The sequence below is a fragment of the Enoplosus armatus genome, chromosome 8 (assembly GCF_043641665.1).
Source record: "Enoplosus armatus isolate fEnoArm2 chromosome 8, fEnoArm2.hap1, whole genome shotgun sequence".
NCBI lineage: Eukaryota > Metazoa > Chordata > Actinopteri > Centrarchiformes > Enoplosidae > Enoplosus > Enoplosus armatus.
In genome coordinates, this window is record NC_092187.1 from 26,471,333 (window position 1) to 26,542,406 (window position 71,074).

The following is a 71,074-nucleotide window of genomic DNA, read 5'->3' on the forward strand; positions in this document are numbered from 1 at the left end:
CAGTGACTTCCTGTTGACTATGTTGGAGCTGCAGCCCGACCGCAGGGCGACAGCAGCGCAGTGTCTGCAGCATGCATGGCTGCACACATAGACACACACACTGATACATACACACACAAAGAAACACACACTGATACACACACATACAGAAACACAAACTGATACACACACACACAAACACTGATACACACACACTGATACACACAAAAAGAAACACACACTGATACACACACAAAGAAACACACTGATACACACACAAACACACACACAAACACTGATACACACAAACATACACACAAAGAAAAACACACACACTCTGATACACACACAAACTCAAACACACATACAGACACACACTGTGGTTGAGGAGTGTTAGAAGTGTCACGCTGTCAGTGTTGATTTCATTTCATGTGTTGTAGGAAATGCAGCTCTCTGTGCTGATTCCTAAACTGATTGATTGATTGATTGATTGATTGATTGATTGATTGATTGGCTCAGCGGGTGGACTGTCTCGTTCAGGCTGAATCCAAACGTCCACCCTCTGAATATGAAGACTGAGGCTACATGGACTCAACCTATGAGAACCGTGATGTGTTCACTGTCATCACATTCAGTCTGCGAGGAGACAAAATGCTCTGTGAGACATCGTGTTCAGGCCCAGACCAACAGTTTCCAACAGTAGAACCTGGAGTCCCTCAGGGGTAAACAGTGTGTAGAACCCGGAGTCCCTCAGGGGTCAGTGTTCATCCCCCCGTTGTTCCTGATTCACATCAATGATCCGCAGAATGTTGATAATCACATTTAATTTGCAGACGTCTCTTTAAATGTCACAGAAATCTGAATATTCAGTCATTTTCAATAATGAACTAAATATATCTAAACAACTCTGGTGTCGTTCCAGTTCACTGTTCAACTCCGTCTGTCAGTCTGTCTCAGCTCACAGCCTGTAGGATCCTCACAAATATATTGTTTCATTTTTAAACTAGACCTGTGAGCAGGTCTATCAGGGTCCAAACACCTGGACCCAGATACTGGGAGCATTTGTTGTTGTGGGACATTTTATATAAATGAACTCTTTTCCTGCCAGTTTAAATAGTTTCTGTATATAAAGTTTAGTTGAGTGGGGTTTAAAGGATAAATCTGGAGACTCAAACCAACAAAATGTTCGTCTCTACACTTCCTGTCCACATCAAACATCCTGTTTACCCCGAGTACTAAAAGTACAGTGAGAGCTTATTTTCCATTTTCACTTTTTATGTGATTTCCTGCGTAGACTCACAGGAACACACACCAGGTGTGTAAATGTAGGTAACATCCTGACGTTTGGATTCAGCCTACATCTCTTCCCTGCTGACCTTTGACCTCCAACATGTCACACATTGTTTTATTAAATAAAACATTGGTTGAGGTTTAATTTCTCTCCTGCAGAAATCCACTTCTTTGAACTCTTTCTGAAACTTTCTGCTGATTTCTCTTTAAACTTTGACTTTGTTTATTCTTGTTTTTGTGATTTTAGGGATTTTCTTGTTTTCTCAGTTTCTGTGGTCTTTTGCTGAGTTTATGTTTAACTTCACTTCCTGCTGTCCCTTTTATGAAACCTTATTGATTACTGATTATTATTGATCAGAGACTTCTAAGACTCCTGAACCTCCCTGATGACGATGATGACTTTTGGTTTAGATGAGCACATTGTAGCCTCCTGATAGCACTGACTCTGATCACAGTACTGATCACTGTATTGATCTGTGTAGCTCAAAGTGAAAGTGAGTTGTCCTCAGATGACCTCTGACCTCACCTGGTCACCTGTTCCTATGTTCATATAATGAATAGTGCCTTCAAATGACCCCTGCCCCCCCACCCGTCACAGTGACATCACCAGTTTTTTTTCTACATGTCCGTCTGTGTGGAACGTTTCTTCTGTGAAAATAAAGATGAGAGAAACTGAGATGTTTCCTTTGACCTCTGACTGCTGCTAAGCTAATGTAACAGACAAGTTAGTGTGTAAACAACTGTGAGATTAGCAAAAAAGTCGCTAAAACAAGGAGAGAGCTATGAGTGTTAAGCAGAACTAGTGTACGTTTAAGTGGTTAGCGGGTGATTAGCCGCTGTAATGAAATGTATAACAAATATAACTTGTTTGAGCTTAGAGCAGCCAAACACACGCTACCAGTGACACAGAAACCGGAAGTGAAGCAATACGCTTATCGCAGTGCGTCAGCAGCGAGATGCAACTTCACTCGAGTATACAGTATAGTAAATGTCATATTATTATATGACCTATATGGCATATACTATACTATGATACTGTATCACCCAATAATGACATATTATACTATGACATCACACTAATATATATCATAGTATAGTGTCACAGGATAGGGATGTCATAGTGTGCAATGTCATAGTACAGGACATATGTAATATGCCATAGTATACAGTTGTGCTCATAAGTTTACATACCCTGGCAGAATTTGTAAAATGTGTACCATTCTTTAATGAAAACATGAATGATCGGGCAAAATAAATTTCTTTTATTTTAAATGGGATTCAAACTAAACTATGAGGCATCTAAAAAAAAAAAAAGCACAATCATTAAATAAAGCATAACAATAGAGAAAATACTGAGCTGGTCCCTGTTCAAAAGTTTGCATACCCTTAGTTCTTAATACTGTGTATTGCCCCCTTTAGCATCAATGACAGCTTATAGTCTTTTGTGATAGTTGTGGATGAGGCCCTTAGGCTATCTTCTGGCAACTCGACCGTGCAGCCCACTTTTCTTCAAGTGTCTCCTTATTGTGCATCTTGAAACAGCCACACCACTTTTCTGTAGAGAAGTCTGTATGTCAGCTGAAGTTATTCATGGGTTTTTCTTTGCGTCCCAAACAATTTTCCTGGCAGTTGTGGCTGAAATTTTTGTTGGTCTACCTGACCGTGGCTTGGTATCAACAGAACCCCTTCTTTTCCACTTTTTTATCAGAGTTTGAACACTACTGATTGGCATTCTCAAATGTTTGTAAATCTTTTTATATCCTTTTCCTGTTTTATAAAGTTCAACTACCTTCTCTCGCAGGTCCTTTGACAGTTCTTTTGCTTTCCCCATGGCTCAAAATCCAGCAAAGTCAGTGCAGCACTAGAGGAAATGTGCAGGGGTTTGTCAAGAGCCCAGAGACTCACTGACTTTTTATACACAGACACTAATTGCATGCAAACAGGTGACAGGTGTGGACAGTTACCCTTACTAGCCATTTAAACCTGCTTGTGTCAACTCGTGTGCATATTATAAGGCCAAAACCTCAAGGGTATGTATACTTTTCATCAGGGCTGTTTGGGTGATTCAACTTGTCATTATGATTTAAAAAGAGCAAATACAATTGCGTGATAATAAATAACTTCGTCTGACCACTAACCCTGAATGAAAGAAAAGTTTTTCCATGATCAAACATATTTTCTAAAAAAATGGGCAATATTTCTGCCAGGGTATGTAAGATTATGAGCACAACTGTATGATATTGTGATGTCATTGGATAGTATATGTCATAGAATGTGATTTTGTAGTATAGTATAACATGAAATAGTATAGTGTGGCAGTCAATGGCAGCTTCAACAGGTTTAATAGGAAAACATCCACAGAAACCAGAGTGACACTGGTTTCATGATGCTGTCCACTTGCTCCTTTCAGGTTCATATTTTCTTGAATGGACACAGCAGCACACCTATAGATGGAAACAGACACCACAGCTGCTGCAGTCTGACAGTCTGCTTAGATCAGCTTCCATTAAAAACACACCGAGTCAGTTTCAGTGTCACAAACACAGTCCCATCCTGAGGGTCAAAGGTCAGCTGCTTCGGCATCTGAGTTCAACAATTCATACTGCTCTTCATCCTCCTCTTCACTTCTTCTTACGGACCACTGTCCACCCGTCATCTTCATCCTGAGGAGGAGGAGGAGGAGGAGGATTTGTCCTGCTGACTGATGGACTGGATGATTCACACTCCATCACCTGAACAGAGACATGAATTATTATTTGTGCTACAAATAACCAACAAGAGTCCTGAATCATGTGACTGATGATCTGAGCTATGGTTTACAACAGGTTACGTTCAATCACAACAACAGTGACACATCACAGTATAGTAGTCGTAGCGAAGTATAGTCATTGTATGAATATCGGTGAGTTGAAGAATTGAATGAATGATAAAACAACAATTCCATGAGCTTTGCTCTGGTTCAATGCTGAACGACATTTTGCTGTTCTGGTTCTCACTGTATGAGAGCCAATTCAGTATGAAATGTATTGTCACGCCCACTAGATGCCGAAAGGATATGGAACCCCTATTAAAAAGGAAGTGAGGCCTACAGAAATGGGGCGTTTTTAGTACTGGGAGCGAGAGTGAGGATGGCAGGAAACAGTTTTTTGACCACGTTTTTGATTTATGGGCCAAGTGAACTTCAGTTAAAAAGAACATGTTGATAATATAGGAATAAAGAAATAAATAAAAAGGAGAAGCCTTATTTTGTAGGATGCTTGGAACTCATCTATACTGATTTTCACACACCGGCATCTACAGGAAAGCTTATTATATTTTCAGTTATATTTAGTAGTAGTAAGTAGTAGTAGTTCCTGATTTCTTTCATTGTGGATTATAAATGCAATATAGAATTAGTTTGTTTTCTTTGAATGTGAGTCTGAACTCCCCCTCTGTCTCTGCACTGGCTGACAACTTGAAAAGAGGTAGGAGAAGCCGCTACACACTGTATTGAAACCATTTTAGGTTCAGATGAACAGGATGTATGAAGAGGTTTCCTTTAAGCTCCATCCACACAGGTAAGTCAGAGGATAACGCTGAACGTTCATTATTATCTGATGATGGTCAATAATGAATCTGATTGTTTTTCTTGACAACATCTGTAACTGCTGAAACAAAACAGTGTTTTATCATCTATAGCCTGGTTATAATTTTCACAGAAATAAATGATCAGTCTAATACAAATGTAAACAATTGTCCCTTTATTTATATGTGCAGGTGACACACCTGAAGAAATCAGTCATCATGGATGTGATTGCAGATAGTTTATTATACTCATAACAATGTATCTGCTGAGTGTGTGTGAGTGGAAGAAGTACTTACAACCTTTACTTCAGTTGTAGTCGTAATCCCACTGTGTACAAATACTCTTAACAAGTAAAGGTCCTACATTCAGAACCTTGCTTATGTGAAAGTACAGAAGTATTAACCGCAAAATGCAGCTCTAGGTGTATAAATACTGTGACAAAATGCTCAGTCCACGGAGGAACGCTCGTATTCAGACACTGTGCCTTTAAATGAGACGCCAGGACTTCTGTAAGGTTGTGATGTCACAACTATACAGTTGCCGCCCACAGCCACGCCCCTAGCAGGTCATCTCCTCCAATCACAGCACACCCATCAAGTACAGGGGTGCTCATATACCACTCAGTCTGTCCGAGTTAACTGAGTGCTTTGCTCAGGACAACTCTTCAGGTGCAAAATGAGCATAATATGGGACCTTTAAGTACCGTCATCAGATAACAATGAAGCTTCATCATTTTCCTCTGACTCACCTATGTGTAACCTGACCAATCAGAGCTCAGTGTGTGTGACAGGTGAAACGTACCTGTATTTCATCATCACTGTCTTCACCAGATTGTGTGGGTGGGGCTGTGACCTTTGCCCTCTGACTCTTCTGTGTCAGATGGTTGATGGTGTCTTTGAGCTGCTGCAGCGCTCCCTGCTGCCACTGACTGAACACCTGCAGCAGACTGATGGACACCTGCAGATACACAGAGGGTTAACGGTGTGACATCATAGATCCACACCTGTGGATACACAGAGGGTTAACGTGTGACATCATACATCCACACCTGCGGATACACAGAGGGTTAACGTGTGACATCATATATCCAAACCTGCGGATACACAGAGGGTTAACGTGTGACATCATACATCCACACCTGCGAATACACAGAGGGTTAACGTGCGACATCATACATCCACACCTGCGGATACACAGAGGGTTAATGTGTGACATCATACATCCACACCTGCAGATATATAAAATTGACTTGACTTAAATAAATTCAGTTAAACTGATTCTGTGTCAGCAGACTGACGTTTTATTAAACTGGTGCCAACATCTTTTACTGACTTGAAAATAAAACAAACTGTAAACACACATCTGTGTGTTTCTCTGTGTGTGTGTGTGTGTGTGTGTGTGTGTGTGTGTGTGTGTACCTGAGGTAAACTCCCATCATCCACCACTGTGTCAAACTCCTGATCCATCAGTTGGGCGATGAAGTCCTCGACCTCATACTGCTGCAGGTCAGCTGATCACACACACACACACACACACACACACACACACACACACACACACACACACACACACACACACACACACACACATTCAGGTATTTATACATTACAATATATCATAAAATACTCACACCGACATGTAGAGAATATTTCCAGAATAAATCTGTTACTGTTTCCGTTTTATTTTGCCACTTTAAGAGTGAGATCATCTCTGTTTACACCTTACAGGTAAACTAAGACGCATATTAATGACAATTAACAGCTTGAAACATAATTAAAGATAATGATTAAGCTAGTCAGTTAGCTTTAGTTTGACTTTATTTTTCATTCATTTTTTAAAATCTTGTAAATATGTAAATAATTATGTTAAGACATCACAAATATGCAAATTAATGTGTCGCATTCAGCTTGTTGCGATCAATCTGTCCAGAATTGATTTTCTGTGAGAGAAATACACACAGACATATATACTAATACTGTAATACTAATAACAGCTGATCGATATCTTGTGATGGAACAATCAATCAATGATAAACTACCCCAGTATAAACACACAGAATAAACAGCTACTGTCAGCTGACAGGTCACCATGGTTACCTACTGTTATCAAGGAAATACTGCTGGACCACATCCACCATCCAATCAGCTTTCTGCTGCCCGTACACGCCTCCAAAACCGTTATCCACCGCAATCTGACACACACACACACACACACACGTGAGTCTGTGACCTTTGACCTCGAGCAGAGTGAGACATCTCCATATAACATGTCCATGTTAAGTCTGATCATTATAAAATACTTTAAACCATCTCAGTTAGTGACTCTGGCATGCTGGTTACCATAGAAACCACTGACTTGCTTCATATCTGCTCCCGTCTTCAGCTAAACTAAATACAGCTGACAGTCGAGTCCATTTGTTTTGTAAATTGATTTGTTTTATTGCAGTTGGTTGCCGTGGTGACTAATTAATGCAAGCTGAAATAAATGCTGTTTTGCTACATAATCATGTTCACTGAGCAGCTGCTGCATTAATAAATGATTAACACTTTAGTTTGACTTTCACAGTTTCTCACTTTCTCACTCCACCTGTTTCTGTTGTTGTGTCACAACCGAACAACACACCTGAGACCTGAACCGCGAAGCAGGTCCAACACACCTGAGGCCTGAACCGCGAAGCAGGTCTGCACAGCAAGACAGCTTCTCCTCTTCAAGAGGCTTCACAAACAGCCGCATCACGCTGAGCGCTCACACGACACTGGTTATCAACTCAGTAAGTCAACCCAGGGTTTCACAATCCAGCCACGAGTGTGTCCACATAAAAGGGGCGGGGTTTTCAGCATTGGACCAACCACAAACATGGACACGTCTACTGGCAGCAGAGCGGCATATTTTACAACTGAAGAGCAAACTATAATATTAGACAAAGAAGGAGCACACAGGAGTAAACAGGAGTCATGCCCTCCGACCAGAATCTATAGCTCTCATATAAAACACCGTCAGGGAAAGACAAAGGGCTGCTGGTCTCTGAACACTCTCATGATCCGCCCCGAGCTCCACGGGATCTTCTATGATTGGTGATGTCGCTTTCAAAGAGAGCTGATTGGTCAGTAGGTGATGCTTTTATACGAGTTGATCTGTTATCTGGAACAAACTGCTCCGGAGCAGGTTAGGTGTGCAGCATAAGTTACCATGGCGATGTATCCAGGTAAGAAGTGAACCCCGGTCGTGACCCTGGAAACACAGGGTTAACCCTGAAGGTACCTCGCTGACCTCAAATCCTGCTTCACAGTACAGGCCTCTGATAAATGATTGGCTGTTTGCTCCGTTAGCAAGGGATCTGATTGGCTGTTTATGAGATCAGAGAACAGATTAAACATCACCAAACATACATTTCCACACTTCCATGAACATGTCAAGTGGAACCGTATTATTATTTGCTGCAGAAAGAAAAATGATGTATTTCCAACCAAACAATTCCCACAGTGAATACGAAACTGCTCTCCAATAAGTTCCATGAATAACTTCAACTTCATTCAAGTATGAAAAGAGGCTTCTCCACATGTCACAGTTTGAACTCTTTCATCTTCTCTGGTTTGTTGCTGCAGAGAAACTCCAACATGTCTGGTTCATGAGGCTTGGGGGGGGGGGGGGCATCATCGATCTTATTTATATTCACTGCTGTTAGTCTTCATCTTCATCAATGAAGTCGCCTGGATACGTCAAATTAAATCCAAACTGGGACAGACTTAAGACAGGCGGACTCTCGGATCCGACTCCTATTTACCTTATATTTTTACATGCCTGTTGTCTGTCAAATTATATGTTATATGTTAAAAAAATGTAGCACCATCAGACCACGGCACTACTTGGCAATAAACAGTTTCTGATTCTGAACTGATTCTGATTCCTGAATGGGGATTCGTGTAAACTCTGCAGTCTGTAGCCTGTTAGCTTTAGCCTGTTAGCTTTAGCCCGTTTAGCTTTAGACAGTCCGTCAGTGTGTCTTCTCTCTGCGGTTACCTGTCTGTCAGCTCTGCCGTCGGTCATCATATTTACCTGTAGAACCGGCCAGGTGTCAAGAACCGCTCGGACTCCCTCCGTGAAGACCTCACGTGGAGCTGCGGAGGCCGCCATGTTGGATCTGACAGACAGAAACAGTCAAGTGAAGAACCAGAGTCCAGATCAGCCAGAAACGGCTGATCCAGATTTGATGATCTGACCCTGATCCTGAAGGATCACCAAACAGCCTGAAGTGTATTTAATTGGTTTATTAATGACGGACCGTTAAATGACGTAACTGCGTTTAAAATCTGCAGACGCACTGTTTCTACTGTGTTTGCGCGTGCGTTTGATATTCACATTTGAAATGAGGTTTTCATATTTTCTGCCGCTTTCTTTTTTAATTATTATAAAAAAGACAAAAGGACAAACATGCACGTGGCAACATAAATCAAACGGAAGGACAGTAAATTATAATAATCGTTTTTATTAAGTGATAATTAAATCTAAAAAACGTAATTTTTTTAATTCAATTTTATTTGTATAGCGCCAAATCACACTTTACAAGTAGAGCAGGTCTAGACCGATTCTTTATAATATTATTACAGAGACCAACAGGTCCCACCATGAGAAGCACTATGGAGAGAGGAGAGGAACAACTTCCTTTAAGGGGCAGAAACCTCGAGCAGAACCAGACTGTAGGCGGGTGAGAGAGAGAGAGACATAGAGACACAGACAGACAGACAGACAGGCAGAGATGTATAGTAGCACTAGCAGTTGCCATAGCAACTATAATTATAATAACAATGGAAATATGACTGATACTAGTAGTTACAGCTGTAATAATAACTGAAATATGATTAACAATAGCAATAAAAACTTTCATAGTAACAGAACTACGACTAAAAATAATAAGTGATGAGAATAAGTGATGAGAGTCAAGCAGGCCCATGGCAGCAGCAGCGAGGCATACCAGGACCACGATCCACAGGAACCTGCAAGATGACAAAGCACAAAGAAACTCCGGTGAAGATATAAAGTTAGTAACATGCATTGGAGGGACATGAATGTGTAAATATGGAGAGGGAGAGAAGGAAAGCTCAGTGCATCATGGGAAGTCCCCCAGCAGTCTAGGCCTATAGCAGCATAACTAGGGGCTGGTCCAGGCAGGCCTGAGCCAGCCCTAACTATAAGCGTTATCAAAAAGCAAAGTTTTAAGCCTACTCTTAAAAGTAGAGAGTGTGTCTGCCTCCCGGACCCAAACTGGGAGCCGATTCCACAGGAAAGGAGCTTGATAGCTGAAGGCTCTGGCTCCTGTTCTGCTTTTGGAGACTCTGGGAACCACAAGTAACCCTGCATTCTGGGAGCGCAGTGCTCTAGTGGGGTAATAGGGTATTATGAGCTCTTTAAGATATGATGGTGCCTGACCAGTAAGAGCTTTGTAGGTCAGGAGAAGGATTTTAAACTCTATTCTGGATTTTACAGGGAGCCAGTGCAGAGAAGCTAATACAGGAGAAATATGATCTCTTTTCCTGGTTCCTGTCAGTACACGTGCCGCAGCATTCTGGATCAGCTGGAGAGTCTTCAGGGACCTATTGGGACAGCCTGATAATAAGGAATTGCAATAATCCAGCCTAAACGTGACAAATGCATGGACTGATTTTTCTGCATCTGTTTGAGACAGGATCTTCCTGATGTTTCAATGTTACGGAGGCGAAAGAAGGCAGTCCTTGAAGTTTGTTTTACGTGGGAGTTAAAGGACATGTCCTGATCAAAGACAACTCCGAGATTCCTCACGGTGGCGCTGGAGGCCAGGGCAATGCCATCTAGGGTAACAATATCCTTAGATACTGTGTTTCTGAGGTGTTCAGGGCCAAGAACAATAACATCTGTCTTGTCCGATTTCAACATCAGATTCAATTCAATTCAATTCAATTTTATTTATATAGCGCCAAATCACAACAAAAGTCATCTCATGACACTTTACAAAAAAGAGCAGGTCTAGACCGACTCTTTATAATGTTATTACAGAGACCCAACAGTTCCCACCATGAGCAAGCACTTTGGTGACAGTGGCAAGGAAAAACTTCCTTTTAAGAGGCAGAAACCTCGAGCAGAACCAGACTCTAGATGGGCGGTCATCTGCTTTGACCGGTTGGGTTTGGGAGGGAGAGAGAGAGAGAGAGAGAGAGAGAGACGGAGGGAGAGAGAGAGAGGGGGAGAGACAGACAGACAGACAGAAAGAGACAGAGAGAGAGAGATAGACATAGAGACACAGATAGACAGACAGACAGACAGATAGGCAGAGATGTATAGCAGCACTAGCAGTAGAAATAGCAGCTATAATTATAATAATACTGGAAATATGACTGATAATAGTAGTCACAGCTGTAATACTAGCTGAGATTAATAATAGCAGCTTTAATAGTAACAGAACTACGACTAAACATAATAACTGTAGTGATGAGAGTCAGGCAGGCCCATGGCAGCAGCACCCAGGCGTACCAGGACCACGATCCACAGCAACCTGTGAGACGAGAAAGCTCAAAGAAACTCCGGGGAAGAAATAAAGTTAGTAACATGCATTGGAGGTTGATGAATGTGCAAAGATGAAGAGGGAGAGGAGGAAAGCTCAGTGCATCATGGGAAGTCCCCCAGCAGTCTAGGCCTATAGCAGCATAACTAGGGGGCTGGTCCAGGCATGCCTGAGCCAGCCCTTAACTATAAGCGTTATCAAAAAGCAAAGTTTTAAGCCTACTCTTAAAAGTAGAGAGTGTGTCTGCCTCCCGGACCCAAACTGGGAGCCTATTCCACAGGAGAGGAGCTTGATAGCTGAAGGCTCTGGCTCCTGTTCTGCTTTTGAAGACTCTAGGAACCACAAGCAGCAGACGATTGCAGGTCATCCAGGTCTTTAGGTCCGTAAGGCATGCCAGGAGCTTAGCTAACTGATGAGGTTCTTCTGGCTTGATCGATAGATAGAACTGGGTATCGTCCACATAGCAATGAAAATGTATGGAGTGTTTTCTAGTAATATCTCCTGAAGGAAGCATATATAAGGTGAATAATATTGGTCCAAGTACAGAACCTTGTGGAACTCCATGACTAAATAAATACGACTTAAACCAGCTTAGTGCGGTTCCTGTAATGCCAATTAAATGTTCCAGTCTCTGTAATAGGATATGATGGTCAATGGTGGCGAATGCAGCACTAAGATCTAACAAAACAAGTACAGAGACAAGTCCTTTGTCGGACGCAGTTAGAAGGTCATTTGTAACTTTCATCAGTGTTGTCTCTGTGCTATGATGACCTCTGAAACCTGACTGAAAGTCCTCAAGCAACTTATTGTCATGAAGAAAGTCACACAGCTGGTTGGCGACTGCTTTCTCAAGAATCTTAGAGAGAAAGGAAGGGTTAGATATAGGTCTATAGTTGGCTAAAACCTCTGGATCAAGAGTGGGCTTTTTAAGAAGTGGTTTAATTACAGCTACTTTAAAGGACTGTGGTACGTAGCCTGTTAATAAAGACAGACTGATTATGTCTAGTAAAGAAGTGCTGACTAAAGCTAAAACCTCTTTAAATAGCCAAGTTGGGATAGGGTCTAAGAGACAAGTGGATGGCTTAGATGAAGAAATAGTTTTAGTAATTTGGTGAAGGTCGATGGGAGAAAAGCAATCAGGTTTTACAGCTGTTTCTGAGATTCCTATGTTTGGAGGTAAGGTACCACCTGAAGACAGGAGGTGATCAATTTTGTCTCTAATAGTTAGAATTTTATCATTAAAGAAGCTCATGAAGTCATTACTGCTGAGGGTTATAGGAATACATGGCTCAATAGAGATATCTGGTGTAGGCTTTTTTGCCTAATGGCATGTAGTCCAGTAATAGGAATTCAAAAGTTATTGAATAATGGTCCAATAACAAAGGATTCTGTGGAAAGACTATTCGATGTTCAATTTCAACTCCATATGTCAGAACCAGGTCAAGGGTGTGATTAAAACAGTGAGGGGGTTTCTGTACCCTCTGACAGAAGCCGATCGAATCCAATAATGAGATAAACGCAGTACCAAGGCTATCCTTATCAACGTCCACGTGAATATTAAAATCACCTACGATAATTACTTTGTCTGTTTTATGGATTAAACCTGATAAAAACTCTGAGAATTCAGATAAAAATTCAGAGTATGGACCTGGAGTGCGGTACACTATAACGAATAAGACTGGCTCCTGTGTTTTCCAGGTTGGGAGTGAGAGACTCACAACAAGGCTTTCCAATGAGTTATGCAATGATAATCCAGTTTAGGTCTAGAGTTCATCAACAGGCTTGAGTGAAAGATGGCTGCAACTCCACCTCCTCGGCCGGTGCCTCGAGGGATGTGAGTATTAGTATGACTGGACGGAGTGGATTCATTCAGGCTGACATACTCTTCATGACACAGCCAGGTTTCTGTCAGACACAGTAGATCAATATGATTATCTGATATTAACTCGTTTACTACTACAGCTTTAGATGACAGAGATCTGATGTTTAACAGTCCACACTTCATTTTTGCTATTGTTTTGGCCTATAGCAGTGGTGGTTTTAATTTTTATTAAGTTTTTATTAATGACTCCTCTCCTGTTTATTTTTGATTGAATTAATTTAAGTGGTGGGGGGGCAGACACAGTTATTATGGGGTTTTGGGTGGGTAACTGCTCTAATGGAAGCGCAGAGATGCGTGTAGGACTGCGACTCTGCCTCCTGGTCTGGACTCTGGGTTGTCACAGTTTCGGTTCACTAATAAAGTCGGTCAGATTTCTAGATATGAGAGCCGCTCCATCCAAAGTGGGATGAATGCCATCTCTCCTCATCAGACCAGGTCTCCTCCAGAAAGTCCGCCAATTATCTACGAAGCCCACATCGTCTGCTGGAGACCACCTCGACAGAGGTCCCATATTGTAGAAAGTGGGATGTCCATGTCCATGTCTTGTTGGATTATAAAGCAGCTCTAATTGATAAATAAATAAATAAATAAATATTGTGAAAGTATCAAAATGCTCAGTCCACGTATTCAGACACTGTGCCTTTAAACAAGCCGTCAGGACTTCTGTAAGGTTGTGATGTAACACCTATACAGTCACTGCACTCAGCCACGCTCCCAGCAGGTCATCACACCCGCAAAGTACAAGGACGCTCATCCACCGCTCAGTCTCTGCTCACTACGACTCTGCAAGTGTTTAGAGGTTGTTCAGTTTGTCGGCTTGTTTCAGACAGACGGTGAACAGAGGGGCTGCATGAAGATGAAGAAGGACTTATTGAACCGTGAATCATGCAAAGCTGCTCTAGTGGAGTCCAGAATAACCATACAGAGGTGAAACTAGCATATTATGGGACCTTTAAAAAAAATAAAAAACGGAACCGTTTTATGATTATATTATTATTATTATTATTAAAGGATGAATCTGAATGTGTTATTAGACAATGAAGAAAAGCTCAATATGTTCGATTATAATTGATTATAAGCCAAATGTTCAGCTGCTTTGTCATTGATGATCATTATTATTATTGTTTTTATTATTAGTATTCAGCGTGCGTCTCCAGCAGGAGGCAATAGCTGATCTCAGATCTGTCTGGTTGTTAGTTACATCAATAGACACGTTTCTGCCTCCAGAGCTACTGAGTCTGGATCTATAAGCCACCTACTGCCCCACATTCCTGCTAAACACCCGCCGATACAAATATTATGATTAGTCTCGTTATTATTATTTCTATGGTTATGATCTTTATCAATATTAATAGCACTACCATAACTATTACTTTACATTTCTATGTAACTGTATGTCTCTTTCTTCTCTGCCGATCATGATGAAGCTGATCTTGATCAAATCAGTTTAACAGAAACAAAAACTGTTTTTATTCTCAGTGCAGAAACAACTCACATCAAAAGTATAAATACACACAGTAAATATATAAAACATACATACAGTACATGGCCAAAAGTATGTGGACAGCTGAACATTCCCTCCTTTGTCACGTCTCTTAATCTGACCTTTAATTTGACAAAATAAAACCCTTTTAAAACAAAAACGTAGACTTTAAGAACATGACTTTCCCCTTACTTTGAAATATTTGATAAATCCATTAATGATCATCTTTTTCCTCACCTATACGCTAAATTTAATGCCACACCAAAACAATCCATTAATTAATAGATCAATTAATTTATGATATGAAAAAGGGTTCTTCAATGGATTACCTGTACAGTTTAAGGGTTTTTTAAGGCATAAAAAACATCTTAACCAAAAAATGTGGATCTTCATGTATTACTGTCAATTAACTTGCCCCTTCATTATCACCCTTAAATTTCAGTAAAATACCGTAAATCATTATGAATGATTAATAAATTCATTGACCTTCATTTGTCATGTAAAAATGTTTTTCTTCATGATAAAATAGAATGAAACCAAAATCCTTTTCTCTTTCATTCAAAATCAAAGGCTCTTAAGATATAAAGTCATGGGATTTCATTAATGTATCTATTATGGAATGTATTAATGTTTACTTAAAAAATGTAACCCACAAAAAACATATAAATATATAAATGCCTTTATATACTGCAAACAGTTAATTTATAATTTTCTTTTTAACCCTTTCAAACCCCATTAAGAAACCTTAATTACATCATTATTAATGGGATTTAGGGTGAAAGTTAATGGACTCGACAGTTGTGGGCCCTCCCAAAGGGTCCCAAAATAAATCTGAGGGGTCACAAGATGATTTCTCATGTGTGAAATACAGGATACTTTCAACCAGGTGTGTCCACATACTTTTGTCCACACAGTTTTAAATCATGCAACGTGTCTCCTCACAGAAATAAGCTGCAGAAACAAACAGACAGAAAAGTAAAGATGTTGAATCATACAGCCTCTCAACCAGCAACAAACTCTACAGACACTGAGAGATAAAGTTGAGAGTTTGATGATCGAGACAACAAAGAGTTTCAGATGAGTGTGATTCTACTGTCTGTCAGGACCCTTTTATTGTGAAAAGACAGCACTTCCTGCTCCTCTCTTGCTTTCTGAGTAAAATCTCATTCAGACAGAATTTCACTGCAGGAGATAATTCAATATTCAATCCTTCACACGCTCTCATTCTTCTTCTATTGTGATTTCTATTCTACTGATTTAATATTAAATGTTATTATTAGTAAAATCTCGTTTGGAATCAAACTTCATATTTAGGGAGTTTTTATTGAAGCTGGAGTGGCAGATGTTCAAATGTCCATTTTTTCTGAACACTTAAACAACTTAAAGACTTCATTGTTGACCTTGGAATCATTAGAAGATCATGTGATTCAATCAACTACTAAATAGACCTTGTGATGAGACTTTTTTGTCAATGATTTCTTCACTGAGACTTTTTGAAAACTTTGGAAAACTCAAATGGCTCAAGTTGTTCTCAGAAAAAAAGACAAATGAAACCAAAGTGAATGTGATAATCTTTTTACGATCAAAGTTATTGAACTGAACTGAAGTGAATACCTGGATCAGAATCTGAATTTGTGGTTGGAAAAGTTGAAACAATCATTGTGGTTTTCTATGGAAGCAAATAACAATAATAATAATAACAATAATAATAACAATAATAATAATAATAATAATAAGACTGTGATGAGCGACTGAAGACTTGATTGTGAAATTTAATCACTGAATACTAAAAGTTGAAATTTAAATGCCACATAACGTTTTACTTTGAAAACCATCCTCCCTGATATTTATATTTCAAATTGTGAAATTTCAAAAACCTTCTTCCTCTTGTTTTTTTCAGTTTAGAGGTTTGTATCACATGACTGATAGAGCGTAACCTGATTGGACGGAGGTCTGATAGTTGATGATTCTCCTCATCCTGAATTTTAGTGTCTGAATTTCACTGATCCAATTTGAGCAACTTGATTTTTGGGCTGAATTTGAATAACTGGATGATCTGAAGTTGTAAACCCTGAACAATCACTTAATGGTTCAAAAATCTTCCAAAATGTTGTTGAAATGACACCACTTGATCTACTGTATGTGACTGAGTGAAAAACACGAGTGCTGAATTGAGAATCAAAATGTGAAAAAGTCCTTTAAACTGACTGCATCTGAGAATGGTCAGAAACACAAACTGATCCTGAACCAGCTGCAGCAGGTCCGAAGAAGAATCCATCAGACTAATATTTCATCACCTCGTCTGTCTGAAATATTAAATCCTGTCTGAGCGAGACTGAAGCAGCAGAGCAGACACTTCAACATAAATGAATAAATAAATGTGTGAGGAGGTTTAAAAGCACTGATGGAACAAGTTAACATTGAAAGTCAGAACTGCATCTGGAACCAGGATGACTGCCTATTTCTATTTCTGAAGTAGGCGTGTCAGATGTGTTAGCCAATCAGCAGCCACGCGTCGTATTTGTTCTCAGCTGCCATAGTTGCCACAACAGGGTGTTCAACGCACCATCGTTTCCGTTTTAATAAACATTTTGTACAGAGATGTTGCAGCTCATCAGAGTCCTGAACTACACAGCAGGACAGCTTCACGAACAGCCGCATCACGCTGAGCGCTCACACGACGCTTATCAACTCAGTAAGTCAACCCAGGGTTTCACAATCCAGCCACGAGTGTGTCCACATAAAAGGGACGGGGTTTTCAGCATAGGACCAATCACAAACATGGACACGTCTACTGGCAGCAGAGCGGCATATTTTACAACCGAAGAGCAAACTATAATATTAGACAAAGAAGAAGAAGTTCAATACATCATCCAGGCTGAAAGCAGCACAGCTGCAGCTGCCAACAACCCCCACTGTGTGACTGAAGGCTTCTAATATCACTGCCCCATCATGAGGGCCCGAGCAGATCTGACTGATTACATTTGTGTGTTCTATTAAATTCATGTGTTGCGAGATGTGTTCTTATGGCATGTTTGACAGTTTTAGTTTTATTCTGTCAGCTGCAGCCCCAGAGTTTCAAATAAAACATAAATATAAAAGCATGATTCAAAGCGGTGAGTAGGCTTACTTTCATATCTTCTAAGAACAACAAGTACAAGGCTTCAGTACTTCAGTCAGTCTCTGCTGGAGGATGATATCAGCACACAGGAGTAAACAGGAGTCATGCCCTCCGACCAGAATCTATAGCTCTCATATAAAACACCGTCAGGGAAAGACAAAGGTCTGCTGGTCTCTGAACACTCTCACGATCCGCCCCGAGCTCCACGGGATCTTCTATGATTGGTGATGCCGTTTTCCAAGAGAGCTGATTGGTCAGTAGGCGATGCTTTTATACGAGTTGATCTGTTATCTGGAACATAAACTGCTCCGGAGCAGGTTAGGTGTGCAGCATAAGTTACCATGGCGACGTATCCAAGTGAACCCTGTCGTGACCGTGGAAACACAGGGTTAACCCTGAAGGTATCTCGCTGACCTCAAATCCTGCTTTGTAGTACAGGCCTCTGGTATAACGGAGGTGATAGACAGGTGAGGCTCAGCAGGGAAAAGTCATAACACAAACAGTAATGACTGAGCTTGTTTGAAGTTGGAGGCATCCTGTCAGCAGTTTTACAGACGTCTCTTTTGTAATAGAGGTCTATGGGGAACATAATTTTTTATTTGCAGTACTGCGAGTGACCACACTATTAATACTATTAATACATCCATGCTAACATGTGTCAACAGGTATCAACATATTAACTAACAGTGCATTAAGAACTCTTGAAACGCATTAAGAACTCTTGACCCGTCTTCAGTTAGTAGTGTAGTGTTCGAAGAATTTTAACAGGTGAATCACTCTGAACCTGTCTGACCAGTCATGTTACAGCTTTTCTGCTCAGTACCGTTCCACTCACACCTGACTGTTGGACACACAGACGACCCAGGTACACTGGTCTGAGCCCTGGAGCCAACACTGGGCCAATGCTGGGCCGAGGTCAGTGAAGCTGCAGAGTTACATGACACAACTATCAAAATAGGAGCCTATTCAGAAATAAACGTTCTGATCCTTGAACATTCAGCTGTTTCCTGCTGTGATCAATGCTTCGATGTTTGTTTAAAGGGTTTTTGTTTTGAACCTGTGATCTCCTGTTGGTTCACCTGTCCTGGTGAGTCCTGGTCTCTCAGATGTCCATGTTGGACTTTGTCTATCTCAGTCCTCTGAGACTTCAGTGTTTCTTCTCAACAGGTTTCTGACGGTGGATGTTGATGGAGAACCTCAGGATGAACAGGTGAGTCTTTCAGGTGAGTCTGACTGTCTACAGGATAGATGTCTCCGCTCCAATAAACTGGACTGTTGTACCAGTATAACCAGTTGAGGTTGTACGTGTTGTCATATCAAAACCAAACATCTTGTGGGTTTTATAGTGAAATTAAAGATGTTTCATGTTTGGCCTTTTCAGAAGTCAAACAGGAAGTCCTCAGTTTATGCTCCTCAACATCAGTTATAAAGAAAACTAAAATCTTTTCACCCGCTAACTGCTGGCTTAACTAGCTAACGGTACAGGTGTGATTTGTGTGGATGCTGCATGTATTAAGTGTGTTAATTAGTAACAGTTCATGAAACATTCAGTACAGGATGTTGAGATTGCTCTACGAATGAAAAATATACTGTTTCATAATGAAATGTTACGTTATGCAACAATCAAACATGCTAAACCATTTATAACAGAATTACCCAAGTCTATCTATTACACAGGACGTGGGCTCTAATACAATTTACTTTTAATTTAGAATATATTTAATTTGTAACTGAATAATAATTAATTATATATTTAATAATATGCGGGAGTCTTTTGTAATAAAGATGGAGCATTAGTAGGCTTAATTTTTACAGTGAAAACTTCAGCTAATGAGCCATGTATTAATTAAAATTTAATAAATAAACAAAAGACAAACAAAATTATCTTGTGTGATTTGTTTGCTTTCCCCACTCACCAGACCTTGACTTCAAAACCAGAGTACATACTGAAGCGATTTAGTGAAGTTCAGTTGTAACTGATTCACCTGTCTCTGTTTCTTTTCTCTTTCTGTCACCACGACAACAACGACAACAAGTATTTTGCTGGTTTGGTTTTCTAACAAGTTAGTTTGGTTGCATGTTAGGGTTAACACTGAGCGTCTGAATGTCTGAGCTTCACCTGAACACACCATTCAGAGACAGGTTCCTGCTGAGGATTTCCTGTCTGAACAACAAAAGCTCCTGATTTTCACAATAAAAGCCCAATGGATATAGTATTTGACAGGACCCTACACACGTGTGAGTGTGTTGTTGGTCAGGGTGTGTGTGTGTGTGTGTGTGTGAGGAGGGACCATGTGAACTTCATGATGATGATGTCATCAGGCGCTGGACAGGGATTGGTCAGCAGCTACCTGAGAAGAGAAAATAAAAATAGGAGGGGTCTGTGCCTTGCTCAAGAGAACCTGAACAGCAGCTGTTATTGATCACACACTGCCCCCGCCCCCCCTCGAGGAGTCGAGGGTTTGAATCCCTCTGCTGCCAGCCTGCTTTAATCTGGTTCCACTGGTTTCACTCTGATAACAGTTTTAACAGTTCTGATTATTAATTAAAACGCACACTGACAAAGCTCTGTTCAGTCAGCCATATATTAATGAACTGTCTATTTAACAGGAGGTAATACAAAACACCAGTCAGACTCAGGGGACCCTGGATCCACTTCAAGGACTCTGAAAACCTACTGGACCAGTGGACTCTCTTTAACAACCCTCGGAAGCCCCTTAGGCACCCACAAAACCTCCTCAAAGACTTAAAGAAGCTCTTCAAGAACCTTCAACATCTCCACAGACCACTGAAACCTCCTCAACAACAATGATATTCCACAAGGATCCCGAAAACCCATCACGGCGCACTGAAACCTCCTCAAAGCCCAATAGGACTTGGAATCTCTTCTAGTACTCCTGGAACCTCCTTCAGGACTCTTAGAACATTCTGGGAGTTCAAACTTGGTAAGTTCAACTCTGTAGTCCAAAATCTGGAGGACAAACCATTTGTAACTGAGTCAGCAGCTTCAACAACAACTAAAAGACGGTACAGTTATTGATTATTAAAGATTCAAATCTAACACAGAAAGTTTATTCATTTATTTATTAATATGTAAATCTGTTGATATGTGTACACGCAGCGCTGTTGTTTAGCATAAAGCTTCACCTCAAGATAAATTAAATAGTAGATTTAAACTCACCACAAAACTTTATCTTCCAAAAGTTATTTTATCTTCTGTTTCAAACTCAGAGACATCAGATTCTCCAGGGAACAGAACCATCACCCTGCAGTGTTAGTGCCTTGCTCCTGAGCACGCAGCAGCTCAGCTGTTAACCTCAACATGAATCTTTAACAAGTAGCTGAAATATTCAGCAACTCCTCCAGAAATATCAGCAGCAGCTTCTAGAAGTCAGGAATCATCTCTGTCTCCTTCAACACACACGTTAGCTCTGTCCATCAAACATACATAAACCCCGCCCACTGTGTGTCAATCACCAGACTGGATAGAAAAAAACAAAGGCTGTATTTGGAATAAATACATATCAGGTTTTACAGCTGTTTTTAAGGTTCCTGTGTTTGAAGGTAAGGTACCACCTGAAGACAGGAGGTGATCAATTTTGTCTCTAATAGTTAGAATTTTATCATTAAAGAAGCTCATGAAGTCGTTACTGCTGAGGGTTATAGGAATACATGGCTCAATAGAGCTGTGACTCTCTGTCAGCCTGGCTACAGTGCTGAAGAGAAACCTGGGGTTGTTCTTGTTCTCCTCTATTAATGATGAGTAATAGGCCGCTCTGTGCTTTCTCGTCTCGCAGGTTCCTGTGGATTGTGGTTGCAGTACACCATGCTGAGTGAGGTCAAATGCCTCCAGTAGGCAAATGAAGTTTCTAGCAACCAAGTCTGTTTGGTTGTCAACACGAATATTAAAATCACCTGAGATAATTAGACAATCGTAGTCAGTGGAGACCTTGGACAGTAGCTCAGAGAATACATTTCACATTCATTATGTGATCACAGAAACAGTTTCTGTGTTAAACTGTGGTAAAACACCTCAGTGAAGTCTTCACCTGTAGGTTCCTCCCAGTCGACCCGACATGAAACACCTGGACGTGTCTGATTGGCTGAACACACGCGCACTAAACTCTTGAGGTGCCCTTGAGCAACACACTGATGGTCTGATTTTTTGTCCAAATTAATTTTAACAGAATTTTCACCAGACTAATAGTCTACAGACATGGTAGCAGCTCTGTGATGCTGTACTTTGAGCTAAATGCTAACATTAGCATGCTAACATGCCCACAGTGACAATGCTAACAGGCTGACGTTTAGCAGATATGTTTACCATGTTCATCATTGTAGTTTGGTGTGTTAGCATGCTAACATTAGCTAACTATTAGTAAACAGTCCAGCAGAGGCTGTTGAATGTCATCAGTTCTGCAGGTATTTGGTCATAAACCAAAGTATTGGAAAACAAAGTTGTTACAGTTTATCCTGAGGGGAACATGAAGGTCTGAACCACATTTTATCACAATCCGTCCAATAGTTGTTGAGATGTTTTAGTCAGACATTAACATCCATCGCAACGCTAACAACACTAACATGGCTAAAGATGCAAAGAAACTTTAAATAAATGAAATCAAACTATTGTAGATAAAGTAAATGTTTTTACTGCAGTTTTACGTGTTGAACTGTGTTGTAGTGTAATTTCAGTACCTGTAGTTTGTAGAATTACTGCAGTATTACTGCAGTATTACTGCGATCTGTCAGGTTCAATTTTCGTCTCTCCGTTCTGTTTCTCATTTAACGATTTTTGAGATAATCTGGCAGCCTGGACAACAGCCTGCAACACAGCAACACAGCAACCATGAGGCAACACAGCAACACAACAATGATAAGAAAACACAGCAACCAACAGGGGACCCAGTGAAGTTGTGTTCAGACCTTGAAGCTTCTCTTCCTCTTCTGGACGTTCTGTTCTGGGTGGAAGATGATGACGTAAACCTTAGGCATGTAGAGCATACCAAGAGAGACGAACGCACTGAGAGACATGGAGACAGTCAGAGTGGCTGTCTGGATAAACATCTGTAGAGACACAAAGACGCATTCACTGAGAGAGAACTTCCTAAAGTACCCCTAGAACCTTTTTAATATTTCCAGAACAACTTCAGTGCTCCTTAGCATGTGACCACACTTAGGGGGTATGTTCAGAAAAGTTTTTTTCACAGCTGAAAACACCAGGCACTCTTCTGAAAGCTGGGAGCACTTTGGAGACAGTTTTTTTCAGCTGAGACGCTTTGGTTGGTATGATACAGAATATCTGCGGAAGTGTGCGTTGCAGGTACCTAATTTCGCAGATAGTTTTCAAATACTGAATGTAAAAATGTTGGCACAGGTAGAGTATTTGCTCTGGCCCTTGCTCTGGATGAAGGGAAGGGAGAGATAATTTGATTCAAGAGTTGAAGTTGGATGGAGCCCAGTTCAAGGAGTACTTTCTTAACAGAACATATCAAGGAGAGACAAAAATTACCATCAGCTCGGGGGAACGTCTTTCTCCATTTGGGATTGCCCATGTGTTTTTGGGGTGCCAGCCGGAGTTTCGTGCAACAATGTTAATATATGAGGTTTTAGGTCAATCCCCCACATGGATACATGAACCAGTGCTCCATACACTCTGTCAAGCAATAATCAGAGCCACAGTGCCAACACAGGGAAGTTCAGTGTAAAACATTGTATTGAAGGTACAAAGAAAAACCCACACTGAACAAAAGAAAATGTCCAGAGTTCAACAAAAGATCCGTTTCACAAATGTGTCCTGAGTAACCACTCTTCCCAAACAAATCAATAAAGGATCTCTGGCAAATGTCAATCCAGTTCCGCTTTTCCCCAACGAGTAAATCCTTGTCCCACACAAACCAATAAACGATCTCTTCAAAGGAAACAAAACAATATCTCCCACGCTGTTGGAGTTACCTCCTGTACCAGGGCAGCTGATCGTCTTTGTGTACACAGGAAGTAAGTGCCTGGGTCAAAGTTCCGCTGAAGACCGGGGTTGTTTGGAGGCCTGCGTGGCTAAAAGATGTAGCTCCGGATTATTTCACCTGCTGTACTCAAGGCCAGGGATAGGCATGGACGCTATTAAGAACACACACTGCTTGACGGACTCTGCCTCTTCTCCAGCGGTACGCTGCCATCTTGTTTTGCCGTTACAAATTTTAAAGGAAGAGGGACGGATTACTCCGGTGGATGCCAGACTCCCATTGGCAGAACAAGAGAGGTGTGTGACTGGGGTGTGCATTGAACATTCATGGCAGATTGGCACAATTTGCCTGAGGACTTCACTTCAATGTCCTTTACAGCTTGGTCTCATTCACCTATTTACACACACTTTCACCAATGGCAACCGAGCTGCCATGCAAGGTACCTCCATCGGGAGCAATTAAGGCCACCTCAAGTGGCACAACTTAGTGGTCTGTCATGGTACAGGAATACATGTTATACATACATGTATATTCCCTGAACAACACCCATGGAAGAGGATCATGAGACATGAAATCCACAATTTTGCGGATGGTGAATGTGGAGGCATATGGGAAAAGACTTTGGCAAGGCCCTCCATTAGTGGACCCTACACCTGGCAGAGGAATGCGCCTTCACCAGGAATTGAAGACCTCTATTCTATGCCACATGTATTTGTGGGCTTCTTTGGCCCCACCCAAAAAAATACCATGACATGGAGAAGCGCGTGTTCAATTACCATCTTATCCACTGTGAGTGACTGTGAGTTCACATTTGGGACCCTTGCTGCCCAGTGGAGACTCTACCACAGAGTGCTTGGTGTCTCATCAAAGGTGGCAGATGCTCTTACATCCTCCACAATTTCCTACATCCTGATTCTGATTCTGGTCCTGATCCTGAACACATTTTAGTTTACTTTTCACAGGAAACAGGAGCAGATTTTGGTGAGAATAGGATGGATAGAGGGACAAATGTAAATAAACAGGAGAAACGGGCAGAGACACGTCTGAAGAGGATCAGCTTTGTATCTTTTTATTTTCACTTCCGTTAAATCTGTTTTTCAGCAGCCTGTTTTCTCATCTTTTGTTTCCTCTCTGCGTTCAGATGAATCTGTTGAATTGTTTCTGCCTGACGCTGCTGTTTTCCTTCATGTTATTTCTGGCTTTTATTGTCTCTTTTTATCAGTTTGTTGAAGCTCTTTGTAACTTTGGTTTGAACAAAGTTATTCTATAATTATGTCCTGTGTTGGTTTATAATCTGTATAATCCTGCTGTTCCCTTCTGCCTGGAAATGTTCCACTTCTGCAACTGTTTATCTCTCAGCTGCATTAAAGACTCGTCTGACTGAATTCACACTGAAACAAAAAAACTAAAAACACTTTATTCTTTACTCCTCAGATGAAACTAAATTCTGAACTCTGTCTGTTACACTGAATTCATCATGTGTTTGTGGCTCTGAACAAACAATGTCACCATTGAGGAACTTTTCTGGAGCTTTCAACTCAGAGTTTGTACACATTGAACCGTTGCAGGGTCTCAGAGAAAACTGAGACTTTAATAATACCATGATGTAGCTGCTCAGCCTGTCTTCTAACCTGTCTGTCTCACTGCTCACCTCATTTACCCACCTTAAAATGAATTCTCTTCTAGAACAAGTCTTCTGACACCTGTCTCTAGCCAGTAACACATTTATATCCTTAAAGCTAACAAACCTGAAGAACGGTGCTTTGTTCAAGATCTGAAAGCTGTGAATGTTATCGCTGAAATTCTAATTTCTGATGTTAAATCTAACTTGGCCTCATTACCTCATGATTCTAAATTTTACACAGTGGTGGATTTGTGTTCAACTTTATTTTTTTGATAGTCAGTATTATTTCTCACTCAGGTACGGAGAGACCTGATGGAAGACCTGAGTAAGCATGTAAACAAATGATTCTCCTCCTCAAACGTTTGACTGAAAGAGGTCTAAGAGCATCACTTACCGAACCGTCAACCTTGGGACACCTACTTAGGGTACATTTTGGAAAATGGTCGCCTCATCCTCTCACCAGACAGAGCTATGCTGCTATCTGCAGTGAATAGACAAGTAAGGAGTGAGTCGGACAGGTGAGGACCTGTCCGTCTCACTCATCATCTATCTGTCTCATTCCTCACCTGCCGATGCCAGTCCTCACCTGTCTGTCTCTCTGCTCACCTGTCTGTCTCTCTCCTCACCCATCTAACTCCTCACCTCTCCGTCTCAGTTCTCACCTGTCTGTCTCTCTCCTCACCTGTCTGTCTCACTCCTCAGCTGTCTGTCTCTCTCCTCACCCGTCTGTTGGCTGTTGTTTGTTAACTGGAAAGAGACGAATAGAAGAGATCTACCTGTCTTTATCTCTCTTTATGTTGTCCAGGTGTTTCTTTGCGGACAGACGTTTCTACTGAAACACCTGGAGACTCTGTTAGTGAGGACACGAATAGTTAAAATGTAGACTGTAGACTCCAAGATCAACAATGAACTTTCAGTCTCATCAGGGTTCACTGATTTTAGTTTGTCCTGGTTTGTCCAGGTTCAGTCTGGTTTGGCCTTACCTTCTCGGTGGACTGTGCAGTACCAAAGAAGATTGGGACGAAGGCGAGCCAGATGATGCAGGTGGTGTACATAGTGAAACCGATTGGCTTCGCTTCATTAAACGTCTCTGGAACACCGCGACTCTTCACTGCGTAAACCGTACATGTTACCTAACAACAAGAAGATACAGATTACCTAGTAACGAAGACAGTACAGCCTTCTACAGCAATTCATACATATTCAGAGGTTCACACAAATGAAAAGCATGAAAATAGATTAGCTGCTCTGTCTGAAATCAATATTTCTGAGAGCTACTCTTCAACATCAGATGATGAAAGAAGGATCAATACTGGATTAATATGTTACCATGAGTACAATGCTATAGCTGAGGCAGCAGATGATTGACAGGTCAGACATGTCACACTTCAGGATGCCTCGGGCCAGGTCTGGATTCGGGGGGCGGAGCTCCTCGTAGTCGATGATGGTGTGAGGAGGGACGACGGCGAACCACACAAACACACCGAGGACCTGACATACACAGAAATATAAACCTGAATCATGTAATGAGGTGCTGAAACAGAAACAGGAAGTGGTCTGACATCTGTGTTCTCACCTGGACGGAGATGAGGATGAAGGTGATGATGAGCTGGGAGGTGGGGCTGATGAATTTAGGCGGGGTCACCGACCTCTTGCCTTGTTCAAAGATGCGGTAGATGCGGTTGGTTTTGGTCAACATGGCAGAGTAGGTGATGGCCATGCCGAGGCCCAACAGGAGGCGCCGGAATGCACAAGCCACCGCACCTGGCTCTGCGATCATCAGGAAGGTGATCAGGTAGATCAGAAAGATACCTGCAGGGAAAGAGATGTAATCCTCACTGTAGATGACATCATCCTCAATGCTGATGATGTCATCCTCACTGCTGATTATCATCAGGAAACTTGCATCAGCTTGGGAAAAAAATTGCTTTGATGACCTAAGTCTACAACTTCTTGAGTAACTTTTGTACCTGCTGTAAAGACTTAATGATGCATGTAGATTACAACCCTTCAGAAAACTGGTGTGTCATACAGAAAGTGATGCATTTCTGTAAACGAAAAGAAAAATGTTGTTACTGGTATGGTGGTGTTCATCAAGCCAAGACCCGGAAATTTCCTCCCATCCCTTGTTCCACACTCTGGCCTATCCTGCCTTACCGGACCCACACTGTGTCTGTGTTCACCAACTCCGGAGCTGATGCCAGCTTCATGAACAGTACACTCACCACCCAGTCTGGCGTTGGCAAACCCCTAACCATGCCCATGGTCAGTGCGCATGCACCGACCGTGCATGCAGCCTGTTACAGTCGCTCCTGTTTGTTTTCTTACTTTTTCTTACTTTTCTCCTTTATTCCTTTTATTTAACTCAGTACTTACGTACAGTAAAATACTGACTTTTGAAGTTGTGCCCTCTCCAAACATGCTGGTGGAGAGAGTTCTGGTACTTTTTTTCACTCTGGAATTACTTTCATTAAAACATCGGACAGTCGCGCAGCAACTTCTGGGCCGCTTTGTTTACTCCAGAGATTAGCTGATTGCTCTGAAGCTGGACGGCTTGGACACCAGAATATCGGAGATCCCTGCTGAAATCTGGAGAAAAACAGGAGGATGCAGAGGAGGAACGAAGCGACGAGGGAAGAGAGGTGGGTCGAGACAACAGAGGCTTATGGAGAAGAGGAGATATAAGCCGAGTCTCCCCTCTCTCATCATGGGCAATGTGAAATCGCTGGCAAAGAAGATGGGACAAACCCTGGCCAGGAGTCAGAGGGAGTCCCTCCCTCTGCCAACCCGAAGTCGGCGTGTGACGTCATTCACTCCACCATAGCCTGTCTACAGATTCAACACCCGAATGCATTGTACAGTACCGGTGCTCCCATTCAAGAGTAGAAATGTGGCATAATTTAGAACTAAAAGTATGTACAAAATATAAAAATAAGAAATAGAAAATAAAAAATATACACATTTACAGTATTTAAGTGAACAATGAGGTAAAAAATATATACAATAACAATGTATATGTATGTATGTGTTGCACTGAAGTGTATGACTATATATGTATTGCACTTAAACATTTAGAATAAATAGTGAGGTTAGTGTATGTACAGGTGAAGTAGATACAGATTTCCAGTGTCTTCCTGAGTGTCTGACACTCAGAGGGAAGAGTTCAACAGTCTGATGGCCACAGGCCAAGGGAGTTCTCGCATGTTATTGCCGTCACTGTGTACATCCCTCCATCGGCTGATGCTGCTGCAGCTACAGACTCGGCACCCCCAAGCCCTCCTCCTCATCGCCGGTGACTTCAATCACGCTTCCCTGTCTGCTACTCTCCCCACCTTCACCCAATATGTGAAATGCCACACCAGGGACAATAAAACTCTGGACCTACTGTATGCAAACACCAAGGATGCATACACCTCACTCCCCCTCCCCCCGCTTGGCCGATTAGATCACAACCTCGTTCACCTCCTTCCTGACTAAACCCCCCTGGTGAATAAACATCCACCTGCGGAGAGGTCAGTGATGATGTGGTCTGGGGAGGCCAGTGCAAGGCTCAGGGACTGCTTTGAAACAACAGACTGGGAAGCACTCTGCAGCCGTCATGGGGAGGACATTGACAGTTTGACCCACTGCATTACGGACTATATCAACTTCTGTGTGGAGAATACGGTGCCTTCCAAGAAGGTACAGTGTTTTCCCAACAACAAACCCTGGGTGACCCCCGACATTAAGGCCCTGCTGAATGAAAAGAAGAGGGCCTTTAGGTTGGGGGACAAAGAGCAGCTGCGGAGCATCCAGAAGCGGCTCCGGCAACAAATAAGGAAGGGCAAGGAGAGCTACAGGAGGAAACTGGAGGAACATCTGGGGCAGAATAACACCAGGGATGTCTGGAGAGGACTTAAGAAGATCTCTGGACATGGAAAAGGTGAGGGGAGACACCAGGACAGTGGAGACAGGGACTGGGCTAACCAACTGAGCCTGTTTTTCAACAGATTCGATTCTGCCCAGTCTCACTGCCCCCTCTTCACACCTCCCCAAGCTGCCCTCCACTCCACCCCCCAGCTTGTCCCCTTCCTTATTAACACCAGACCGTCACCAGTCCACAACTCCACCCACCCCACCCCCCACCTCCCTCTCCTTAACAACGGACCAGGTGAGAAGGGAGCTGAGATTCATCAAGGTAAGAAAGGCCTCGGGGCCGGACGGAATCAGCCCCAGACTGCTCAAGGACTGTGCAGACCAGCTCTGTGGGGTGGTCATGCACATGTTCAACATGAGCCTCAGTCTGGAGAAAGTCCCTGCCCTGTGGAAGACTTCCTGCGTGGTCCCGGTACCAAAAACGGCGCACCCCAGGGAACTCAACCACTACAGGCTTGTCGCCCTGACCTCTCACCTTATGAAGACCATGGAGAGGATCATCCTCAAACACCTGCGACCCCTGGTGAGCACAATGCTGGACCCCCTCCAGTTTGCTTACCATCCTGGAACCTACTACACAGATCCCTTTCCCACCTGGAAAACACTGGAAGCACTGTGAGGATCATGTTCTTTGACTTCTCCAGTGCCTTCAACACCATCCAGCCAGCACTGCTGAGGGTAAACACAGACCACAGTATGTGAGGCTCCGGGACTGTGTCTGATGTGGTGGTCTGCAGCACGGGGGCCCCCCAGGGTACGGTTCTCTCTCCATTCCTCTTCACCCTCTACACCTCGGACTCAGACACAACACCGTCAGTTGTCACATCCAGAAGTTCTCTGACGACACTGCCATCGTTGGATGCGTGTCTGAGGGGAACAACCTGGAATACAGGGAGGTCATCAGCGACTTTGTCAGCTGGTGTGAACTCAACCAGCTTCACATCAACGGCAGCAAGACGAAGGAGATGATGATCGATTTCAGGAGGAAGTCATCCAGCATCACACCGGTGAACATCCAGGGTTTGGACATTGAGGTGGTGGAGAACTACAAATTCCTGGGTGTTCTCCTGAACAATAAACTGGACTGGTCTGACCACACTGAGGCCCTGTACAAGAAGGTGTGTGCAGGAAACTGCTCTGGACTTTTTATGACACTGTGGTAGCTTCGGCTATCTTCTATGCTGTGGTCTGCTGGGGGGGGCTGTACGGACAGGGACAGGAGGAGGCTCTGTCCGCTGGGCTCCATTGAGGAGGCGGGGAGAGGAGGATGTTAGCCAAGCTGACATCCATCATGGACAACACCTCTCACCCCCTGCACAAGACTGTGGAGGCCCTGAGCAACTCCTTCAGCAGCAGACTGTTACACCCACGGTGTAAGAAGGAGCGCTACCGCAGGTCATTCATTCCTACTGCTGTAAGACTGTTTAACAGTGCTACATAATTCTGTACAGATTTTATATTTTCCGTGTATATATTTATATTTATTTTGTTCCCCATATTTTTTATATCTGTATTTATTATATGTATATTGTTTTAAAAAAAAGTACTTCTGGTTTTTATTGACACAGTGCTTGTCTGCTGTGTGTTTCTGCACCTTTCTGTCTTTGCTGCTGTGACTTGTAAGTCTAAAGTCTAAAATGTTTTGCAGTATCCTAGGTGCTACCGTCAGCCTCTCGGCACTAACTCTCCTTTCATTTCAGATCCAGCCACTCCAGTGCAGTAACCCCAGTGTTCCTGCCATACCAGTCACCTGACCCACACCCCACCTGCATACCTATTCCCCAATTCATCAGCTCAGTAGTATTTATATTGTTGTTATTACCATTGTATGCGTTTGTCAACCTTCAGTGATTTGCTGTACCAAGTCATCACACAGACCTTTAAACAGTCTGACAAGGTGATAATAACTTCCTAAAAAGACTCATATCCTCATCCAAACTGTTTTCAGTCAGCTGAAAGAAGTCAAAGTCACAATGAAGTCGACAGAACTTCATCATCTGCAAACAGCAGAGATACGACCCTAAAGTCACCAGACTGAACAGAATCTGTGAAAAGACAGAAACCTGCTGAAGTCCAACACCTGCTAAGAATCATCTGACACACCTTTATAACAGTAATTTCCTATAGAGGACACCTGGGCAGGTGGTACATCCCTGACATCCTGATGATGAACTGAACTATTTTGCACTAGTAGGCTCTCTACCTACCAGTAGCATTTACCTGTCAGTAGTACTTGTCAGTATTTACTGGTCAGTAGTAGTACTCACCTGTTAGCAGTACATAGCTGAGCTCCCTCCCTGACGCCCTGACGATGGGCGTGTCGTTGAAGCGGATGAAGGTGATCACCACAGAGCTAGTTGCTAGGATACCAAGCATGGCGAGGGAGGCGGGCACTAGGGCCCAGGGGGAGTTCCACTCCAGTTTGATAATTGGAGTCGGGCGACAGGTGGTTCTGTTGGGGGCGGGGCGCATGTCTGATGGACAGGTCTCACAGGTAAACTCGTCCCACTGGTACTGATACCCATCACAGAGCTGCAGAAAGGTCAGAGACACAGACAGGTCAGAAAGAGAGACAGGTGAGAGAGAGACATAGGTCAGACAGAAAGAGACAGGTTGGAGAAAGAGACAGGAGAGAGAGAGACAGGTCAAAGAGAGAGTTTAAAGAGAGACGGGTGAGAAAGAGACAGGTCAGAGAGAGAGTTGATGACATGAGGATAAATGTGATGATGTCACTCATTATGTCTATTTATATGCAGACAATCTCCTTCATTATGCATTGAACTCTGTCATGTAGAACTTTGAACTGAACTCAAGTTACAAGTTAAACTGCTTCCTACTGAACTTACAGATAGATAGATTATTATTATATTGTGACCTCAACATCATCCCATCCAGCTGACAGCTGCAAACATCTGTTCTGTTTGAATGCTGTTTATAGTTTGTTATTATTCTGACTGTGGATGGTTCAAGGTGCTGTTCTACTTCAGTAGTATTCTAAATGTAAATGATTGGTTTTACCTCACAGTGCCAGCAGCAGGGAACTCCTTTCACCATCTTCTTTCTCTCTCCTGGTTTACAGGGAAAACTACAGATGGAGTCTGGAACAGATTTATCTCCTCCAGACCACTGCATCTCCTCCAACTGACACATATTTACAGAGAGAGAGAGAGACGGGTACAGAGAGAAAGAGACAGGTGGAGAGAGATATGTGTACAGATGGAGAGAGAGACAGGTGGAGAGAGAGAGAGAGAGAGAGAGAGAGAGACAGGTGAAGAGAGCCAGCAGATGTTTAATGTTTCATCTTTCTTTTTGGTCCAATCAGCTTCTTACGTTGAGTCTCAGGTTATTGGTCCACTGGCCGATGACATGGTAACCAGGATGGCTGTGATTGGTCATCTGGAACTGGAAGATGTCGTAGCGACCAGGAGCATCTCCGTTCTCATTGAACAAAACACTCGTACCTGCACTTCCTGTAAGACACAAACAGAGACAGACAAGTCACCTACAGAGACGAGGGAAGGAAAGAAGGAAGTGACACGGCTTGTCAAGCTTCCTACGTTATGTGTTTAGTTCATTCAGTCATTTATGTTTCATGTTTACTGTTATATTTTATTACCTCTTCTCTCGTTTCAGACTACTTGTCTGTTTCCCGCGAGTTTTGATTGCAAGCTCCGCCCTGATTGAGTTCACCTGTGTCTTGTTTTCCCTCCCCCGTTCAGTATATAATCTGTGTCTTCCCCTCACTCAGTTCGTCTTGCGTCTACTCCATGCTGAATTTGTTTGCCTGTTCCGATTGTACATCTGTGTACCTGTGACTGTTTTATTCTACCCAGATCTGTGCTTCTGAGTCATGCTTTTGAGTCCTGTTGCCTGTGGTCCTCCAGTTTTAACAGAAAGGAACACTTTATCATTTATTCAGTACTTTTAGTTTGAGACTGAAACCTGGCAGACGAATATGGAAGACGCCCCCCTCATCCCCCCTCATTTGACTTATCTTTGGATATTTTAACTTGTTGTTGTGAAATTAACTCTCACACCCTGAACCAACTCCCTGCGACAAACTTTTCTGCCTTTTATACCAGCCCTGTTATTACGTCCAATAGTGATGTGGATTCTCAAGTACAATATTTTAATAAGCACTGTCTTTCAGTCCTGGATAAAATTGCAAAAGTGAGACGAGACCATCAGTGAGACATCTTCTGGCCATCAGTGAGATGTCTTGCGTCCATCAGTGAGATGAGAATATCAGTGAGACGTCTTCTGTCCATCATGAGATGAGACCATCAATCCAATTCAATTCAATTTTATTTATATAGCGCCAAATCACAACAAAAGTCATCTCATGACACTTTACAAATAGAGCAGGTCTAGACCGACTCTTTATAATGTTATTCCAGAGACCCAACAGTTCCCACCATGAGCAAGCACTTTGGTGACAGTGGCAAGGAAAAACTTCCTTTTAAGAGGCAGAAACCTCGAGCAGAACCATCAGTGAGACATTTTCTGTCCATCAGTGAGATGAGGCCATCAATCAGTGAGACATCTTCTTTCCATCAGTGAGACAAGACTATCAGTGAGACGCCTTTTCTCCATCAGTGAGATGAGACTATCGGTGAGATATCTTCTGTCCATCAGTGAGACATCTTCTGTCCATTAGTGAGATGAGACCATCAGTGAGACGTCTCACTGATGGTCTCATCTCACTGATGGAGAAAAGGCGTCTCACTGATGGGCTTGTCTCACTGATGGAATGAAGACGTCAAGATCATCAGTGAGATGAGACCATCAGTGAGACATCTTCTGTCCATCAGTGAGATGAGGCCCATCAGTGAGACGTCTTCTGTCCATCAGTGAGATGAGACCATTAGTGAAATGAGACAGTGAGACGACACCATCAGTGAAACGAGACCATCAGTGAGATGAGACCATCAAAGACGTCTTCTGTCCATCAGTGAGATGAGACCATCAGTGAGACGTCCTCTGTTCATCAGTGAGACGAGACCATCAGTGAGACGTCTTCTGTCCATCAGTGAGACGTCCTCTGTTCATCAGTGAGACGAGACCATCAGTGAGACGTCTTCTGTCCATCAGTGAGACGTCCTCTGTTCATCAGTGAGATGAGACCATCTGTGAGACGTCTTCTGTATCTCAGAAAAAACTGTTTGGATTTTTTTGTTTTTCTTTGTTTTCTTTGTGCAGAAATTGAAAATGTGGATGGAAACGTTATCTTCTTCTTCCTCTTCTTCTTGCAGAGTGTTTTCAGCAGCTGTTCACTTTAATTATTAAAACACACACACACACACACACACACACACACACAGTAACACAGTGAGTCCTCAGAGGAAACATGTAAAGTGCATTAACTTATTTTCTCAGTGTCTCTGAATAAAAAGGTGCTGTGAAAATAAAACTGCTGCTCAGACCAGAACATAGAGAACACAGAACACATAGTTCTCAGTAACTACTAGTTAGTTTCAAAAAGTGATTTACTAAATCAGGTTGCACTGGTCAATTATACAATTCCTTATTATCAGGCTGTCCCAATAAGTCCCTGAAGACTCTCCAGTTGATACAGAATGCTGTGGCACATGTACTAACAGGAACCAGGAAAAGATATCATATTTCTCTAATATTAACTTACATTAGCCACCTACAAAGCTCTTACTGATCAGGCACCATCATATCTTAAAGAGCTCATAGTACCCTATTACCCCACTAGAGTGCTGCGCTCCCAGAACGCAGGGTTGCTTGTGGTTCCTAGAGTCTCCAAAAGCCGAACAGGAGCCAGAGCCCTCAGCTATCAAGCTCCTCTCCTGTGGAATCAGCTCCCAGTTTGGGTCCGGGAGGTAGACACACGCTCTACTTTTAAGAGTAAGTTTAAAGGGGAGCTATTATGCTCATTTCCAGCTCTATATCTTTATTCTGGAACACTGAGTATGTGTATGTGTAAGTAGCTTTGCATGATTCACAGATCAAATAACTCCTTATTCATCTTATTGTGGCCCTTCATGCAGCCCCTCAGTTCACCCTCTGTCTGACACAAGCCGTTTGAGCTCCTGTCTCTTTAAGGCCCCCCTCCCTAAAAGCCCACTTTCTTCTGATTGGCCGGCTCCCTGCAGCCCACCGCTTCATACTGAGCCGCTGCTGTGACTTGTAAATTCCCCCGCCCCCCTTGTAAATTTCCCCGCTGTGGGATAAATAAAGTCTAAGTCTAAGTCTAAGTCTAGCGAATGGCAGCTACTGTTAGCAGCAGTTAATGATTACTTTATCAACAAGTAAAGCCTACCTACATACTACCTACCTACTTTCCTTCACAACAGAAAAAACACTTTCTGTAAGACATACTGAACAACCTGAGTAGTAGTAAAGAGCAGTCCTGAGCAGAGCATCCGGATAACTAGTAGACACGGAGAAGGAAACGGAGCATTCTGAGCGGTGTGAAGACTGAGATTTTGGCTCACAGAGATTACTTTTACATATGTTGAACTCATTACTTGGTAACTTTGGTAAGGTTTAATATGAATATCCAACATTGTAACACTATGTATATGACAGAAAATAAGGAATCTCGCAGGTTCCTGTGGATCGTGGGCCTGGTACGCCTGGCTGCTGCAGCCATGGGCCTGCTTGCTGCAGCCATGGGCCTGCTTGACTCTCATCACTACAATTATTATTATTAGTCATATTTCTGTTATTATTACAGCTGTAACTGTAACTCTCTCTCTCCAACCCAACTGGCCAAAGCAGATGACCACCCACCTACAGTCTGGTTCTGCTCGAGGTTTCGGCCTCTTAAAGGAAGTTTTTCCTTGCCACTGTCGCCAAAGTGCTTGCTCATGGTGGGAACTGTTGGGTCTCTGTGATAATATTATAAATAGTCGGTCTAGACCTGACCTTTTCGTAAAGTGTCATGATATGACTTTTGTTGTGATTTGGCGCTATATAAATAAAATTGAATTGAACTAGTCAAATGTCAGAAAAGTCTAACCCTAACCCTAAGCTCGTAAAGACTTCAGTAATATGTAAATTGGTTGCTCAGTAATCTGTTGCAGTGTCCACTCAGAAAGCATTCTACAATGTAAACAAGGAGTCAACTATTTATGATTGTAGTCTGTCTTTCATAAGAAAATCTGTTTCATGAAGTTACAGAATCAGAAGCTGCTAGGCAATCTGAAGAGCACTTTGTTTGAAGCAGACTGAAAGCTTAAAACCAATAAGCTACCACCTGACCACAAGCTCTCAACCCTGATGTCCCTGTTCAGGTTTCTGTCTGATCTCTTTGAACCAATCACAGAGTTCATTAAAGACAAAACTCCCAAAATACACAACATCTTAAATAACACACTTCTACTGAACTGATCAAATATTCAGATGACAGAGGGGATTCATATAGAGACAGAGAGAGAGACAGGTAGTCAGACAGACAGGTTTCATGGCGTGCAGCTCTGGCTGTTAGAGATTAAATCCTCTCAGTCTTCCAGCTGCTGTAGCTTCTCGTCTTTATAAAATATGGATTTGATGTCTAACATCATGAAGATGCTGCAGTTTGTTGTGCTGCTCTGAAGATCTCTCTAAAAATGTTGTCTTGAACAGTTTCTGTGTGTCTGGACATTAAACTGACTGAACATCAAGTCATCAGGTCAGTAACTCAGCAACTCCATCTGAAGGACAGGTGACTCTGCTCTGAAGACAGCAGTGTTCAATGTCCACATGTTGGACAGAGAAGACAGATATTTGAAAGAGTAGTAAAGGAGGACATCTATGTCCAACTGGAACAACCATCAGTCAACATAGAAGGAGGTGTACCACACCACTTATCAGACACCTGCAATGTGGTCCTGACAGTTTAACACACATTCCCATCCAGGTGTGAATGTGTCATATTTTACGGTGTGTTTCCTTACCATTGAAGTTGACGGCTCTGATGTAGTCGAGCAGCAAACGTCCCTCCACAGGGTCCATGTTGCTGCAGACTCCGGAGCTGCCAGGACACAGATCTTGGTGCATGCTGTGTAGAGCATAAGCGACGGCGTAAACTGCATCAATCACAAATTGAACCTTCCCCTCCTGCTCATAGGATGAGTCTCGACCGATCCTCTCCTCACCTGCAGGGACACACACAAGGTCACATGACATGGGGGGGGGGGGGTTGTCTTCATTGATAAGTGTTTCACTGTGGTTACTGTTTGCTTGCCCCCCCCCCCCCCACCACCACCTAGACCCCACCCCCTCAGGTGTGGGCGCACCTGTACATTTCTTCTTGTCAGGGTCCAGTTTGATTCCAGGCCGGGTCAGTTTACACCTGAAGTCGTCCTCCCAGAACTCATTGAACCAGATATTCCTGCGGTTGTTCTCCAGAGAACGAGACATGAAGTACTGATCAAAGCCTGTACAACACACATGCATAGGTAAACACACTCAGTCAGTTTCAGTCTGTCAGTCAGTGATGTTTTTGTATTTTTATTTTTACCGTATATTGAAGCCCGTTTTGGCAGGATGGTGACAGCGCCCTCAGCAACGTCCTCCAGCTCTGTGATTGGTGAACTCTTTGCTCCCCAGCTGTCCGATCCCACAAACAGGAAGTGACCCGTCAGGTTAGCGCGCTTTGCCGCCTCAAGGACACGCCTATCAGGAAGAGAGGGGAGTCAGAGTGGAGTCATGTGGCCATACAAATAAAAACAGAAAACTGCAGTGAGTCTGGGTTGTAAGACCTGGTTTGGACTGAATATAATGATTTTCAGAGTGTCAGAGGGGAGTTGAGGAGCTGATCTTTGGTCAGTTTGCTGTGTTTTGTTGTTGTTTATATGAACTGATGTTATTTGTGTTTTTACTTGATGTCATCCTCATTGGCGAAGATGATCACTCCTCTGGCGTTACTCGTCTCCATTAGACGTTTGATAATCTTGTCAAACTCTCCGGCCGTTGGCTCGCGAGGAATCTTCACCGACTGAGCAATACACACCCCACCTGACAGAGGGACGGAGAGGTTTACTGTGAAACAGTCGGGCTTAGGGTTAGGGTTAGAGTCGCAGTCCTACATGCTTCTCTGCACTTCAATTGGATCAGTTACCCAGCCAAAACCCCATAATGACTGTGTCTGCCCCCCGACCACTTAAATTAATTCAGAATCAAAATCAGAATCAGAAATACTTTATTGATCCCCGGGGGGAAATTATACAGTACCGGCGCTCCATTTCAAGAGTAAAAAGTAGCACAAATTTAGAAATAAAAGCATGTACAAAAATATAAAAAAGAGGAAATAGAAAATAAACACCCGATGAACCTGGGTGCCAACTTCTTCGACTCTACCCGCAAGGGTAAATCACGGGTGGACAACCACACCTTCTGGCCGGCATGGTAGGTGGGGGCCTGGGTGCGACGACAGTTAGCAGCAGTGGTGTAGTGGTCAGCAGAGCAAAGAAGAGTGGCCCGAGCTTGGATCCAGGTCCTGTGGCAGCGGCGGATGAAGGCCTGGACCAACGAGCAGGACACATCCTTTTCCAGGGCCGGAAACAGGGGAGGCTGGAACACATAGGCGCACTGGAAGGGGGAAAGTCCAGTGGCGGAACTGGTCAGGGTGTTATAGGCGCACTCCACCCACAGTAGCTGCTGGGACTGCTGCTATAGGCCTACACTGCTGGGGGACTTCCCATGATGCACTGAGCTTTCCTCCTCTCCCTCTTCATCTTTGCACATTCATCACAGTCCAATGCATGTTACTAACTTTATTTCTTCCCCGGAGTTTCTTTGTGCTTTGTCGACTTGTAGGTCGCTGTGGATCGTGGTCCTGGTACGCCTGGGTGCTGCTGCCGCCATGGGCCTGCCTGACTCTCATCACTACAGTTATTATGTTTAGTCGTAGTTCTGTCACTATTAAAGCTCCTATTATTAATCTCAGCTAATATTACAGCTATTTCTACTGTTAGTGCTGCCATACATCTTTGCCTACCTATCTGTCTGTCTGTCTGTGTCTCTATGTCTATCTCTCTCTCTCTCTCTCTCTCTCTCTCCCTCCCTAAAACCCAACCGGTCAAAGCAGATGACCGCCCACCTAGAGTCTGGTTCTGCTCGAGGTTTCTGCCTCTTAAAAGGAAGTTTTTCCTTGCCACTGTCGCCAAAGTGCTTGCTCATGGTGGGAACTGTTGGGTCTCTGTAATAACATTATAAAGAGTCGGTCTAGACCTGCTCTATATTGTAAAGTGTCATGAGATGACTTTGTTGTGATTTGGCGCTATATAAATAAAATTGAATTGAATTGAATTGAATTAGGACCTGGACCAGGGGTGTTTGGACACCATGCAGCGCAGAGCCATCTCCATCTCCTGGTTTTTGCGCTCAGTCTGGCCATTGGCCTGGGGGTGGAACCCGGATGACAGGCTGACGGTGGCCCCAATGAGCGTGCAGAACTCCCTTCAAAACCCAGAAGTAAACTGGGGTCCCCGGTCGGAAACCGCGTCTCTCCCAGGTGAGAGAGGCGACCCCGTGTGGACAGGGGAGGCCACGGTGCTATAACCTCAGATGAATCTGCGGTAGAAATTGGCGAACCCCAGGAAACGCTGTAGCTGCTTGCCGGAGTCAGGAACGGGCCAGGCAGTGACAGTGGACACCTTGGCGGGGTCCATCTGTATGTTCCCTTGACCCACGATGTAACCCACGAAGGAGACGGATGAGGAATGGAACTCACACTTCTCTGCCTTCACAAAAAAGGAGGGCTCCAGGAGCCGTTGAAGAACTGCCTGGATGCGGTCCACACGTTCCTCCTTGGTCTGGGAGAAGATCAGGATGTCGTCAAGGTAGACGAATACGTGCTTATTTAACATGTCTCTGAGCATGTCATTGACCAGGGCCTGGAAGACAGCCGGGCATTGGTGAGGCCGAAGGGCATCACCAGGTACTCGTAATGACCAGTGGGGGTGTTGAACGCCGTCTTCCACTCATCACCTTCCCGGATGCGGACCAAGTGGTGGGCGTTACGCAGGTCCAACTTCGAGAAGAGGTTGGCCCCCTCCAGGAGCTCGAAGGCAGACGAGATGAGTGGGAGGGGGTAGCGGTTCTTGACCGTGATGTCGTTGAGGCCCCGGTAATCGATGCAAGGTTGCACCCTGCGGGTGAAGAAGAGGGGCGGATTATGCCAGCAGCCAAGGAGTCATTGATGTACGTCTCCATGGCATCTCTCTCAGGGGCAGGCAGAGAGTATAGACGGTCCCTGGGGGGAGCCGTGCCGGGCTGGAGGTTGATGGCGCAGTCGTATGGTTGATGAGGAGGATGGGAGGTCGCCTTGGCCTTGCTGAAAACCTCTCCGAAGTTGTGGTATTCGACCGGAACCCCTGACAGATCCGGCACCGGACTGGAGCGGGTGGACGGCTGGGGGGCAGCCGCCTGCCTGAGGCACACTTGGTGGCAGGTAGGACTCCACCCGAGGATGGACCCCGTCACCCAGTCAATGTTGGGGTTGTGGCGCCGGAGCCAGGGATAATCCAGGACGAGGGGAACGCGAGGAGACCGTATGGTGGGTGACCGTGCCCAGGAGGTTGCTGTCAAGATTGCTGGCAGGAACAGGGCTAGGAAGAGGAACCCGGTCAATACCTAGCTGCTGAGCTAGTTCTTCATCCATGAGACTGACATCGGAACCAGAGTCAATGAAAGTGGCGAGCATGACACAGCGGGCGACGAATGGAGGAATGTTCAAAAGTGCGACTCACCAATAATTCCCCCTCTACTGGTGAGTCCGGGCTTTTTGCCACACCGGGAGATGAAGTGGCCGCCCTGACCGCAGTAAAGGGAGAGGTTCCCCTGGTGCCGGCGTTCACGTTCCTCCGGTGTGAGGCTGGTGCGGCCCACCTGCATGGGCTCAGGCTGCCTCGTCGTGGAACCCCTGGCCTCAGGAGGGATGCGGGGTCGGTTCGGCGAGTGTCGGTCTAGCTGCCCCCGCCACCTCTCCTGATGCCTCGCCTGGATGCAACGATCAACCCGGGATGTCAGCTCGATCAGCCCGTCCAGCGAAGAGGGGAGGTCGTAGGAAACCAGCTCGTCCTTGATGTAATCACCCAGCCCCAGCAGGAAGGCGTCACACTGAGCAGCGGAGTTCCATTCACTCTGGCGGGCCTTGGTGCGAAAGTTGATGGCGTAGTCAGCGATGTTCCGGTCCCCCTGCCTCAGAACCAGCAGCCCTCCAGCGGCGTCCAGACCCACGGTGACCACCCTGAACACCTTCCGGAGCTCTGTGGCGAAGGTTTGAAACAAGGAGAAGGCAGAGGTTTGTTGCTCCCACTCAGCCGTTCCCCACAGGCGGGCTCTGCCAGTCAAGTGGTTTATGGTAAACGCCACTTTAGCTTCCTCGTGGGCGAAGGTGTAGGGTTGCCAGGTTGCCAGTTCGTGATGAAGGGATTGCAGCCCTCCAGATCTCCAGCGTAACGCTCTGGGGTTCCCACCCGGGGCTCAGGTGACGGCCTTGATGGACCGGGAGCTGGGGCTGGTGGTGGCAGAGCCGGGGGGGAAGCAGAAGCTGCTGCCGGGGGCGAAGACCGTAGTTAGCTGCTGGACTTGGGTAGTTAGCATGGTTAGCGCCTGCTCCTGGTTAGCGGCTGCCACCTGGACCTCGGCCGCTGTGGATACTAGCATCGCCTTGTGCTGCTGCAAGACGTTCTTGACCCTCTCGAGCCGGTGTGCGCTGGGTCCATCTCTGGTCAGATTGTACTGTAACGGGTAGGTGTGGGACCCAATTGCAGCACAGATACAGGCAGGTATGGTTGGTAATGACCTTTATTTTCGGCACGTGCAGGGAATAATGCAGACAGTCTTGCTTCTGGCCGTTAACTCTCAGAGGCTCCGCGGCACGTCGGGAGCTCGACTCAGCTGAGTTGAACCGGGGTGGAGGTGAGTACGGGTCAGGTAGACAGTTCTTGTACTCACAACACAGCTCCGGGTGGAGCGGAGGAGCCACGAGGAACCTGGCAGTAGACTCATTCGGGGAGCCGGTCGGTCTGGAACCAGTGGAGCCTGTAGCCGAGGCCGAACAACCAGGAAGGGGCAGACGAAGGGAGGACTGCAGGCTGGCAGAGAAGCGAGGAGCCAACAGGTGAGTATGCACACACGGTGGTGTGTGTGGCGATACTGTGAGAGTCTCTGATCCACCGAAAACCACAGGGGAGAAGATGACTGAACTCACGCTGTGGGGTCGATGCAGGGAATCACCAAACAGCCCAGGGGAGAGGCAGACAGAAACCAGAAACGGTGAGGCGCAGCCCGTGGTCGGGGATGGAAGGCTGAGGTGATATCCGGGGCAGCGACAAGGCAGGACGGTCAGAGGCAGGCAGGGTCGAAACCCGGAGATCAGTCCAATAAACGCTGCAAAGTCTTGCACGAGGAACAAAGAACAATCTGGCAACAGGTGAGTGGAGAGGAGCAGCCTACATACCTGGCTGATTGCCTGATGACAAGCAGCTACGGGAGCAGGTAGCTGAGAGGTAGGCGTGGCTGGCAATCAGGTGAGGCAGAGGAGAGGTGAGTGGAAAATTACTGAGGTGGCAGAGGTGAGGAGAGGGGCAGGCTGTGACACTTTTGCCTGACCAGTATGTCATGGAGAGGATGTGAGACATTGTCCAAGATGACCCGCAGCTTGGACAGCATCCTCCTCTCTGCCACCACTGTCGGAGTCCAGCTCCACCCCAACAACGTCAATTCAACTAAAATTCAAAGAGGTCCAGTTAGAGAAAATGTCCTCAAGCAAAGGTCTTGGAACATCATAATGTCTAACTTGCATTGTGATTTAGTGTGATATACTGTATATTGAAGTAGCCTAGCAGTTGTATCAACGTCTGCATGTAATCAACAACTGACTGTCAAATCAAATAAAGAAAGTACAATTCAAAAACATTTTGACAATATTTATTGTCAACATTGAACTATACAGATATATAATACTGTAGATATGTATAATGTTCTTCTCTCATTAAGTAAAAGAAGTGCTGCATTTAAAAATAAAATAAAAAATAACTAAAATAGCTTTTGAAAAATTGTGCATCTTAAAATGAAGTGCTTAATTTTAGAAAAATAAAATAAAGTGTAGGAGTAGCTTGAGTTTCCCTTTTCTTTAACTGCTTCACACCTTGACTGAACAGTCTCTCTCTCTGTATCGTTCACTCGCCTCTCACCTTTCTGTCTGTCTGTATTCAGAGTCGCAGCGTTTAGCGCCTGGAATGCACAGATCTGAATGGCTGAGTAGCATCACGTGGGCTGGCTTAACTCGTATGCAATTGGTCTTTGAGTTTCCTGATCCGCTAAACCAGTGCCGTAGAGACTAGAAAAGCTGTGCCGGTTAAAATAGAAGTGTCCTGTCAAAATTTAAAATCCCATAATAATTTATTGATTATAGGTCCGAGTCTGTATAGGACGGTGTCTGGGTCCGGACTCAGACCGCGGCCCGCCTGTTAGTGACCTATGGCATAGAGGATAGCACTGGCCACCACAGACTCATAGAACATCCTCAGCATAGTCCGGCAGATGTTGAAGGACCTCAGCCGCCTCAGAAAGTAGAGACGGCTCTGGCACTTCCTGTGTTCTTCGCCCAGTCCAGTTTATTGGCAATGTGAACTCCCAGGTACTTGTAATCCTCTACAATGTCCACACTGACCCCCTGGATGGAAACAGGGGTCATCGGCGCCTTGGTCCTCCTAAGATCCACAGTCAGCTCCTTTGTCTTTGTCACGTTGAGCTGCAGATGGTTCTGCTCGCACCATGTGACAAAGTTGTCCACAGCAGCCCTGTACTCATCCTCATCACCCTCACTGATACATCCAACTGTTGCTGTGTCATCAGAAACCTTCTGAAGATGGCAGGTCTCTGTGCAGTAGCTGAAGTCCGTGGTGTAGATTGTGAAGAGGAAGGGAGAGAGGACAGTCCCCTGCGGGGCCCCGGTGTTGCTGACCACTCTGTCTGACACACAGTGTTGTAAGCGCACATACTGTGGTCTGCCAGTCCGGTAGTTGACAATCCAGGACACGAGGGGAGCATCAATCAATCAAAAGTAAACAGGAGAGGAGTCATTAATAAAAACTTCACTGATATAGGCCAAAACAATAGGAAACTGAAGTGTGGACTGTTAAACATCAGATCACTGTCATCTAAAGCTGTAGAAGTAAACGAGCTAATATCAGATAATCATATTGATCTACTGTGCCTGACAGAAACCTGGCTGTGTCATGAAGAATATGTGACCCTGAATGAATCCACTCCGTCCAGTCATACTAATACTCACATCCCTCGAGTCACTGGCCGAGGAGGTGGAGTTGCAGCCATTTTTGACTAAAGCCTGTTGATGAACTCTTGACCTAAACTGGAATATAACTCATTGGAAAGCCTTGTTGTGAGTCTCTCACTCCCAACCTGGAAAACACTGAAGCCAGTCTTATTCGTTATAGTGTACCGCGCTCCAGGTCCGTACACTGAATTTTCATCTGAATTGAAATTAACTGGTACCATCAGAAACACAAAGTGGGTTTCCATCCACCTGTTTTTATCCAAAGTTTCAATTTGCTAAATAAACTAAATGTGTGTAAAAAGTGTTTCTTGTTGTGTAAGGTGTAAAAGTTGGTGTGTGGATAAAAGGCAATTAGAAAGGACTGAAAACATCAGATCTGTGTGGAGCGATGAGGAGCCTATAACTGTTCTCACAACAGAAATCAAATTAACATCATGTTCTCCACATGGTTTTCCTTTGTTTGAGCCTTGACTCGGGCTCTATTAATGACATCATCTCGTGTCCTCTTCTTCTTCTGTAATGGTTTAATGGCAGTGACTAGAGAATTAGCTCTACCAGTTGTTTATCTCCATCAATCAGTGAACTCATGTTCACACAGAAACAAGCAGCAAGGCAGGTTTTATTTTCATGATTTTCAGGAGATCCTTTTAAAATTTGTACTACATTTGAATGGATGGGTTTAGTACCAGGTATTGAAATTCAGTTTTTCTGGAATTCTCAAAATCTGCTTCTTATTTCCAAGAAAAATGTGTGTTCTTGTGTGTCTACCCACTGAAGACTATATGTGCTAAAACAAAGACGAACTCTACTCTAAGAACCACACAACTGTCTTAGATACAGTCAGATTGTGAAATATTATTATTACAGTGATATAACTGGGTCAACTTTTCAGTTGCAGCTGTTCTGGTTCTGGACCGCTGGAACTAAAAGGTGATCATACACTCCTCTGTCCCCACTCAAACGTATTAAAACTGTTCGGACCCTATCTTATGCCCGGCACAAAGTGGTGCGCAGCACAAGTGTCATTGCTAGTTTCCAACTGACACAGTTGTCATTTTCACGCCCAGCGCCCACACTGTGTAAGTAGCACATGTACTTGCATCCAACTGTGCGCCCATGGGCATGGTGGTCTTAAGTTGAGGTGTGGACAGATGCATTGTTGGCACATTGCTATGTTGAGGCAGCAGAAAGTGATAGCAGCATTGACCAACAGAAACCCGGTCTGGCGCAGTATTTTCCTGCTATTTAAAGGACGCATTATTCAGATAGTAAGATGTGTCTACATAGGTTAACAACGTGCATACACTCAGCTTGGGGGGGGGGGGGGGGGTAGCAGTGTGAGGCAGGATATAGGCTATATTGACCCTCACTGGGTCCATCCGATACCACAAACACAAACACACACCCACTTCACAAGATGAAACAATAAGGGCTCCATGTCCAGCCACTGCACCGTGTGTAACAGCACATAGAACCCCATATGAATCCCAGTGGCACCACACAGTAGACGCCTGACATTCTCTGTGAGGGGATGAAGGCTGGAAACAAAATAAAATCTACTGCTGTAAGGAAGAGGAGACGAACGATTATGTGCCATTTAAATGGCAACAGGCAGTTGGACACGCCCTAAATACACTTGCGCCATGCACTTCTGACCATGCGCTATAGATGTTTAATATATAGGATATGCTAACAGAGAATCAGATGATTCTGTATAGTTGAGAGTGTGATCCTTGAAGAGGAACTTTGAAGAGGAACTGTTGTTCTAATACCACATAAGCTGAAGAACAATATCAGAAAATATTACCCTAACCTCTAAACACCATTTTATGTTGAATTATCTGAAGTTCTGTGTGTAAAAACAAACTTCATGTGGCAAGAAAGCCCAGGAATTCTGGGAAAACAGTTATATATTCCTGATGAGTGACATTTTTAAAAACGAGAAAACCTTTATGCCTATTAACAGCTCACCAAGAAAACCTAGTACAGAATGAAAAATACATTTTATTATCGAAAGAATAAAACTGAAAAACAGAATAAAATACATACCAGCCTCTCTGGAGATCTGCATGAAGGCGTCAACTCCGCTCTCTCCGTAGTTTCCCTCAGAGGCAAGCGTAGAGACATAGTTCCAGCCCATAGCTTTGACGATGTCCAGCATGGCCTGAGCCTGGTATGAGTCCGGAGGAACCACCCGAGAGAAGAAGTCGTACCGATTATTATCGCTGAGCTCCGGAGCCGTAGATGCATAACTGACCTGAGGGATCTGAAACCAATGCACCAATAATCAATATTTATTATTGAGTAACTCAAGTATTTGAGTTTACAGTGTAGTAAATGGAGACTTGCTATTAACAGTGAAAAAACATAGCTTCTACATTTTAGAAAGAAATGTGAACTGCAGAGCAATGGTTTGGATCAATGCCCTGAAAGTGCACCCCTTCCTATAAATATCTTGGTTCTGTTTTTAATGAAAATATGTTTTTGAGATTTGAGATTGAGAACATTTTCAAAGCTTTATGATTCAATGGTAGGCTCCATTTTATTTTATGCTGAATGTGAGGCTTTAAGGTGACCCCTGACAGTAATGCCATCCATAGCTGAGCCATGAGGTGTTTTTTTGGGGTGGTTACATACATTGGTAAGTGGGCTATTGAAGGGCTGACATGGGCAGTGGAACCGTCAGGCTTAATAAATATTTAAAAGGGACAGAAACATCCAATCACAACATTTTCTCTTTCTGATTCACATTTTATTTTCGATGTAATATAAATATAGTCAAACAAAAACTACTAAAGATCCATAAGGATCAATGGAAGATGGAACGAGGAGATTTGGAACAAGCCAAAGCTCAGAATGTACATCCAGAGCAAAGAAGATTGCTACACAGAACCTCATATTACATTAGATCAAAGAGAGGGTCAGTTAGGAACTGATACCTTACCACTGGCAACCGAGGACGGCAGATATAAAGGTGTTCCTGACTGTTTTTGTGATCTTGGTGTTGTTGAAGATGAATTTTATTTTGTGTTTTACTGCCTCATGTACAGTGACTTGAGAAATCATCTGTTTGAAACAATTCAGTTGAAGAACCCTGATTTGTTTTGTTTGTCTGAAAGTTGAGTTGGATATTTAATGAGGAGATTTTTGTCTTAACACGATGTTACAACCTTGTGAGCATCTAAGGATTAGGGAAGCAACATAGAGACACAGCCATTTATTGTTCAGTGTACCGACAACGAACAGATATATAGAGCTACAAACTCTATACTCAACACATTTAACAGAGAGAGTCAGAAGGTGAGGCGAGGTACAAAAGGTAAGGCCAGTGAGTGGTGCCAAATCTCTTGGGTCTCTGTAATAATATAAACAAAGAGTCGGTTTAGACCTGCACTATTTGTAAAGTGTCATGAGATGACTTTTGTTGTGATTTGGCGCTATATAAATAAAATTGAATTGAAAATCATTAAAAAAACAGAACAAAACCAAGCTTTCTGACCTCACTACCCCTACTGACTTACCAAAGCTGAAAGAAACAAAATAAAAGCCTAACTGGCTTAACCAACCTGTAACAAACATAAAACACAGGATAGCAACCAGACCTTAAAAGTTCTCCCAAACAATCAGGTTCATAGGTGTAAAGAACTACATAACAATATTACAAGCAAACTAATCTAAGTAGAGCTCCCTCCCAATCCACAAAACTAGTGCCTCATAAATGAACTAACATCGATCTATACCCTTATAAATCCAAGTTAACAGCATCACCGAGTCAACATCACAACACAGAGAGGCACAGAGGCGGACTGCTCACATCAAATCCCAGCCACCTCTGGCATATTCACAACGCCGCTTATATCAGCGGGAGTCACAGATTGGCAAAACTCCTGATTGGCAGCTGGAACCAGTGACAGATCAAAGAGGAGGGGCCGCCAAAGATGGGGAAGACTGGGAGCGACCACAGGTGGGCAGACCGGGGCATTGACCAGAAGAGGGGAATCCTGAGATAACCTGCCCTAAATGACAGAAAGAGACTACACTGCAATAGCGAACAATCACACATATATGAAACGAACCAAAACCCATAACACACGATTTATTGAAAAGTCAGGACAGAAACTAAGACAGAGAACACTGTAACCAACGTAATAAGACATTACTGTTACGAAAATTGTTTTGAAATGTTCTCTTTGAATTTGTGGAAATGTATATTATGATTTGTCATGTGGCTATCCTGGTTGTTGTCAAGTCAATTTTTTTTATATAGCCCAATATAAAAAAACATACATTTGCCTCAAGAGATACAGCATAGACACCCTCTGTCCTTAGACCTTCAACTCAGATGGAGAAAAACTCCCATCTTAACAAGGAGGAAATAGAAGAAAGCTCAGGAAAAGCAACAAAGGAGGGATCCCTCTTGAAGGACGGACAAACAGGAAACAGATGTTGTGTGTACAGAATAGACCAACATACAGTTGTTGTAGCTGGTTAGTGTCTACATGGGCAGGACCCTCAAATAAACAAATCAAAGAAATATCATCACTGAGCTCTGCGCTCACCTGAAAGATCTGGAACATGGACCAGTAATCAATAATCAATATGGAATTGGAATGGAATGGAAACACAGGAATTGGAACAACTCAGTTCCAGTAATCAGTGCTCTGTAATAAGTAATCAATATTTATTATCACTTATGCGCAGCTATATGCTGACAAAATGCACACAACTCAATGATGGCGAAAATCTAGAGCAGATTTGAGATGAAGTTTGGCATAAAATTAAATGTGTTTAGTTTAAAACTGTACACCGACTCCACTGATCAATAACAAGGGCAAACAGTCTGAGGCCGGGGTGAAAGGTGTCACTGACGCCGCTGGTGCTGAACAGCTGAACAATGGGGGCAGCAGAGAACTGGTTATGCGTTGGGCAGCTTTCACCACCCTCTGCAGTGCTTTCTGGTCTGAGACTGAGCAGCTGCCATACCACCCTGTGATGCAGATGGTAACGATGATCTCGATGGTGCAGTGGTAGAAGTTCACCAGAATCTGAGAAGACAGATGGACTTTCTTCAGTCTCCTCAGGAAGAGAAGATGCTGGTGAGCCTTCTTGATCAGGGTTGAAATGTTGAGGGTCCAAGAGAGGTCCCCGGAGATGTGGACACCCAGAGAAGTATAGCTAGCGACACATTCAACCTGCGTCCCATTGACAAGGATGGGAGTGTGTGTTGTCATAAAGTATTGTGCTTCTGTTCAGGTGGTCTCCGTCCAAGTATTCAGTCTGAACCAGAGTTTGACAGACAGCTTTCACACCAGCCTTAATGAACCGAACCAACTGGGCGACCACACCAGACTATTATTACTTAACTCTGTTCAGTCAGAGCTCAGGGTAAAATTAAACACATGCACACAAGACGTCAAACTGGAAACACTGGTGAAGTTAAACAGAGCACACACACACACACACACACACACACACACACACAGACACACAGGATTAGTGTTGTGTAACAGCCTGAGCTGAATGTGTGTCAGAGCTTCAGTAAACTGAATAATAATAACATTAACATACGCCATTGTGTGTGTATGTGTGTGCAGATTAATAAAGGACTCCACATTAACGAGCTCCTAAAAGCAGACCTCGTTATGACAGTCATCATCATCATCATCATCATCAGAGAGACGCCTCAGTGGAGCGAAACAAACATCAACTGTGTTCAGGTTGGATCCAGAACAGAAGCAGCTGAAGAGCAGAATGACTTCATACAATCACTATATACTATATAACACATCACACCCACCTCAAGCTGTGATTGGTCAGTTGTATGGAGGGGAGAAAGTAGGCGGGGTTTGAACTTCAACGTAAACAGCTGAGGTCAACAGTATAAAAGTCTTCCAGGACTGACGGCGTCACCAAATAATCGTTCGGTTAATTTTGCTTTCGGTAGCTGACACCCATTAACCGGTAACTAACCAGTTAATTAACAGAAAAAAACACAAAATGATGTGAAATAGAGCCTTCCTTTTAGTCTGGCTTTTAGTGCCATGGTGGGGTGGGGTGGGGGGGGGGGGGGGGGGGGGGGGGGGCTGTGGCTGAAGTGCTCATAACATGACACAGAGCATCAGGGGATGGGAGCGGGGGAGTTAGCTGCCACAATGTGTTTGATGTTATGGTGGACACAGGCCAACAACAAAGGTAATGATCATGGAGCTTTCATTTGTGAGACCTGTCCAGCAGTCGGTGGTCAGAGCTAACTTAGCTTGTCTGCCCTGGCTAGCTTGACTTTTAGCTCATCCTTCTTCTCCTCAAAGTGTTTTTCAATGCATTTAGTAGCTCTCAATGGCATAACGTACTCGGGCTCAAGGTACCAAACTAGCTCTTTAAACCCGCCACCACACTGGTCGGTAGCGTATCGGTCTCAATCCTTCGGCAACACCAACTGGGTGATGGCTTCGGAGCAGTGCGCATCACACTTTCTCCCCCGGTTAGCAGCAACTTCATTTTTGGTTGCGAGCCGTCCTCATGGCATGGACAAATACTTGTTCTTAATGTGGAACAGCATAGTGCTAGTAGTCCAACTGAACTGAAGAGTAGCATCACACAATTTACATTTGACTTTGGTGCCTTTCTAGAGGAAATGGTCCCACACTTAGCTTTGTTTAGCACACTTAATTTTTAACTGCTAGCTAGCAAAGCCGTTAGCGGAGTGTGTGTGTGCAAATTAACCTATAGACCGACATGCATAACCAGTCAAAAATATTCACAGTGGATCAAGTGAACGTGACCTTTATATCAGAGAACAGACACTGAACTTCAGCCTTCTGCATCTGATGTTCAGACACAATGTGAGTCCATGTGAATCTGCTGTGGAGAATAAATCAGCTGTGTATCTAGCTATGGGATCTGTAACAGATCTGTTTCCTCCATCACTGTAAATAAAAAAGCATGACATGTGGCAGGTGTATGTATATGTAAACTGGTGTTCGGATGAAGTGACCATGGGAATGAATAAAATATCCCCATGATGCATCTGTGTGACCCAGTGTTTCTGTAGCTTTCAGTTTGATTTTAACAAACCTCAGTTATAATAATCTAATAATCTGCTGAACATACACACACACACACACACACACACACACACAGAGTCATTAAAAGCTTTCATTAGAGACAGTCAGTCAACCAGACACAAACTGTCTGTTTAAAACATTAATCCACCAACCAGACTACTTCATCCACTCACTGTCGGTCTCTCTAACTGTCTGTCTCTATTCATGTCTGTCTCTGTGTTTACCTGTCTGTCTCTCCTTGTGTGTTTTTAGTGTCAACCTTAAAGTTGCTGGTAGCTGCCAGCATCACCTTTGAGTGGCTCAGTGTATTAAATGATCTTCCCTCCAGTCTAAAGCTCGCTAACATTAACTAGTAAAGATGAAAAGCAGCAACACATCTTTCCACCATCATTCTCTCTTCTGACAGTTTCACAGAAACATCACAAAGCCAGCCTGTTAAACAGCTTGTGCTGCATAACCCTAACACCTGCAGGAAATGAAAGCTAGCTTAGCTTAGCTATGTTTTCATTGCCTAGCCTGTTAGATGAGCTTGACCTCTGCATGCACTGCAACATTTCCTCAGAGTGGATGTTTCCAATGTGGCTTCATTTGCTTGACACAAGTAAATGAAATCATTCAAAACACAAACTGCTTGTGTTCATTGGCTTATAATTACAACCCGCTACATCCATGGTGTTGGCTAACACTACTTAGCTAGATGTTTGGCTGACTGCTGCGTAATATTCTCTACATGATGAAATTATTCATACAGTCAGTCTAACATTTGATCTTGTGGTCAGTTATATATACACCGTAGGAACAATCGTCCCCATAACCTTCACGTCATCGGTGGCTCCGGTACTTACACAAACAGCTGTACATCTCTGCCATCCACAGAATACCTCTATGGCTGCTTTCAGGAATGAATAATTTGATATATGTTAGTGATATTCTTGATTTTCCCTCCAGAATATACTTCTGTTTGGATTTCAACACATTTACTAAACAGTTTCTAAAAGAAGATGGAATATAAACATAGATGACATAAAGCATCTATCATTTCTTCACATACACACAACAAAACTGATAACTGAGTCTGCATGATGTAAATTATGTAGCTTACTCTACATTTTACACACATCCACATAGACACAACTGATGTTCCTGACATCCAGATTAACTTCTCAGTTTATTTTCTTTACTACAATAAATAAATAAATCCATTTTCTGTTTTTGTCATGGCCCACGGGCAACCACCAACCCACCAACAACCAACCAGCAACCCACAACTAACCAGAATCCCACCAACAACCAACCAGTAACCCACAACTAACCAGCAACCCACCAACAACTAACCACAAACCCACCAGTAACCAACCAGTAACCCACCAACAACCAACCAGCAACCCACAACTAACCAGTAACCCATCAACAGCCAACCAGTAACACACAACTAACCAGCAACTAACCAACAACCCACCACCAACCAATAGTAACCAACCAGTAAACCACCAACTAACCAACAACCCACCACCAACCAATTGTAACCAACCAGTAAACCACCAACAACCAACCAGCAACCCACCAACAACTAACCAGCAACCCATCAACAACCAACCAACCAACCAACCAACCACCAACCAACCAGTAACCCATCAACAACCAACCAGCAACCCACCAACAACCAACCAACCAGCAACCCACCAACAACCAACCAAAAATCACCTGTATGTTACCTGTATATCATTTACCTCAAACAGTCTCAGGATGTTGGCCACCATGATGGACACGGAGCTGGCCGATGCTCCGATCACTCCCACCACCCTCTCTGGCTTGCGGATGATGGGTGGCTCCCCATTGGAGCAGCGAATGTCAGACGTGTCTTTCTGGATCAGCGCCTGGACAAAGGTGAGCGACTGTTCCAGAGCGTAGGTGTCTCTGGAGCAGGTGTCGAGGATGCGGGCCCCCAGCGTGATGTTGGGCAGCAGCTCGGGGTCGCTGTTGATCTGGTCGAGAGCGTACAACATGGCCTCCATACGGTGGATCCCCTTCTCCTTCTTCAGCTCTCCGCAGGGCAGGCCATGAGGGCCGCGGGCGTGGACGGGGAACAGCCCCCCCAGAGTGATGTCACCAGGTATCTTTATGGAGTGGGGGTGGAAGTGCTGGTGGGAGGCACTCACCTGAACCACCTGTCCACCAATCCAGAGCCAGAGAGACAGCAGGAGGTGGGGCCACAGCAAGGACTGATGAGGTGTTCTTCCAATCCAGAACCAGATGTGATGATGATGATGATGGGTGTGGAGGAGGAGGGAGGAGGGGGCGGGCCCTGAAGATGTCATACTGAGGTGACGTTCAGGGGAGAATCTTCATCCTGCTGTGGACACCTGAGACATCACATCAGAGATGGCAGCTGATTGGCTCCAGCAGAGAAACAGACTCTTTCAAGCAAAAACATTAAATTTGATTTAAACAGTTTTCATGTTAAAACACTGAAACCTTTGTTTCCACAGAAAAACTTCTGAACACTTTTCTTTTGATCAATATTTCAGTTCTGGTGATTCTTTCAACTATTCAGCTGATCTGGAACTTAACTGACCAAACGTTTCAACATCTGCTCAAAATCTGTCAAAACTCTCTGCAATCACTAAGTTCTGGTTGTTTTTAATGATCGCAGCTCACAGGTTGTTTAAAGGATGAAACCGTTCATCTCATTATTAGAAATGTTACTCAGGATTTTATAATTGCATTTTGTTTCATTTTGATTTATCTGCCTTCAACAGGATTCATTGAGGAATTAGACTTGAACCTGCAGAATCCACTGGATGATGTCTGTCCTCCTTTAACAGGATTTCAGACTTTGAAATTATTTCATGTTATTTGTAAATGTTAAGTGATGGAGGTGATTTAAAAACATTTTGTCTGAATAATGAATGAATGAATGAAGACAGAATTTGTCTACTTGTATTAAAAAGTAAATATTCAACCTTTTCATCCATTGATGCTTGAAGATGAAAAAACTGCCCGCTTAAATAACGCTTTTATTAAAAGGGTCATCAATAATGAGCTGAGTGATTATTGAAATGTCTGCAGCTGTTTTTATAATCAGTGTAAATAATGATAAATAAATAATGAATTATTAATAAACAAAAGTCACAGTGAGTGATATATTACATCGAAGATAAAAACATGAGAATCAAACATCAATTATAATAATAAATAATATAACATTAAACATCGAGTAAAAAGTCTAAAAACAGCTGGTCTACAGATCAATTCAAATCATTCAATAATGTCACATCAACATTTAACCAACGACCAGTTTCATTGTAACTGGTCTCAGACAGCAGCTGAACTGGTTTCACTCTCTCGCTGTTTAAACTTGTTTCAGTGGATTTTATCACCTGCTTTGATTCGTTTCAGATGGAATCAGAGCGGAACTCACCGGAGCGGAATCCCGTCTCGTCCCGGTCTGATCTCAGTCCTGAACCCGCTCAGCTCCGTGTAACCCGCCGGTCTGCTCCGGGAAACCCTCCGCTGGTCCCGGGGAGTCTGTCAGATGTGATACTCCGGTTCAGCTCCTGCTGCTCCTCCAATCAGCAGAGGATTGAAGACCTGTCTGTCTGCCTGCCTGTCTGTCTCTCGGTGTCTAATTAAACATGCACGTGTGATGTACGGCATGTTTTACCCACGGTGTGGGGACATACACCTGCCGACAGTCACATAGTGGGGACAGAAATCATCACATTTCAGGGTTTAAGTTTAGTGTTGGTGTTAGAGTCAGTCTCCAGGAAACAAATTTAAGTCAATGTAATGTCCTCTGAAGTGATGGAAATGTGTGGGTGGTGTCCTGTTACGGCTGTTTGCTATGTCAGTTTTGTGATTTCACTCAGTGGGGATTATCTCTGTTGATGTTTTATTTACTGACAGTGACCTCTACTGGTGACTGTCTGTCAGACAGGTGTTCAGTGTTTACCTCCTGATGGTTAAACTCACTTTGATCTACACACACACACACACACGTTTGTGTAGAGAACATCTGTTGCCGTGGGAACAGCAGCCTGTAAATATTCACTGTGTCATAAACAAACAAGTTTCCACAGTGACAAAAAAGAACTTCAGTGAAGAACAAAAATCAGTTCTGAGTCGATACGGGACAGTGGTCAGGTCAATTGAAATGCATGATGGGAGATGGTGTTTGTTAGGACGTTCCACTGTCAATGACGGTGGTAAGTCTGATCGCGTTCATATAAGAGAGGCATGAAAACATGACTTCCCTTTCATATCTTATGACAACAACCAGAGCTTTAGTGCTTCAGTCTCTGCTGGAGGATGATATCAAAAGCACAATGAAAGGGCTTTAACATACAGCTCAAGAAGCTGACACACATAAGTCATTCCCTCCGACCAGAATCTATACTCTCATATAAAAACACCGTCAGGGAAGCCAAAGGGCTTTGCCGGTCTCTGAACATTCTGCTCCACAGGACCTTCTGTGAGAACACAGAAAAGGTTAGGTGTGCAGCATAAGTTACCATCAGATCAGATCAGAAATACTTTATTGATCCCCTGGGGGAAATTGTACAGTACTGGTGCTCCCATTCAAGATTAGAAAGCAGCATAAATTTAGAAATAAAAGTATGTACAAAATATAAAAATAAGAAATAGAAAATAAAAATAAGACTGAACATGTTTTGTACTTCTGGACGACATCACACATTTATTTTCCTACTGCTGTTATCATAACGACTACAGACTGAATGAATGCGTTAATACACTGATCATTGACTGTGAAGTTAGTATTTAAATGATCAACTGTGAAACCAGAAGCTCTGTCTCCACCTGCTGGACACCAACTGAACTGTCCACACATTTTGACTTCACTGAAAATAAAAGTTTTAAATCAGAAGCAGAAAGTTCAAAAACATGTATTTCAGCAGCAGGTGTCTCCCTGGCTGGCAGGTGATTGGTCAGTGTGTGTTCGGGGCCGTTTGCTCTGCAGCTGTTCTGATTAGTTGACGTCTCTGAACCCCTCAGAGGTGATCTGGTATTGGACGGTGGACTCCATGTGACCTGGAGATTTAAAGATGGCCGCAAGTCGCCGTGGCCCCTCCCAGTGTAGGAGGAGCCTGGTGGTGGGGGCGTGGCCCCAACTCTCCCCAAGGGCGGGGACCAGCTGTGATTGGCCGCCTCGCAGCCGGGTGGTCATCTGGTTGGTCATCACCACAGCGATGTCGTGGCTGGTTGCCATGGCGATGAGTTGCTGGCCAAGGCTGTTGAGGAGGCGCGTCCTTTGCGACAGCTCGTCAAAATACTGCCGGAATGGAAACGCTAAGCTGTCAATCACCAGGAGGCGGACCCTCGAGTGGTCAGACAGGAAGTCAGGCAGCAGGTGGACTTCGGCCAGTAGCTCCATGTAGTCATGGCAACGCACCTGGCAGAGGTGACACAGACGGACAATCAGAATCTATGTAGCATGCTGCTGTGTGACAACATCACTGTAACACCTGTTTAACTTCTGAGCTTGTGAAAGAGTGAAATGGTCTGTTATCATGACGACCTGTCATCATTACCAGGAACATATTGGACAGGATGGTTTCCACTGTAAAGGTCGTCATGGTGACTCGTTGCTCGTCGTCTTCGACCAATAAGGAGCAGTGTCGTACGGTGGCGGAAGCGATGTCGACGACTCTCTGAAGCAGGAAGCTGCCCTCTGTGTCGATGTAGACCACCTGGCCTCCGACCCCCCCGAAACACTGAGGGACCTGAACATCCACCGCCAACTGCAGGCTGTGAGCATGATGTCATCAATAAAGATAATTAGTAGGAAATAACGTCTCTTTAATGTTCAGCAGATAATTCAATTCCTCCTCTCGGCCACTGAATGTAACTGTAACGCTGTACGTTTGATCCCACGTTATTAAATAATAACAATGAAAACCATCAAAGATCTCGGAGTCAGGTGTTTGCGTACAAGACATCAGAGAAGAACAGAGGAAGATATCAGAGAAGAAGAGAGGAAGACATCAGAGAAGAACGGAGGAAGATAACAGAAGAACAGAGGAAGATATCAGAGAAGTAGAGGAAGATATCAGAGAAGTAGAGGAAGATATCAGAGAAGAGGAAAATATCAGAGAAGAGGAAGATATGAGAGAGAGAGAGAGAGAAGAGAGAAGAAGAGAGCAGGAGGCTATCAGAGGATTGTAGTTTTTAAACTTGTAGTTTTCACTTCACAAACATCAGTGTTATAAACAGGTTTCCAATGACGGAGGCTTGTTTACTATAGGTTTATAATGATTACTGACCCACATGAAGTGTGTTACAGTGTGTGTGTGTGTGTGTGTGTGTGTGTGTGTGTGTGTGTGTGTCCAACCACAGTTGTGTTTTTCCGACTCCTGGAGCTCCACAGATTTCTGTAGTTTTCCCGATAGGAAGACCTCCTCCGAGAGCAGCATCCAGCTGAGAGGAGAACGTCACAATGCTCCTCAACTCCTGCTCCTTCTGTAGGAGCTCCAGTGCTGTGAGAGAGGCTGACACTCGTCCTCCTCCTGCTCCTGCTTCATCACCTCCTCCTCCGTCTCTCCTCACAGCCTGCAACACCTCCAGTGCCTCCTGCTGGGACAAACTGGTCTCTGCAACAGAACACAAAACATCACATTTGATCTAAAGTGACTTACAATTAGTTCATCCAAACTCCACCTGAACAGGAGTGAGAAATCATCATGTGCTTCGCTCATTGCCCTGTAGAGCAGCAGCATAGAGTCAGTGTAGAGAACAGAGAGGAGAGGGAACACTTTAACTGATTTAGTTAGAATTTAGAGCTGGTCTCTGTTCTGTCTACAGGCCGAATTTATCAAGAGATAAACATAACCACATAACAACTTCGGGTTCAGTTTCCTGCCAAAGGTCACTTCGACGGGGGAGCCGGGGTTTACAGTTAAGGCGTTAAACAAATTGACATTTTAAAAAAGGAGTGAATTTAAATTCCCATTTGTTACAAATAAAGAGCTTAGTGTTAGGATTAGTGTTTTCAACTGTTACTTTTCACCAATAAACCTGGACGTTACGCCACGAGTTATTTTGAATGGAGTTTGGTGAATGTAAAGAGCACTAAAAATTGGGATTGAGTCAATATTAAGGCTGTTCTGTGTTGTGTCTACATGCATACATTTATCAGGAGATAAAATAAATCATTAATTGGCGTCAAAAGTGTTTAACAACCACATGTTCAACGATGAGCAATTAAGCTAAAACGGAGCGACTCTAAACTTTTTTACTTAAATCACCGAGTGTATCACAAGAATAATGTGATTCACAGCACTTCATCACCCTCTGCTCTACTGGGTGTGTCCGTTACCTTGAGCCTATAAACCAGGAGATTAAAGTTATATTACGAACGGGGTTTGGTGCGACTGAAGGAAACAAAGAAAATGCCATTTTCTGTCAAGAGACAGAAAGAATTCATAACCGAGACCGGAGTTTGGTGAGAGTGACGGTGAATGTAGCAGTTACCTTTGCTGAGTTGTAGCGGTTTCAGATGCAGCAGGTCTGCGGTGAACTGGAAACCAGCGCTGATCAGTTTAACTTTCACACTGGGATTCAGAGACAAACTGGACACTGATCTCTGCATCGTCACTGCTAACTGCTAACGTTACCTTCCACTTCAAAACATCCCGCCATGACAGGTATCCCGGCATGCCTTTTACCTGAGAGCAGCGTCAAACCCGCTGAAAATGAAGCACATTTCCGGTTTGACTTTTCAAAGGAAGAGTTGTTCGAGTTCAAGGTGCTATGAGCTGGTAAGACTTTTATAACGTGTTTTGTTTCCTCTGTGAGATTTAGTTGTTTATAGTTTCAGAGCACTGTAACAACTCTAAGATCTCCCTCCACCTCCAGTCTCTACAATGTTGTAATTATCTGGATTTGTCCTGTTTTATTTATTTAATTAAAATTTTAGTCAATTTTATTTTTCTACATCCTCACATAACTTATTCACATCTATCTCCCATTGCCAAAAACAAAACTCTTTTATTATTAATTTAACAACATCTATGTAATTTAATTTAGATATATTAGATCTAAAACTATTGGATTCATGTTGTTTTTATTTAGCGTACACTGCAAACTACCCCGGGTCACTCAAATTTCAGTGGTTCAGTGAAATTTTCCTCTGACTTCTGAAAAAATGTAATTCCTAACAGAAGAGCTTTTGTTAAATATAATAATAATGTTTTCTGTTTCTCTGCAGTTCTGTTGCTTCACTGTCAGAAACAATGTATAATACCATATAATATAGATAATACATCCAATAATGAATGAATAATTAACTGATACTTGTTTGGGTTTAAATTGATACATTTTATTCTGTAAATCAACTTCTGCTGATAATGTCTCATAACTGTGTCCTCATTTTACTTGTAACTCACCTCAAATACTATGATTATGACTATGATTAATAAATAACTGTCAGTGAAATAAAGTGTTGCCATAAAAACAGAAGTAACTGAAGTAACTAAGAACAGTAACTCTGAATTGAAATTGATTTTCTCTGCAGGGTCAAATTTCTTTCAGGCTTTTCTCTCAGCTCCCAAATTCTTATTTTGAAGGCATAACCGGAAGTTATATATCAGCTGTTTTCTTGTAATGACGCTCTATTTCGTCATTTAGTCGCGACGAAGTTTCCGCACGTGAGAGTGAACATCGAATGTGTTTCAATCAATGTTTTGAAGAAGATTTGAAAGTCAAACTGAAGGTGAGATTTAATTTGAAATTAATTCATACAGAAGAAGCGTTTCCGGAAGTGATTCTGATTAATGAAAAGAAGAAACAAATCAACAATGATATTAATAATAAGTGCTTGCTCATGGTGGGAACTGTTGTGTCTCTGTAATAATATTATAAAGAGTACGGTATAGACCTGCTCTATTTGTAAAGTGTCATGAGATTACTTTTGTCGTGATTTGATTATATAAATAAAATTGAATTCAGTTAATACTGTTTCTTTCAGACTCATAAGAGGGTCCATAGTGATAAAAAAGAAGAAGAAGACACATAAGTTAAAACCGCTTCAATTCATATTTAGATGATTTGATAAAAACAATAAGATGGTTTAATAGACAAAAGAAATGTCACACTTTTGATAAAGATCAATACATACACAATGAAAAGATCAGTAATCAGACGAAAGTTAAGTCATTGATTGAATATTGATTAAAAACCTGCAGGTTAAACTGACTGGAACTGACCAGTGAAACCACAGGTCTTGCTGGTCTGACTTGTGAACAGAACTCTTATCTACAGGTGTGTCCACCTGTATTAATACAGTAATATTTATTATATCTGTACTTTCATGGAACCCTTTTGTTGATGTACAATCTAACTACAAAACCAATATTTCATCAAATCAGTCAATGGTCTGCAGAATCAGTCTGCTTGACAGTGGTGGAATGTAACTAAGTACATTTACTCAAGTACTGTACTAAGTATTTCCATTGTATGCTACTTTATACTGTTTACGCCACTACAATTATTTGACATTAGTTGCTTTGCAGTATTGATACAAAATATAAATCAACTAATACATTATGATGTATTATTACAGATTAAACTATCCAGCAGAATATAGTCTTTGCCCTCTTGAGCAAAAAAAAATCTCACAGCATAAAATAGTAGAAGGTGGTCACTGACTCAGCAGTAGAAGGTGGTCACTGACTCAGCAGTAGAAGGTGGTCACTGACTCCGCAGTAGAAGGTGGTCACTGACTCAGCAGTATAGAAGGTGGTCACTGACTCCGCAGTAGAAGGTGGTCACTGACTCTGCTGTTGAAAGTATGCAGTGACTGTGCAGTGGAGGATGTGCTGAGAAAGTCTTATCGAAATGAGCGACCATCGGCTCCTCTGAGTGATGGGATGGCTCAATGTACAGAGGCAGAGGAATGCAGTGGTCGGGCTGGGGTGGAGGGTTTCACCATGGCTTTAGGAAGGAGCAGTTCCCTTCACTGTCCTGTGGTCCAGCACCACAGTACTGAACTGGATGAAATGGCAACAGGGAGCCAGTGTAGTGAACGGAGAAGAGGGGTGGTGTTGGACAACAAAGATTCACATTCGACGTCTCATGTGCAGTAGCGTATCGCATATAATTTTCTGTTAGTATAAAACAGTATGTTGATTTTTTTGTGTACTAACTGCCAAAACAGTATACTATGGTGATTAGTATGTAGGAATATTTGAACTGGATTTACATTTTTTTAAAGATTATGTTTTGGAATTTCTGCTTTATTCTGATAGTTGGAGAGAAAGGAAAGGCAAGGGAGAGAGAGGGGATGACATGCAGCAAAGGGCCCAGGCCAGAATCAAACCCGGGCTGCCTGCTAGGCCACAATATTTACAGATTGGGATTCTGTATTTTTACATGACGGAGAAGGAGATGTAAATTCAAGAATTAAAACTACATCAGACACAAATTATTATTGATATGTCTAAAAAATATCTGCAGGAGATCTTTAAGTTTTGTGGTATAAAATATTGAATCTCTCACCAGTTTGTTGACAGACTGAGATGTTCTTCTTGTCCTGTCTGTAGAATAAACTCTGATCTGAACTCAGTTTGTTTCAGTGAACTGACAGATGTGTTGTTAACAGCAGCACTGATGTCTGTCACAGATTAATTTACATGTTATTAACAGTCCTGTCTATCAGTGTGTCAGTCAGTTCTGGATTTAAATGATAGTTTGATCAATAATCTGATGATTCTGTAGCTTTTGAATGTTTTTTTATTCTCAAAACCTGAAAATGCCAGTGTCCACATACTTTTGCCAGTCTGTTATCAAAATTGATGCTTCAGAGTGAATCTGTGTTCATGTGTATCAATCTGCAGAGAGATGGAAAGAAAAGAGGAAGAGGAGGAGGAGAGGAAGACTACAGTTCAGAGAGATGATGAAGATGAGGATGAGGGAGCTGCTGCAGAGAGACGAGGTGATGATAATTATGATGACGAAGATGAAGACTCAGATGGTGGTGAAGAGCAGAAAAATAAAGACAAAGATGGAGATGATGATGTTGAGGGTGATAAAGGTGTTGCCAGCTTAAAGAAGAAGAAGACCAAACAGAAAGGTGTTGGAGTAACTTCCTGTCCAAACAGGAAGTGTGTTCCAGGTATCATCTACCTGGGTCACATTCCTCCGAGGTTCCGCCCCAAACACCTGAGGAACCTGCTGTCAGTGTTTGGAGAGATTGGACGCATCTTCCTACAGCCTGAAGGTAGTTTACATACAAATACACAATACACACATGTACTATATATATACAGTGTGTATGTACACACCACTACAGTACAGTATAAAGTACATATAAAGACAAGAAACTCAGACCTGAGACATTGTTGCTGCTCTGATTGTAATCGTAACATCATGGGTTCAAGCTCTGTGTGAACAATATGAACTTTATATATATTGTATATGCGGAAAATCAATGTACAAGATGCAACATGGAACATTTAGTGACATTTAAAATGAGAACAAATGGTGAAAATGTTTCTTACTGTGAGACTACAATCAAGAGTCAAAGAGTTATTATTAGCTTTAATTTAACTGCAGCGAGATACCACTATCAAAAATGCTTCACAAACCTTTTCTTTGACTATACATACTCCGCAAGGTAAGTGCACGCTGCAGATCAGACTGAGCACAGTAGAGAAACGATACAAAACAAAATAACAGAAAAACAGAATACGGCTAACGATAATACGTAGTAATACGTAGCCTTTTAGAAGGTAAACGAATGATGTCTACAAATTATTCTAATATATATTTTTCTTAGATATGAGTTCAGAGAGCACCCCTCAACCTCTGGTTCTTCCCCAGAGACCCCTAGCACAGAAACTCCTTTCACTTTAGCAATGAAGGGGAAGATGAGTAAGGAGAAAGTGGATGATTTGTGTTGAAGGGTTTACATCCGTTTGCTATGGTTGAGTCTCCTTCGTTTAGGTATGCAAAATACATGATTGATATCTGGTTATTCACAGCAATATCCATTGACATTAGGCTACTTTGATATTTTTCTGTGTCATTGCACATCAGAAACAGCTGAAAAATATTGGAATCGGAACCAAGATTCGATAAGCAGAATTGGAATGGGAATTGATAAAATTGAAATGATACCCAACCCTAGTCATAATGCATTGTCACTGATTGTTGCAAAAACAATTTTAAAGCATTATATTGATTTTAACATTGCTCACATGCACCCACATCCAGCTTGAAAGTATTTTTTTTTTGCTGAGGCACATATGTTGTGCGAGGAGGGACATTATCTATGCAGTTGCACTATTAACCCACCAGGTGGCTCTAAAACTATACATATGTAAGAAAGCATATTGTTTGGTAGAAATTCATAATAGAGGTTATTTCTCACTCTGTTAGACATGGTTAAAGTGCCATCCTCAAGAGGACTCCATTGAAAGTTTCAGCAAACCTCTTAAGGAAATATATATATATATATATATATATATATAAAATAAGAAATTATCAATGTGTTATAATGTAATTGGAGGTGACCTTTCATTTAATTTTCTCAAAAACTGAACAGTAAAGCAACCTCAGATTTCATTACTATTTTATTTGATATATGATGTGTAATATAATGTAGTTGTACTTGGTATAACCTATCAAATGTGAGGGGTTAGGGGCTAACCCTAACCCTTTGTGCCGTAACAGCACAAATACAATAGACGCTCATCAATCCGACAGTATACTACACAGTACAGTATACAATACAGTACGTAACTCTTCTACAGTACTCTACTCCCAGCCTTCAAGTGGGTGTGTGTTAGTGGTACTGGATGGACCCAGTGATATATATACACTGTTTCTGTCTACTATAATTCAATTTCAATTCAATTCAGTTTTATTTATATAGTGCCAAATCACAACAAAAGTCATCTCATGACCCTTTTCATGTAGAGCAAGTCTAGACCGACTCTTTATAATGTTATTACAGAGACCCAGCAGTTCCCACCATGAGCAAGCACTGTATATATTATACAATACTACAACACGCATGATCTTTAGAAAGAAGACAGAGATGTGAATGTTTGATTAGGTTTAGTGAAATGCACTCTTTCAGGTGGCCAGGTATCACCGGTTTGTTTTCTGATCACTGCTGTATTGATCCCTCAGATGGTCAGGTGAGGAGGAGGAAGAAGAAGTCTGGGTTGAGGAGATGTGACTTTACTGAAGGATGGGTGGAGTTCAGAGATAAACGAGTGGCGAAGAGAGTGGCAGCGTCTCTCCACAACACACCAATGGGAACCAGGAAACGCCAACGGTTCTCCTCCGACCTCTGGTCCATCAAGGTACAGTCTTCCCAGACTGACATCACAACAACAAATTACATGACAGCACAGGAACAGACTGACATCACAGTTACACATGACATCATTAAACAGAGGGGGGACTTGTGACGACTGTAGCTGAGAACACACAGAGTTTAGTTAATAGTGATGTTGACGCATTAAGCATAGACGTACACGCATCAGTATTCTACATCAGATCATCAGAACCCCCCCCCACACCTTTCTGGTGTCAGATTAGGGGGCTGACGGCCAGCTTTTCATTCCACCTTCCAGCATGGACTTTCACAACAAATACAAACACTTAAAATTCTTGTGGTGGGACAACACATTGCGTGAAATAGTTCTGGGGCCAGTTGCATAAACTTAGCTTAAGACTAGTCTTGGCCTTGGTCTGGTCTTGAATTGTCAGGTTAGACTAGTCTAATTAAGCCTTTATGTTATTGGTATTAAGGCCAACTTAATTTGAAGTAGGAAATTTAGCTACTTCTCCCCCTGGCTAAGCCTGAGGCGAGAGCTTTGTTGCTATGCCAACAATCTGTAAAGACACAGGACAAGGACAAGAGAGGAGCACATTTTACATTAGTACCTGCACAGGTTCCAGTGGACTCACCTGTCTGTCTCTCTGCCTGTCTGTCTCTGTAGTACCTGCACAGGTTCCAGTGGACTCACCTGTCTGTCTCTGTAGTACCTTCACAGGTTCCAGTGGACTCAGAATCAGAATCAGAAATACTTTATTGATCCCCGGGGGGAAATTGCACAAAAAAAAATGATGTGGTTGAAGTCACCCGAAATAGCAATGAATGCATACCTGTCTGTCTCTGTAGTACCTGCACAGGTTCCTGTGGACTCACCTGCCTGTCTCTCTGCCTGTCGGTCTCTGTAGTACCTGCACAGGTTCCAATGAATTCACCTGCCTGTCTCTCTGCCTGTCTGTCTCTGTAGTACCTGCACAGGTTCCAGTGGACTCACCTGAGTGAGCGACTGGCCTATGAGCAGACGGTCCTGCAGCAGCGACTCAGGACTGAAGTGTCTCAGGCCAAGAGAGAAACACACTTCTACCTGAACAACGTGGACAAGAGTGCTCATCTGGACAACCTGAGAAGGAAGAGACAGAGAGATGGACAACAGGTAAACCATAAACTACACACTCACCTGAATCACCTGTAGCTTCAATACAGGTGGAGTCACAGTAATGTTTGTAGTCTTCACATGTTGTAAAACGTTATTTGTCGTTGTCAGGTGGACGAGAGGACGTGGGACTTCACTCAGCGTCAGACAGAGGAGGAGATTCAGATGAAGAAGAAGAAGAAGAAGGAAGACTCTGTTACCCTGAAGCACATGGACAAGGCCCGCCTCATACATCAGAAGAGCCAATCAAACATCTCGCTGCTGGCCAAGATTTTCAACTCCAACAAATCAGAGTGACAGCAGAGGGACAGCTGATTTGCTGTTGGACAAGACTGTTTTCATGGAAACAGGAAGCAGATTGTAATGAGCTGGTGCTGACGCGCCCACCTTCACCAACCAATCATGGGCCATTCTGAATCTGAATTCTTTACCCGACTTAAGGAGCTGGTTAAGTCTTCTGAGTCTTTTTTGCAGTTTAACTTTCTTCAACTTTTTGTGACTGATTGTAAGCTGCTGTAATAAATATAATTTAACTGTTTAAAGGCCTGACTTTTGACCTTTTCACCTCTCTGGTTACAATCAGTCTCTGATCTCTTACTGATCATCAGTCTTAGTGTCTGACATCCTCATCATTCACCTGTATATGTTGTATCTGCATAAAATGTTGTAAATAAATCTACGTTCATGTGACATAAGTTAGAACTCCAGGTGTTTTTCATTGATTTATGGGATGTTTCCTCCCTGTGTAATCTGTGATCATCCCCAACTCCCCCTGTCTTGTCTCTCTACCTAACCTTCAGACAGACCTGTTTTACCTCTGTGTCACACTGGAACTCACTCCTTGTGTCTCAGCTCCTCACGGATAAAAGAGAGATGTGAGCACGGTTTCATTTATCAAACAGGACTTCCTCACTATTCATGACACACAGCATCTCAACTGTCAGATGTTTAGAAATAACTCAGTAACAGTTTGCGGTTTAAAAACACCTGATGCCTGCTGCTCCAATATTTAATATAGATAGAATATATGGAGACGTCAGGCATCACAGAATGTCACTGAATAAAAACACAGATAGACAATTAAAATTAGTTTATTACTGAAGGAACAGAACAGATGTGAGTTCAATCTGTAATTAGTAGTGTAATTGTCTGTAATTGTGATAAGTTTATGAAAGACAAAAGGTTCTGTGAGTGTGACGTCCTCTTCAGGCATAGGATGATATTATAGGACTAATAATAATAACTTTGACTTTATAGATGTATGATTTGGAAGACAAAATGAGAAAAGAGGAAAATAAGGAAAGCCTTTTTGCTGATGAAACATTTTTTCATAATTCATAATTCAAGTTTTTTTTAATTGTATGGCTATATATGAATAAGGTTAGAGCCGCTGTTGGTGTTTCCACAAGAAGTGTGTCTAATCTATAGTTTACAATCATGCAACATTATAAACATTACAGTAAAGCTGTTTCCACTGAAGCCTGGGCACTCTGTTTACTGTATAAATGTAGCACTTGAAGCACTTCAAGTTGATATAAAGTTGTAAAGTGGGAGGACTTGATGAACAACTGATTCTTTGATAAAAAGTCAAAGCTACAAGAAGACTGTGGACATAAAGATTTCAGGGGAGAAGTTAACTATGATTCCCAAGGTGCATTTCTGCAAGAATCATCCAATCACAGAGCTTCTGTCATATATATATAGAATGAAGTTTATATATATATATATATATATATATATATATAAACTTCATTCTATATTACATTATATTGATCAGAAGCTTTTGTCCAAACAAATATATAATAAGAACATTAGAACACAAACAAAGTAAAACAGGAGGAAATGATTCAGTGTTAACATGGAGTCTAAAACCATCAGCATACTGACATCAACCTGTCATGGCATGATCGCCATTGTTACTTGATTCCACTGTGTTGAGCTGATTCAGATCAGATGTAAACACACTAAACCAGATTCAGTCTGGATTCTACCTGTCTGTCTCTCTTCCTGTCTGTTTCTCTCTCCCTGTCTGTCTCTCTACCTGTCTGTCTGTTTCTCTTTACCTGTCTGTCTGTTTCTCTCTACCTGTCTGTCTCCCTGGTACTCAGACCTCTCCAGTCCATCCAGGACTCTGGTGTATTCCAGGTGAGCCTGGTAGAACCTGCTGCTATACTTCAGGTTGGATCTGATGTAGTTCAGGTAGTCTGGAGCTCCGGGACAGACCACGTTATCAGCCAGAACCACAGAGCCCCGAGACAGCAGACCGCAGTCCTGTGAGGGGGGACAGAGGTCAACATAAAGCGGGTTCAGAGGTCAGGGTCAAAGGTCAGGGGTTGTTACCTCCAGCAGTCTGATGTCTGGCAGGTAGTGGTCTTTCCAGTGGTCGAGGAAAACAAAGTCAAATGTCTGGATTCCAAACATGTCAGTCATCTTGGGAATCACGTCAGCTGACTCACCTTCCAGCACACACACCTGACGGAGTGACATCAGTGATCAGTAATCAGATCAATAAACATTCAATAGCTGCTTTAATCCAAACTAACTTACTGATTCAAAGCTGTTTGTGTTAACATGATGTACATGAGCACCACACGTCTTTGATTTCTTTGATTCATCTTGGGAGCTGGTCTACAGACCTCCGTCTGCTTCACTGTGTTATCTTTTGCTCTCTACATGGACTGATTTACTTACATGCAAGTCTACTTCAACGTGATTGGTCAATACAACTCTAAAAATTGACTACAAACCGAAACCAGAACGCTTCTGATACCAGAATCTTGTTCCTTGCCTACAGATTCTCTGTTTATAGATATTCTCAAACTGGGCACTGGTCAGCCTCGCATTTGCTTTGTGTTTGGTGTGAACACACCATTAGAAAATCTAGGCCTGTCCCTCAACAGACGTCTAACCCCTGACCTTTGTCCCTATTGTGTGTCATGACCTTTGACCCTGCTGTGTGTTATGACCTCTCATACCTGACTTTTGACCCTGCTGTGTATTATGACCTCTGACCTTGTCCTGCAGTCCTGCATGTTGGATGACCTGTCGTGCCACATGAGCGTACTCGGGGTTCATCTCCACGGTAATCAGCCTTGTTTTTGGGGGCAGCAGCCTGGTGATGCGGACAGCAGAGTAACCGCAGTACGTCCCCAACTCCAGCACTGTGGACGGAGAGGTTTCCATGACAACTGTGTCCAAGATGGCTCCTGGGAGACAGAAGAGATACGTGATTAATGAGAATACATACATCCATATTCAAGTGTGTGTGTATCATTGTGTATTACTGTGTGTGTGTGTGTGTGTATTACTGTTTGTGTGTGTGTGTGTATCAGTGTGTATTACTGTGTGTGTGTGTGTGTGTGTGTGTGTGTGTGTGTACCCTTCTCGTCCCCCACGTTCATGGCCCACTCTGTGTGTTTACAGAAGTGATCGATGGCTGTGATGACACTGTCTGGATCTCCTCTGACTGCATTTATACTGACAGCCTGCAGCAGGCGCTGAGAGACAGCCAGGCAGTTAGACCGACACACAGTTATAGAGACAGACAGGCAGTTAGACAGGCAGACAGGTATAGAGACAGACAGGCAGTTAAACAGGCAGACGGGTATAGAGACAGACAGGCAGTTCAACAAGTAGACAGGTATAGAGACAGACAGGCAGTTAAACAGGCAGACAGATATGGAGACAGACAGGCAGTTAAACAGGCAGACGGGTATAGAGACAGACAGGCAGTTAAACAAGTAGACAGGTATAGAGACAGACAGGCAGTCAGAGCTCACTTGAGGTCGTGTTGTTCCTGCCAGGAGGTCGAGCGTCGTCTCCAGCAGAACGTCGTACCACAGCAGAGCCAGAGTGGAGTGAGACTGAACCAACCAGGGAATCAAACAACGACACAAAACATACAGTCCGACCAGGACCACTGACACTGTGAGCAGAGACATACTGAGACACAGACAGGAAAGGACAGAGAGAGAGAGACAGACAGAGAAACAGACGGGTAATGAGAGACATCAGTACTAAAATTAGTATTAGCAGCAATATTACAGTATCAGTAGTATCAGTACCAGCTGTTGTAGTTAGTTGTTTCTTCTTCTTCTTCTTCTTCAGTGCTCTCTCTGTCTGTTGTGTCTCTTTTGTTGTTTGTCTCTGATTTAAACTGATAGTAAATCTGAAGTAGAGAGAAGTGCTGATCAGCACCTCGTTTTAATCCTACTTCAGCCAATCAGCTTCTTAATCCTATGAGTCGACTGTCTCTCTGTCTGTCTCTCCGTCTGCCTGTGTCTCTGTCTGCCTGTCTGTCTCTGCCTCTGTCTGTCTGTCTGTCTCTCTGTCTGTCTGTGTCTCTGTATGTCTGTGTCTCTGTCTGTCCGTCTGTCTGTGTCTCTCTGTCTGTCTGTCTTTCAAGTTTGGAGTGCCTGGGAGTTCAAACTTGGTAAGTTCAACTCTGGAGGATGAGTACTGTGACATCATCACCCAACACACCTGTACCTGACTGTACTGTGACATCATCATCATCATTGATGCAGTTAGAGAATCCGTCTGTTATCTGATCTGTGATGTTTATTAAAGAATAAAACTATGTTGATATGTGAACATATATTTATTGATTAGAATGTAAATGTGTTGACACATGAACATCTGCACCTCTGTTATGTAATATTGTTTTAATATTTAAAAGCTAAACAGTTACTTTTTCACTTGAAAAATCTAAACTAGTAAATTATGATAGTTGTGAGTTTGGCTCAAAATCTCCTCCAGTGCCTCTTGTCATCACGAAATGCATTCTGGGATACTTGTCTACTCCAGGTCCACACAAGTCGGCTGCCAAAGTTCACATTTTGTTGCAGATGTCGAGTGATTGTCAGGCAAGTGAGTACGAGGCTGCCTATCTATTTATAGAAAAAAATGCTCCGTTTGTCTTTATCCCTGCCACAAATAAACAGC

The 71,074-nt window shown here is 43.1% G+C and overlaps 6 protein-coding genes across 6 annotated transcripts in view; 2 read left to right on the top strand and 4 right to left on the bottom strand.

The window, feature by feature from the left end:
- srpk3 (SRSF protein kinase 3) overlaps positions 1-91 on the top strand; it is a 24,092-nt gene extending 24,001 nt beyond the window's left edge. The window contains exon 17 of the mRNA XM_070909923.1: positions 1-91. This exon is cut by the window's left edge and continues 94 nt beyond it. Within this exon, the coding sequence (XP_070766024.1) occupies positions 1-91 (91 nt within the window).
- Positions 92-3,600: 3,509 nt separating this feature from the next.
- On the bottom strand, positions 3,601-8,968 carry tsr2 (TSR2 ribosome maturation factor). The gene is made up of 5 exons (XM_070910879.1): positions 8,891-8,968; positions 6,935-7,025; positions 6,253-6,344; positions 5,636-5,791; positions 3,601-4,001 (listed from the first exon to the last, which is right to left on the bottom strand). Exons 1-5 carry the CDS (start codon positions 8,966-8,968, stop codon positions 3,891-3,893), a joined length of 528 nt encoding a protein of 175 aa, XP_070766980.1. The 3' UTR covers positions 3,601-3,890.
- A 13,619-nt stretch (positions 8,969-22,587) lies between these two features.
- On the bottom strand, positions 22,588-53,995 carry grm6a (glutamate receptor, metabotropic 6a). Its single transcript, XM_070910846.1, has 14 exons — positions 53,408-53,995; positions 46,663-46,879; positions 38,186-38,321; positions 37,825-37,979; positions 37,601-37,741; positions 37,259-37,459; positions 32,685-32,824; positions 32,373-32,495; positions 31,622-31,886; positions 27,016-27,251; positions 26,769-26,930; positions 26,423-26,572; positions 22,779-22,919; positions 22,588-22,677 (listed from the first exon to the last, which is right to left on the bottom strand). Exons 1-14 carry the CDS (start codon positions 53,993-53,995, stop codon positions 22,588-22,590), a joined length of 2,745 nt encoding a protein of 914 aa, XP_070766947.1.
- Positions 53,996-56,371: 2,376 nt separating this feature from the next.
- Positions 56,372-59,346, bottom strand: rad51c (RAD51 paralog C). Its single transcript, XM_070911050.1, has 4 exons — positions 59,166-59,346; positions 58,027-58,285; positions 57,227-57,443; positions 56,372-57,087 (listed from the first exon to the last, which is right to left on the bottom strand). The coding sequence occupies exons 1-4, from the start codon at positions 59,281-59,283 to the stop codon at positions 56,665-56,667; spliced, it is 1,017 nt and encodes a 338-aa protein (XP_070767151.1). The 5' UTR covers positions 59,284-59,346; the 3' UTR covers positions 56,372-56,664.
- Positions 59,347-60,334: 988 nt separating this feature from the next.
- abt1 (activator of basal transcription 1) lies at positions 60,335-66,832 on the top strand. The gene is made up of 5 exons (XM_070910958.1): positions 60,335-60,405; positions 62,528-62,910; positions 64,827-65,002; positions 65,945-66,130; positions 66,242-66,832. Exons 2-5 carry the CDS (start codon positions 62,532-62,534, stop codon positions 66,425-66,427), a joined length of 927 nt encoding a protein of 308 aa, XP_070767059.1. The 5' UTR covers positions 60,335-60,405; positions 62,528-62,531; the 3' UTR covers positions 66,428-66,832.
- A 1,335-nt stretch (positions 66,833-68,167) lies between these two features.
- Positions 68,168-70,071, bottom strand: comta (catechol-O-methyltransferase a). The gene is made up of 5 exons (XM_070909931.1): positions 69,910-70,071; positions 69,510-69,627; positions 69,143-69,336; positions 68,471-68,602; positions 68,168-68,401 (listed from the first exon to the last, which is right to left on the bottom strand). The coding sequence occupies exons 1-5, from the start codon at positions 70,069-70,071 to the stop codon at positions 68,168-68,170; spliced, it is 840 nt and encodes a 279-aa protein (XP_070766032.1).
- Between the last annotated feature and the right edge of the window lie 1,003 nt (positions 70,072-71,074).

What these genes read in the sequence shown, in the direction of transcription:
- tsr2 (XM_070910879.1), bottom strand. Translation starts at nt 8,968, where the DNA reads ATGGCGGCCTCCGCAGCTCCACGTGAGGTCTTCACGGAGGGAGTCCGA. An exon ending in ACACCTGGCCGGTTCTACAG is followed by an intron (nt 7,026 to 8,890) that starts GTAAATATGATG and finishes TGTGTGTGTCAG; the next exon opens with ATTGCGGTGGATAACGGTTT. An exon ending in GCAGTATTTCCTTGATAACA is followed by an intron (nt 6,345 to 6,934) that starts GTAGGTAACCAT and finishes GTGTGTGATCAG; the next exon opens with CTGACCTGCAGCAGTATGAG.
- grm6a (XM_070910846.1), bottom strand. Translation starts at nt 53,995, where the DNA reads ATGACATCTTCAGGGCCCGCCCCCTCCTCCCTCCTCCTCCACACCCAT. An exon ending in CAGAGCCGTCAACTTCAATG is followed by an intron (nt 32,825 to 37,258) that starts GTAAGGAAACAC and finishes TGTGTCTTACAG; the next exon opens with GAAGTGCAGGTACGAGTGTT. An exon ending in TCATCCTCATCTCCGTCCAG is followed by an intron (nt 26,931 to 27,015) that starts GTGAGAACACAG and finishes TGTGTATGTCAG; the next exon opens with GTCCTCGGTGTGTTTGTGTG.
- rad51c (XM_070911050.1), bottom strand. Translation starts at nt 59,283, where the DNA reads ATGCAGAGATCAGTGTCCAGTTTGTCTCTGAATCCCAGTGTGAAAGTT. An exon ending in GTCGGAAAAACACAACTGTG is followed by an intron (nt 57,444 to 58,026) that starts GTTGGACACACA and finishes TCATGCTCACAG; the next exon opens with CCTGCAGTTGGCGGTGGATG. An exon ending in TCCTGTCCAATATGTTCCTG is followed by an intron (nt 57,088 to 57,226) that starts GTAATGATGACA and finishes CACCTCTGCCAG; the next exon opens with GTGCGTTGCCATGACTACAT.
- abt1 (XM_070910958.1), top strand. Translation starts at nt 62,532, where the DNA reads ATGGAAAGAAAAGAGGAAGAGGAGGAGGAGAGGAAGACTACAGTTCAG. An exon ending in CATCTTCCTACAGCCTGAAG is followed by an intron (nt 62,911 to 64,826) that starts GTAGTTTACATA and finishes TTGATCCCTCAG; the next exon opens with ATGGTCAGGTGAGGAGGAGG. An exon ending in CCGACCTCTGGTCCATCAAG is followed by an intron (nt 65,003 to 65,944) that starts GTACAGTCTTCC and finishes CTGTCTCTGTAG; the next exon opens with TACCTGCACAGGTTCCAGTG.
- comta (XM_070909931.1), bottom strand. Translation starts at nt 70,071, where the DNA reads ATGTCTCTGCTCACAGTGTCAGTGGTCCTGGTCGGACTGTATGTTTTG. An exon ending in GAACGTGGGGGACGAGAAGG is followed by an intron (nt 69,337 to 69,509) that starts GTACACACACAC and finishes TCTGTCTCCCAG; the next exon opens with GAGCCATCTTGGACACAGTT. An exon ending in CAGACATCAGACTGCTGGAG is followed by an intron (nt 68,402 to 68,470) that starts GTAACAACCCCT and finishes CCCCCCTCACAG; the next exon opens with GACTGCGGTCTGCTGTCTCG.